The sequence below is a fragment of the Aegilops tauschii genome, chromosome 2 (genome assembly GCF_002575655.3).
Source record: "Aegilops tauschii subsp. strangulata cultivar AL8/78 chromosome 2, Aet v6.0, whole genome shotgun sequence".
NCBI lineage: Eukaryota > Viridiplantae > Streptophyta > Magnoliopsida > Poales > Poaceae > Aegilops > Aegilops tauschii.
The window spans coordinates 457,695,883-457,767,971 of NC_053036.3; positions in this window are offsets into that span (position 1 = coordinate 457,695,883).

Below are 72,089 nucleotides of genomic sequence, written 5' to 3' on the forward strand. Positions count from 1 at the left end.
CGAGGAGATATACGAAGATAGCTAGTGTGTGATTGTTTGCAACGGAGAGAGACACCCCTATAGCACATGTCCAATAGAGGTCTGGCCAACAAGGAACAAAGGTCGAGAGGGACACATGGAGAACATGGACGCATGGGGAGGGCGAGAGGGTGTGTTTGTGATAGAGAGACCCCCTCGAGATCGTGAGGGGACTATATGGGTGGGAGATCGAGGGAGGTGCGTGCGCGATAGAAAGATGCCCCGAGAGAAATCGAGAAAGACCAGGCACATGTTTGTGATGGAGACTAAGATTAGCTAGTCATATACATATAGGGGGGACTGCGTGTGCCTACAATTGAGTGAGAGACCATCATACTTGGCTAGCTAGGCATGAGATTGTGTGTGTGTGTGCGTGTGAGATGGAGAGTGAACGAGGCAGAGAGATAGAGTTTTAGATGGGCCTATCGAGTGCGAGTGAGATATGTATGTGTATGTGTGACCCAGGTAGATGGAGAGTTTGAGAGAGGGGGGGGGGAAGAGCTCCGAGACGACAGAGTGGTGCGTGAGAGAGTTACGGCCAACGAGCCAAGGAATTTGTGTGCGTACGATGAGTGCACCCAAGATATCTAGCTTGGACTAGAGAATCATACATAGTGTGCGAGAAAGACCTATACATGGAGTATATATGCATGCGAACTAGAAAGAACCGCCCCCCCCCCCACACACACACAAAGAGAGAGAGAGAGAGAGATGGAGAGAAAGAGAGAGGACCAACAAGGTTTGTGTGTTGGATGCGTGCGACAGAATTGAAGATTGTCGGCGAGAGAGAGAGAGAGAGAGAGAGAGAGCAGGAGTCCGGGAGAGGAGGAGGTCGCGTTTTATGCATCAAAGACTGATATAAACCTTGTTCCGATATAAACTTTGTCGGTGTGGAACGACACCTATGGGATCACAAGAATCCCTACTACGGTTGCCGGGGCGCGGGGTTGCGAGAAGAGCAGGGTTAGTAGCCAGCACAAGGATCGTTTACCCAGGTTTGGGCCGCGAGGATGCGTAAAACCCTAGTCCTGCTTTGGTGGGTGTATTTCAGAGAGTTCTTGAGCTCTCGAACTAGCTGTGGTCAGTGCGTGGTTCAAAAGAGCCGAATCCTTCTCCAGTATGCCATGGGCCTCCTTTTATAGTCAAAAGGGGCTGCCACAGTGGCACACAGGAGGTGGAAAGGCGTATAGTGCCCTGAGCTTATCGCTCGTATAACAGGACAGCGTAGCTTAGGTGTCCCCTTGCTTTATTGGGGATGGGGCGAGGCCCGTCCTGTCCGTCGCCGCTCCTCCTCGCTTTGACACGTGCCCTGGCCAGTGAGGCGTGTGGTGTCATGTAGGCAGGCAGGCAGCTAAGGTGGTGCAGTGGCGGAGCCTTCACGAAGATCTGCATGCCGCCACGCTGGTGCTCGATGAGTTGGCCTTGGAGCTGCATGTTGCCACGCAGGTGCCCGCCCAGCTGGTTGGGCTGGCAGCTGCATGTTAACGACGGTGGAAGTTTGGTTGGCGTGGGCTTGGTGATGGCCCTGCTGGCATCCTTGGTGAGGGCCTTGCCGGGTGGCCCGGCAAGGGTCTTGCCATGGCGTGCTGTCGTCCCCGGCAAGGGCCTTGCCGGGGGTCTGGTGGTCTTCCTCGGCGAGGATCTTGCTGAGGATCGTCGTCTTCTAATCCTCATCTGATCTTGAATATGTCTTCACAAAGATCTGCATGCCACCACGGAGGTGCCTGCCGAGCCCTGGCCCAACGTGGATGATGGCGTCGGGGACCGTGGGCTCAAGGGTGGCTCGCTCTGTTGGTGTGGGGCGATCTGTCCCGGGAAGGATCTTGCCGGGGCTGCTGAGGCTACCCCGGCAAGGGTCTTGCTGGGGGAACCTGCTTCATCCCTCTGCTCTTTGTGGTCTTGGCCTTGGCGTTGCTCTTTTTATCTTGGGCTTTGGTCTTACCTTGGCTCACCTCCCCTGTTCTGCATGGCGTGACCGTAGGCGCGGCTCCGACTGCCCGTGCACAGCTATAGGGGTACAAAAATGCACCCCTCTTTTTGTACACCGACAGGAGCCCCCGGGCCTGGGCCACACATAAGCACGATACGTTGTTGGGCCAGGCCCAAAAACGGTGCGCGGGCAGGCGGGGCGTTTTTACCGCGGTAAAACTTTTCGCGCGCGGCGCTTCCCACGACCAGCGCGTGCAGCACGGCGTGGAGGGGTGTGCGTGACGTGGGCGGCATGCATGGGGCAGTTCCTGCACGCATGCGTCACATCATAGTAAATGGGCAGCGCGACCCGCGGCTTCCCCATAAAAAGGGATAACCGCAGGCGCACTGTTCCTTTTACCCTTCGCGCAACCCCAATCTCGGAAACCTCCGCCTGCCTTCCTCTTATTCTCCAAGCTTCGTTCCTGCTCGCCGCCGCTGCGCTTCCGCCACCCTCTGTCCTGCCCTCCTGTCCCAGCCGCCATGGCGACAAAATCCACCAAGGGCTAGGGAGTGGCCAAGGACGCCGGAGCCGCGGAGCCGCCGGAGAGTGCGCTGGCGGTGCAGCGGACGCAGTCCGCCTTCTTCCCCTTGACAGTTGACGTGTACGAGCTTCGGGACTCCTTCAGGCCCCTGTGGGGAGTGAAAACGGGGGGGGGGGGGAATTCGGGGCATCCAGCCACGCGTGTCATCCCCGCTGACTGCGCCGAGGCTGCCCCAAATCGGTACCCCTTTTTTGTCGATTATTTTTCCTGCGGGCTCTGTCCTCCCTTCTCCGATTTCTTCAGCGATGTCATGCATACCTTTGGCTTCCGCCTCCTGGATTTTACTCCGAATGCGGTGGCGTGCATGGCCCTTTTCGCGCATCTCTGCGAGGGCTTCGCCAGGGTGCACCCCAACACGGCGCTCTTCCGCCATTACTTCTCCCCTCGGATCCAACCAGGGGGCGCCATCTCCGGTTGCTTCGCCTGGGTCTCAAGATCCAAGGGAGCGTATCCGGAGGGCACCATGAAGGAGAGGTGGGAAGAATGGCGGGGCCAGTGGTGCTGGATCGAGGAGAAGGACCCGCCGGCGTTCTGCGAAGCTCGCCGGGCGCCGCCTCACCCTTGAGATGATCGGGGCGGACTTCATCCGCCGCCGGATCACTCCACTGCATAACAAGGGGAGGCCAGCCTGGCTCTTCACGAACCCCGCCAACATCATGAGGCTTCGTCCCGGCCTCGACCAAAATTTCACAGTGATGGGGCACGCCCATTTCTGCCAGCGGCTCTTCCAGCTTGACGTGGGCCACGACGGCGAGGTCAAGCAGACCGGCAAGGTCGCGAGGGCCGCCGCGAAGGCCGGCAAGGTCCTCAAGGGGCCTCTGTTCAACTGCCAACAGGGGTGCTCCCGTTGTGCAATAACTCGCGCCGGTCCGACATCATTGCCATGATGCCGGACTGCAACGCGCATGGCCCTTACCCGAGCTGGAAGGAGCCGAAGGACGCCGAGGTGCAGAAGTTCTTTGACACTCTGCACGAGGGGTACGTCAACGCCGACGCCGAGCAGCTGCTTGTCGAGGACACCACCCAGGCGGAGCTGGACTACATCGCCACCTGGGCGAGGGAGGCACAACTTGCCAAGGAGGCCGGCAGCGTCGGCGGTGTGGAGGACAAGGCCGCGATGGCCGCGGAGGAGGAGGAGCTCGCCCGGTGGGCGGCGGCCGCCGGGGGAGCCAGCAGCGCCGGCACCGAGGCTCCTCTGGTTGAAGATGTGACCGGCGAGTCGTCGGAGGAGGAGGCCGAGACCGCAGGCACGACGCCGGCTATGGGGAGAGGGCGAGTCCTGCGGCGGGCCAGTTCCGGCGAGCCGGTCCGGCCCGGCAGGGCTGCTCGGCCACAGCTGACCTTGGAGGGGTCCGGGTGCCACACGAGGGCCGCAGCGGCAAAGAAGCCGGCGAAGGCCGTGGTGAAGAAGAAGACAGCCGCCCCTTCTTCGTCCACGCGTGTTCGGACACCACCTCCTTCTCCTCCTCCGGTGGATGTTGATACGTAGGTTACTTTCGATTATGGATTCCTCAGCCCGAGGAGGAAGAGGAAAACAACAGAGGAGGAGGCGGACGACGAGTAAGTATCTGGTTCCTTTTCGTTATCTCTGCCTCCTCAATTTGTGTTGCTCATCTTGACTTGTCTTCGTCTTTGCAGGGACGTGGAGACGCTGGCCCAGAGAGTGAAGAGGGCCAAGGTCTCGGCGGGTGGCCAGCCCCCAGTTGGTACTTCAAGGGCGCCACTGGTGGTGTTGAGCAGCCCGGACAGCAGCCCCCGGCATAGCCCCCAGCTTAAGTTCATCACTCTTCCCCTATCGACATGTGTTAGGGGCACGACACTTTGGTGCTGACCATGCCAGGTATGCAGGAGGAGAGCAGCAGCAGGAGGAGCCACAGAGGGCTACTGCCAACACGCCGCCCCCATTGACCACGCCGCCCCCAGGCACCGAGCCCATGCACATGGAAGAGGAGGAGGAGAACTTGGGCGCCGATGGCTTTGCCTCGACGCCAAATGTTGGCGGGGAGGGGACTTCCGTTTCCCAGCCGGGTACTGGCACAGGTAAGTCGTTTGCCATTTGTCCCTGCTTCTTTTTCTTTCCGGCTCTTGGTCCTGGCCTTGCCTCACCCCCTTCTTTGCCGTCCAGATTCCTCCTCCGTGAACCCAGAGGCAATGGACGTCGCCAAGGCCGCAGAGGCGGACGCCGAGAAGATCGCCGCCGAGGAGGCCGCCAAGGGCGCAGCTGAGGGCGGCGCCAAGGGGCCTACCGGGGAGGCCGGCAAGGCTGCCGCTGAAGAGACCGGCAAGAGGCCTGCCGGAGAGGCCGGAGGGGCCGCTGCCGAGGAGGAGGAGGTGGCTGATGACCAGCCTTCCTCTTCTGCTGCTTCCGGCTCCAGCAAGTACCTGAGGATGAGCGACAACTTGTTCGTCCACCTTCCAGGCGCGTCGAGCACCAGGACACCTGTTGAGGGAGAGGTGTTCGACGATGAAGTGCTTGCCGCTGCCGGGCTTGAAGTCGTCGAGGAGCCGATTGTTGGTGGTGATGGTTCGCAGGAAGAGCGGCTCCTCCACGCCATGGGCGCCAGCTTCCGGAAGCTCCAGGCGCTCCACCGCGCCCGCCTGGACAAGGCTAAGTCCAGGACGACGGTGGTGGAGAAGGCGGAGGCGGACCTCCAGAAGCACGTTGCCGAGACGCAGGACTGGTTCCGCGGGCCCACAAGGAGCTCAAGGCTGCCTAGGGCGAGCTGGCCAAGCGCGACATGGAGCTCACCATGAAGCTCGCCGACGTCGAGAAAGCTCAAGAACGGCGAAGAACTTGGTCGCGGCCGCCGAAGCCGCCCGGACCCAGCACGAGGCTGTGCTGAACTCCCAGGAGGAGGACCTCGCTGCACGCGAGGAGAAGCTTGCCGCCATGCTTCGCGGCAAGGATGCAGAGGTGGAGAAGCTTGTCTTGCAGCGGAACAGTGAGCTGGAGCAGAGGCACAAAGAGGCACTCAATGCCCAGGCCCAGTTTCAAGCCGGCAAGGTGGAGGAGTTGGAGGCGGAGCGTGACGGGCTGAAGGAGCAGGCCCTGAAGCTGTCCTAGGAGAAGGACATGCTTAACAGTGCCCTGACAGAGGCGCAGGGCGCGGTCGTCAGCAAGGCTGGGGAGCTCTCCGAGGCCAACAACTCCATCAAAGACCTCAAGCTGAAGCTGGAGGGTCTCGAGAAGGTGCTGTCGGAGGCCAAAACCCGAGAGGGGACCCTGGCCAAGGAGTTGAAGGCCGAGAAGCAGTTGCGGAAGAACGAGGGCCTCAACTTCGCGGATCACGTGGAGGGCGAGAACCGTTGACTCGAGCGCCTCGCCACCGTCGCCAACCAGGCCGCCGCGCAGTTGGCCATCATGGGGATGTCGGACGTGAGGTATGTCCCGGAGCGGAGCGTGAGTGCCAACTGCAGCCTGACCATGTTCTTTGAGAAGGTTGTCGGTGCTCTGGAGCGGCTCCACGCCAACCGGGCGGCCTCACTTGCCGATGAGTCCCGAAGGCTTTGCCAGGGTGCCATGACCAAGGTTCTCACCAAGGTTGCGCACTGGTACCCCGACCTCGACTTCAACGCCGCGGTGGAGAGCTTGCCGGAGGGTACTGACCTCGCGCCGCTCAGGGAGCACATCAAGCCCATCATCAGCCGAGTCGGCAAAATTCAGAGGGTGGAGGGCCAGCGCCGGGATTAGGCACCCCATTCTTTATCGCCGCTGCAGGTTCACAACCAAGACAATCGCTATCTCTAGTTAGAACCGCAGCAATAATTCGATGTAATATAACTCTGCAGCACTTTCAGTATTATGTATGTTATTTTCCTGTTCGATTTTTCTGTGTGTGTTCACCCTACGTTAATTGGGTAGGTTCACCGGCGCGTAAACCCAGGGCGCGCAAACCACCTTGTCGCCCCTAGCGCGGCCGCCCGAACTGTCGAGCTTGACTCGATTCAGAATCGGGAGCGTTGCCAGGCGCGGAAGGCTACCCCGCCATTCTCGACGCGGCCGCTTGAGCTGTTGAGCGGACTCGAAACAGGACAAGGGCGTTGCCAATCGCGGGAGGGCCCCCATGCGTGCAGGTTTCTCACACATAGGCAAAATCTTCGAGGACGATAACCTTATAGAAAGAAGGAAATAACTCAAAGCTCTGAATGGCTTAGCTTTTCTGTCGCCACGCCGGCGTCGTTCTTCCGGCCGCCTTCTTCTCAGGAGCCAGAGCGATGAAGAAATGCTAGGCTAGCTACTAGGCTAGATTCTCACAACTGCGCCACCTACCTGGCGTGCCAAAGATGTCGGTGTCGAACGACACCTATGGGATCACAAGAATCCCTACTACGGTTGCCGGGGCGCGAGGTTGCGAGTCGAGCAGGGTTAGTAGCCAGCACAAGGATCGTTTACCCAGGTTCGGGCCGCGAGGATGCGTAAAACCCTAGTCCTACTTTGGTGGCTGTATTTCAGAGAGTTCTTGAGCTCTCGAACTAGCTGTGGTCATTGCGTGGTTCGAAAGAGCCGAATCCTTCTCCAGTATGCCATGGGCCTCCTTTTATAGTCGAAAGGGGCTGCCACAGTGGCACACAGGAGGTGGAAAGGCGTACAGTGCCCTGAGCTTATCGCTCGTATTACAGGACAAGACGCATTTAATGAGTAGCTTAGGTGTCCCCTTGCTTTATTAGGGACGGGGGCGAGGCCCGTCCCGTCCGTCGCCGCTCCTCCTCGCTTTGACACGCGCCCTGGCCAGTGAGGCGTGTGGTGCCATGTAGGCAGGCAGGCAGCAGAGGTGGTGCAGTGGCGGAGCCTTCACGAAGATCTGCATGCCGCCACGTGCTACCTCTTGAGCACTGCGTTGGTTTTCCCTTGAAGAGGAAAGGGTGATGCAGCAAAGTAGCGTAAGTATTTCCCATAGTTTTTGAGAACCAAGGTATCAATCTGGTAGGAGGCTACGCGCGAGTCCCTCGCACCTACACAAAGAAAATAAATCCTCGCAACCAACGCGATAAGGGGTTGTCAATCCCTTCACGGTCACTTACGAGAGTGAGATCTGATAGATATGATAGGATAATATTTTTGGTATTTTTATGATAAAGATGCAAAGTAAAATAAAAGCAAAGTAAAAAAGCAAAGGAAATAACTAAGTGTTGGAAGATTAATATGATGAAGATAGACCCGGGGGACATAGGTTTCACTAGTGGCTTCTCTCAAGAGCATAAGTATTTTACAGTGGGTGAACGAATTACTGTTGAGCAATTGACAGAATTGAGCATAGTTATGAGAATATCTAGGTATGATCATGTATATAGGCATCACGTCCGAGACAAGTAGACCGACTCCTGCCTGCATCTACTACTATTACTCCACTCATCGACCGCTATCCAGCATGCATCTAGAGTATTAAGTTCATGAAAACAGAGTAACGCCTTAAGTAAGATGACATGATGTAGAGGGATAAATTCATGCAATATGATAAAAAAACACCATCTTGTTATCCTCGATGGCAACAATACAATACGTGCCTTGCTGCCCCTACTGTCACTGGGAAAGGACACCGCAAGATTGAACCCAAAGCTAAGCACTTCTCCCATTGCAAGAAAGATCAATCTAGTAGGCCAAACCAAACTGATAATTCGAAGAGACTTGCAAAGATAACCAATCATACATAAAAGAATTCAGAGAAGATTCAAATATTGTTCATAGATAATCTTGATCATAAACCCACAATTCATCGGTCTCAACAAACACACCGCAAAAAGAAGATTACATCGAATAGATCTCCACGAGAGAGGGGGAGAACATTGTATTGAGATCCAAAAAGAGAGAAGAAGCCATCTAGCTACTATCTATGGACCCGAAGGTCTGAAGTAAACTACTCACACTTCATCGGAGAGGCTATGGTGTTGATGTAGAAGCCCTCCGTGATGGATGCCCTCTCCGGCAGAGCTCCGGAACAGGCCCCAAGATAGGATCTCGTGGGTACAGAAGGTTGAGGCGGTGGAATTAGGTTTTTGGCTCCGTATCTGATCGTTTGGGGGTACGTAGGTATATATAGGAGGAAGGAGTACGTCGGTGGAGCAACAGGGGGCCCACGAGGGGGGAGGGCGCGCCCTGGGGGGGTAGGCGCGCCCCCTACCTCGTGGCCTCCTCTTTTGTTTCTTGACGTAGGGTCCAAGTCTCCCGGATCATAATCTTCCTAAAAATCACGTTCCCAAAGGTTTCATTCCATTTGGACTCTGTTTGATATTCCTTTTCTGCGAAACTCTGAAATAGGCAAAAAAACAGTAATTCTGGGCTGGGCCTCCGGTTAATAGGTTAGTCCCAAAAAAAATATAAAAGTGAATAATAAAGCCCAATAATGTCCAAAACAATAGATAATATAGCATGGAGCAATCAAAAATTATAGATACGTTGGAGACGTATCAAGCATCCCCAAGCTTAATTCCTGCTCGTCCTCGAGTAGGTGAATGATAAAAGCAGAATTTTTGATGCGAAGTGCTACTTGGCATAACTCCAATGTAATTCTTCTTAATTGTGGTATGAATTTTCAGATCCGAAAGATTCAAGACAAAAGTTTAATATTGACATAAAAATAGTAATACTTCAAGCATACTAACAAAGCAATCATGTCTTCTCAAAATAACATGGCCAAAGAAAGTTATCCCTACAAAATCATATAGTCTGGCTATGCTCTATCTTCACCACACAAAGTATTTAAATCATGCACAACCCCGATGACAAGCCAAGCAATTGTTTCATACTTTTGACATTTTCAAACTTTTTCAATCTTCACGCAATACATGAGCGTGAGCCATGGACATAGCACTATATGTGGAATAGAATGGTGGTTGTGGAGAAGACAAAAAGGGAGAAGATAGTCTCACATCAACTAGGCGTATCAACGGGCTATGGAGATGCCCATCAATAGATATCAATGTGAGTGAGTAGGGATTGCCATGCAACGGATGCACTAGAGCTATAAGTATATGAAAGCTCAACAACGGAAACTAAGTGGGTGTGCATCCAACTCGCTTGCTCACGAAGACCTAGGGCATTTTGAGGAAGCCCATCATTGGAATATGCAAGCCAAGTTCTATAATGAAAAAATCCCACTAGTATATGAAAGTGATAAAATGAGAGACTCTCTATCATGAAGATCATGGTGCTAATTTGAAGCACAAGTGTGGTAAAAGGATAGTAACATTGTCCCTTCTCTCTTTTTCTCTCATATTTTTTATTTTATTTGGGCCTTTTCTCTTTTTTTATGGCCTCTTTTTTTTCGTCCGGAGTCTCATCCCGACTTGTGGGGGAATCATAGTCTCCATCATCCGTTTCCTCACTTGGGACAATGCTCAAAAAATGATGATCATCACACTTTTATTTTCTTACAACTCAACAATTACAACTCGATACTTGGAACAAAATACGACTCTATATGAATGCCTCCGGCGGTGTACCGGGATATGCAATGAATCAAGAGTGACATGTATGAAAGAATTATGAACGGTGGCTTTGCCAAAAATACGGTGTCAACTTCATGATCATGCAAAGCAATATGACAATGATGGAGCATGTCATAATAAACGGAACAGTGGAAAGTTGCATGGCAATATATCTCGGAATGGCTATGGAAATGCCATGATAGGTAGGTATGGTGGTTGTTTTGAGGAAGGTTTATGGTGGGTGTATGATACCGGCGAAAAGTGCGCGGTATTAGAGAGGCTAGCAATGGTGGAAGGAAGAAAGGTGTGTATAGTCCATGGACTCAACATTAGTCAGAAAGAACTCATATACTTATTGGAAAAATCTACAAGTTATCAAAGCAAAGTATTACGCGCATGCTCCTAGGGGGATAGATTGGTAGGAAAAGACCATCGCTCGTCCCCGACCGCTACTCACAAGGAAGACAATCAATAAATAAATCATGCTCCGACTTCATCACATAATGGTTCACCATACGTGCATGCTACAGGAATCACAAACTTTAACACAAGTATTTCTCAAATTCACAACTACTCAACTAGCATGACTCTAATATCACCATCTTCATATCTCAAAACAATTATCAAGCATCAAACTTTTCTTAGTATTCAACACACTCATAGGAATTCTTACAAATCTTGTATGCTTAGCATATTATGATTATTTAAGCAAATTACCATGCTATTTAAGACTCTCAAAATAATCTAAGTGAATCATGAGAGATCAATAGTTTCTATAAAACAAATCCACCACCGTGCTCTAAAAGATATAAGTGAAGCACTAGAGCAAAACTATATAGCTCAAAATATATAAGCGAAGCACATAGAGTATTCTAACAAATTCCAAATCATGTATGGCTCTCTCAAAAGGTGTGTACAGCAAGTATGATTGTGGTAAACTAAAAAGCAAACACTCAAATCATACAAGACGCTCCAAGCAAAACACATATCATGTGGTGAATAAAAATATAGCTCCAAGTAAAGTTACCGATGGAAGTAGACGAAAGAGGGGATGCCTTCCGGGGCATCCCCAAGCTTTGGCTTTATGGTGTCCTTAGATTATCTTGGGGGTGCCATGGGCATCCCCAAGCTTATGTCTTGCCACTCCTTGTTCCATAATCCATCAAAATCTTTCACCCAAAACTTGAAAACTTCACAACACAAAACTTAACAGAAAATATCGTGAGCTCCGTTAGCGAAAGAAAAAAAAGACCACTTCAAGGTACTGTAATGAACTCAATTTTTATTTATATTGGTGTTAAACCTACTGTATTCCAACTTCTCTATGGTTTATAAAATCTTTTACTGGCCATAGATTCATCAAAATAAGCAAACAACACACGAAAAACAGAATCTGTCAAAAACAGAACAGTCTGTAGTAATCTGTAACTAACGCAAACTTCTGGAACTCCAAAAAATCAGAGAAAATAGGAAGGCCTAGAAAATTTGTTTATTGATCAGGAGCAATTGGAATAACTATTTTATCACGTTCTGGTGACTTTTAACAATTATTTTCGTGAACAGAAAGTTTCTGGAAATTTCTGCAAGATCAAATAACTATCATCCAAGAAGATCCTATAGGTTTAACTTGGCACAAACACTAATTAAAACACAAAAACACATCTAACCAGAGGCTAGAACAAATATTTATTCCTAAACAGAAGTAAAAAATCAAAAAAATAAAAATAAAATTGGGTTGCCTCCCAACAAGCGCTATCGTTTAACGCCCCTAGCTAGGCATAAAAGCAAGGATAGATCTAGGTATTGCCATCTTTGGTAGGCAATTCTTCAATGAGGCATCTACCATCCTTAGGAATTTCTTTCTTTTTATTGATTATCAAACTTTTAGGCACAAGATCGAAAAATTCATTTGCAATAAATGGTTCCTTAATGATAGCAAAAAGATTGGGATGAATACTTATAGATTTGAGATCCGCAGTTTCCTTACTAGAGGATTCACCCTTGTTTTTAGGAACATACATAAGCTTGGCAATTTTAGTAGGAGGACTTGGAGTATTCTTAACGGAAGGAAAAGCGGTTCCCAAGTTGGTAATGATATCCTCAAGTTTATCGATCCTAGTGGAATCCTGATTTATTTTCTCATTAACTATGGGTTCCTTTTCTTTAATATTTTTCAAGGTGACTCCTACTTTAGATCCATATTGAGTGATTCGATTGTGGATCTTTTTATCCAAATTTTCAATTAAATCTACGGCAGCAACCTTATTTTCAATAATTTCAAATCTTTGCATTACATGCTCCAAAGTTAACATAGTTCCATTAACCAAAAGGGGCGGTGAGCCAAACAAATCTATCATAGCATTATAAGAATCAAAAGTATGGCTACCCAAGAAATTGCCTCCGGTAATGGTATCAAGGATATATCTATACCAAGGATTAGCACCTACATAAAAATTGCGGAAAAGAACGGAAGTAGATTGCTTCCTGGTAGATCTATTTTGAGCATTGCAAATTCTATACCAAGCGTCTTTTAGATTTTCTCCCTCCCTTTGCTTAAAATTTAGAACTTCATTCTCGGGAGACAACGGCGAACATAGAAGACTAGCCATAACAGCGAGAAAAAGGCAAAAGGAAAAGAGAGGGCAAATAAAACGGCAAGGGTGAAGTGGGGAGAGGAAAACAAGAGGCAAATGGCAAATAATGTAATGCGGGAGATAAGGGATTGTGATGGGTACTTGGTATGTTGACTTTTGCATAGACCTCCCCGGCAACGGCGCCAGAAATCCTTCTTGCTACCTCTTGAGCACTGCGTTGGTTTTCCCTTGAAGAGGAAAGGGTGATGCAGCAAAGTAGCGTAAGTATTTCCCTCAGTTTTTGAGAACCAAGGTATCAATCCAGTAGGAGGCTACGCGCGAGACTCTCGCACCTACACAAAACAAATAAATCCTCGCAACCAACGTGATAAGGGGTTGTCAATCCCTTCACGGTCACTTACGAGAGTGAGATCTGATAGATATGATAGGATAATATTTTTGGTATTTTTATGATAAAGATGCAAAGTAAAATAAAAGCAAAGTAAAAAGCAAAGGAAATAACTAAGTGTTGGAAGATTAATATGATGAAGATAGACCCGGGGGACATAGGTTTCACTAGTGGCTTCTCTCAAGAGCATAAGTATTTTACAGTGGGTGAACGAATTACTGTTGAGCAATTGACAGAATTGAGCATAGTTATGAGAATATCTAGGTATGATCATGTATATAGGCATCACGTCCGAGACAAGTAGACCGACTCCTGCCTGCATCTACTACTATTACTCCACTCATCGACCGCTATCCAGCATGCATCTAGAGTATTAAGTTCATGAAAACAGAGTAACGCCTTAAGCAAGATGACATGATGTAGAGGGATAAATTCATGCAATATGATAAAAACCCCATCTTGTTATCCTCAATGGAAACAATACAATACGTGCCTTGCTGCCCCTACTGTCACTGGGAAAGGACACCGCAAGATTGAACCGAAAGCAAAGCACTTCTCCCATTGCAAGAAAGATCAATCTAGTAGGCCAAACCAAACTGATAATTCGAAGAGACTTGCAAAGATAAACAATCATACATAAAAGAATTCATAGATAATCTTGATCATAAACCCACAATTCATCGGTCTCAACAAACACACCGCAAAAAGAAGATTACATCGAATAGATCTCCACGAGAGAGGGGGAGAACATTGTATTGAGATCCGAAAAGAGAGAAGAAGCCATCTAGCTACTAACTATGGACCTGAATGTCTGAAGTAAACTACTCACACTTCATCGGAGAGGCTATGGTGTTGATGTAGAAGCCCTCCGTGATGGATGCCCTCTCCGGCGGAGCTCCGGAACAGGACCCAAGATCGGATCTCGTGGGTACAGAAGGTAGCGGCGGTGGAATTAGGTTTTTGGCACCGTATCTGATCGTTTGGTGGTACGTAGGTATATATAGGAGGAAGGAGTACGTCGGTGGAGCAACAGGGGGCCCACAAGGGTGGAGGGCGCGCCCTGGGGGGGTAGGCGCGCCCCCCTACCTCGTGGCCTCCTCTTTTGTTTCTTGACGTAGGGTCCAAATCTCCCGGATCATAATCTTCCTAAAAATCACGTTCCCGAAGGTTTCATTCCGTTTGGACTCCGTTTGATATTCCTTTTCTGCGAAACTCTGAAATAGGCAAAAAAACAACAATTCTGGCTGGGCCTTCGGTTAATAGGTTAGTCCCAAAAATAATAGAAAAGTGAATAATAAAGCCCAATAATGTCCAAAACAGTACATAATATAGCATGGAGCAATCAAAAATTATAGATACTTTGGAGACGTATCACCACGCTGGTGCTCGATGAGTTGTCCTGGGAGCTGCATGTTGCCACGCAGGTGCCCGCCCAGCTGGTTGGGCTGGCAGCTGCATGTGAACGGCGGTGGAAGTTTGGTTGGCATGGGCCTGGCGGTGGCCCTGCTGGCGTCCTTGGTGAGGTCCTTGCCGGGTGGCCCGGCAAGGGTCTTGCCGTGGCGCGCTGTTGTCCCAGCAAGGACCTTGCTGGGGGTCTGGTGGTCTTCCTCGGCAAGGATCTTGCCGAGGATCGTCGTCTTCTAATCCTCATCTGATCTTGAATATGTATTCACAAAGATCTGCATGCCACCACGGAGGTGCCTCCCGAGCCCTGGCCCAACGTGGATGATGGCGTCGGGGACCGTGGGCTCAAGGGTGGCTCGCTCTGTTGGTGTGGGGCGAGCTGTCCCGGCAAGGATCTTGCCGGGGCTGCTGAGGCTGCCCCGGCAAGGGTCTTGCCAGGGGAACCTGCTTCGTCCCTCTGCTCTTTGTGGTCTTGGCCTTGGCGTTGCTCTTTTTATCTTGGTCTTTGGTCTTACCTTGGCTCACCTCCCCTGTTCTGCTTGGCGTGACCGTAGGCACGGCTCCGACTGCTCGTGCACAGGTATAGGGGTACAAAAACGCACCCCTCTTTTTGTACACCAACAACTTGCATTCAAATATTTAAATTGGAGAACATGTTGTCTACAATCCACACATGAACGGATATATGCGTATATCAAACAAGTTCATTAATTTGACTTTCAACATGTTCATGGAGTACTATAATACTGTACAACATGCTATTCGATTGAGGTGTTCAATTTTGGATTTAGTTCACTATTTTGACCTGGTGAACGAGCTATTTCTTTGAATCGAGATATTTCATTTTGGGTTTGATTCCCTTTTTTAGTGGGTCAACTATTTGTCATATAGTAAATCGCTAGCAACGAGCATGTAAAAACGCATTATTCCCGAGCATCATCTCTCCATCTAAAAAAGAAGTGGCAAGCTAATATTTCTAAATTTGATTCGAATCGACTTGGTAAGGTAGATGTGCATGCTCGTTCTCCCAAATTTTGAACGAACCGTTAAACATCCTCTGCTCGGTGGAATTCGCCCGAGCAAATGAATGGGAGACGCGAAATTACCGTCCTATGTGGGAGACACATTAATTGGCCCGTTGTGCATCGAGGGTAGGTTCGTAACTTCATCCAAGCGCGCCTTCTCCTCGGCCGAAATGACATGTGCCGAATAATTCATAAACCATGGCCGGCAAAACAGGCTCTCCTCGCCCGAAATAGCTCGCGCCCACTATTTCAAAACACACTCTCCTCGCCCGAAATCGCTCGCGCCCACTATATTTCAAAACACGCCCTCCTCGCCCGAAATCGCTCCCGCCCACTATTTGGGGAGAAGCAAAGTTACTCTACTATCCCCGACCTCAGTACACAGACCCAAGCCGAGAAGCCTAAAGGCAGGGGTAGAACTGTAACTCCCCCTCACATTTCAGACAAATGCGTCCGTAAAACATGGTTCCACTCCCCACCCAATTCCCCCCATTCATACCTCGTGGGCGCCCAATCACCTTCTCCCCGGAAGCTCCCTGCTCCCGAGCTGCGAAACCTCAGCCCCTCCTCCATGGCGCCCCCACCGCACCAATTTCACAGCCGCCCTCCTCCCTAATGCCGGAGATGCTATCCATTTGCCATCGTGCACTGGGTCGTATGCCACTTACTCCGTGCTGCTGGAGCTTCCTCGACGACTGCCGCATGAACCGTACCAGAGCCGATTCACCCCCGCCGTTGTTCACGGCACCGGAGCGGCTCCAACTTCGGATCCGTCCAGAATCCCGGCGCTGCTTCCCCGTAGCCATTGACCGTCGCGACATCGTTGTTTCCCTGCCGCCGGTGGCCACCGCAACCACGCCGGCCTCACCGACTCGGCAGCTGGACCTGCCTACTTCACCATGCCGCCAGATAGGTCGCACCCTCATCTCAAATCACTTTATTTAGGCGTCAGTTGTCTGAATTTTTTTTTCTGGGCCAATCGATTCCCAATGGGAACCAGCACCCCTTGAGGCGGCGGAGCTCCTAGGCTGCCGGTTGGCTGGTGTCTAACGTAAGGGTACGGGGCCGCAAGTTCGCCGCGGAAGCAGCGCTTAGATGGCTATCTTAGAGTTGCGTGGGTTCAAGGTACTGCCGCCACCGGATCTGGATGACGGGGAGTCTTTGTGGATTGGCCCGGGGGCGGCGCAACCACGGCAGTGCGGTGGGGCGGGGAGCGGGGTTTTGGCCGGGGCCACGGACGACGGAGGCAAGCTGCTCTGCCGTTGGCCGCTGGCTCTTCGGGGAACATTCCTAACAGTGTCAGCCGGGAGGCACAAGACGGCCATCAAGTCATCCGGCGTAGATCGGACAGTACCAAAATAAAATAAAATCGTGTGACCCCAATTTAGTCTCAGTCAACAGACGTGTGACCACTCTCGTACCTTACTGTTGATCTCTTAGTGTATTTCTTCAGATCAAAGAGATGTGTCGTTCTTAACATTATGCGTTATCTGAATCTTCAGCCACACCATCTTCCGACTCAACGCAGCTGCTCCAACAAGGGAAGCATACACCAGAAGGGAGCTATAGTCCCCACTCAACAGTTCCCTGCATCGAATGCGCGTGCCCGACATGGACAGCCACAACAACTGCAGGGCCATCGACAAGTCAGCACATGATGCTCACTCCTATGGATGGCGGCCAGATAGGTTGTACCCTCATCTTACTTGTGTGCAACATTTATGACTTTGTTATTCATCTAAGCATGGAAAATAGATATCACATTTCACTGTATATTCATGCTGATCTCTTACGGGTCTTGTTCAGGAGTTAACGATGTTCCATAGTTCAGCTAAGATACTTGTTCTTTAGGTAACGCTATTCCATAGTTATCATCCATCATCCAATGCTATCCCACAGGCTGGTGATTATAGTATTATACCACTTCTAGTATTACCTATGTTGTTCTTTAATACTTTTGTGTGCCATCTAGTTAATCTCGAGTACAAACGATACATATTCTGTAGCTTTCATCTGTGTTCTCCCTTTAGTTTTTGAGACATGTTGCTGCTAGTTAACCCCAGTCCTACTATTTATGTCGTCTCCTACAGGCACTCATTACATAAATCTAACTACTAGTTGTCTTCCATGCATGTCAGATATAATTGCACACACTGATATATCCACAGGAACCTCACGGAGCAATGTAAAGGCCAATAAACTTGATATCAATGATACCCAATATGATGGAACATGTAAAGGCAGTTCTTCAGAAGACTTGCAGAAAGATGTTGAATCCTCTTCACCCCACAAGGTCCTTGCTCTAACTTGGCCCGTGATATGGGTACAACATGCATATAATGTCCTGGAGTGTATCTACTCTGTTGCAATGCCATGTGCTTAGCATACTGATCATGCATGTAAATATGTCATGCCTTCTTGTTTTTCAGTACCTATTCCATTCATGATAACATGTTTTCAAATTCAAGTACTGTCATTCTACTCTATCGCAATGCCATCTGCTTAATTTGGACTTCATGCTTCTGAATATCTTATGCATTGTTATTCATCAGTATGTACTTCATCTGTCTACCATACCATGTTTTTTTACATTGAAGTGCTGTTCTAGTGCTATGTTGTAATGCCATCTTAGTTTCCCAATCATACACGTGTATGTTGCCATAGTTTTTTTGTACGTATTCCGCTAGCATACAGTTTTACATTCAACTAGTGTTTTTTTACTGTGTTGTCCTGTCGTATCCCTAGCTCTTACACCATACTCCCTCCGTCCGGATTACATGTTGCCGAAATGGATAAAAAAGGATGTATCTAGTACTGAAATACGCCTAGACCCATCCATTTTTTTCCGGATGGAGGGAATACATGTCAATATGTCATGCCTTTCTATTCTTCAGTACCTATTCCATCTCTCTGATGTAGCATGTTTTATAATTGAAGCAGCATTCTTCTATACAAGGCATGCAAGGGGAAGACGACTATGTTAGAATCTGAAGGGTTACAAACCAGGTCCTTGCAAAAGATCCAAACGCCAGGAGATAATAAACCAACTCCAGTTTTTATAGATACTGCTCCAGCACAGGGAAACCCAACTCCTACTGATAATAAGCACGTTCTAGTGGCCAAAGAACTAGTCCGCTCCAGTCTAGCAAAAATATGTCAACTCCATTCTAAGAAGCGTGTGCGTATCCTTGCATCATGAAATTTTATAACATGCTGATAATATTTTCTACATGTTTCTTACCCATCTCTCTTTTAGAAAATAAGCTTAACAAATAGAAGAATTTCTGCACTGGTATCGTTTGTGAGGAAAGATTCTTGCAGGAATTCTCTGTACTCCAATGCAGATGTAAGTACCTGTTGTATCACTATATTTTTACATCAGCATGTACTTTGTTAATCGGCGTGAATCCAACCTTTATCTGATCTAAATTTAGTTGTAGCAAAATGAATGATTAAAGGCCACAATGTTGATTTTTGTAAGGAAAACTGCCTGGTAGTTTTGCGTCCTGAGCTGCATGAGTGTACTACCTCATATCAGTGGGTTTGATTACTTTGGTTCTGCAGTGGGTTTTCAGTGTTTTCTTACTGTGTTGTCCTGTCGTATCCCTAGCTCTTACATCATACTCCCTCCGTCCGGACTACATGTCGCAGAAATGGATAAAACTGGATGTATCTAGAACTGAAATACGCCTAGACCCATCCATTTATTTCTGGATGGAGGGAATACATGTCAATATGTCATGCCTTTCTATTCTTCAGTACCTATTCCATCTCTGCTGTAGCATGTTTTATAATTGAAGCACCATTCTTCTATATAAGGCATGCAAGGGGAAGACAGCTATGTTAGAATCTGAAGGGTTACAAACCAGGTCTTTGCAAAAGATCCAAACGTCAGGAGATAATAAACCAACTCCTTTTTTCATAGATACTGCTCCAGCATAGAGAAACCCAACTCCCACTAATAATAAGCAGATTCCAGTGGCCAAAGAACTAGTTCGCTCCAGTCCAGCAAAAGAATGTCAACTCCATTCTAAGAAGCATGTGCGTATCCTCGCATCATGAAATTTTATAGCATTCTGATCATATTTTCTACATGTTTCTTACCCATCTCTCTTTTAGAAAATAAGGTTAATTGATAGAAGATTTCCTTCATTGGGATTGTATTCGAGGAAAATATCTTGCGGGAATTCTCTGTGCTCCAATGCTGATGTAAGTACCTATTGTATATCACTATATTTTTACATCAGCATGTATTTTGTTAATCGGCGTGAATCCAACCTTTGTCTGATCTAAAATTAGTTGTAGCAAAATGTTAAAGGCGCCAATGTTGATTTTTGTAAAGAAAACTGCCTGGTAGTTTTGCATACTAAGCTGCATGAGTGTAGTATCTCATAGCATGCACATTACTGAATTGTAGTCCTGCTCTGGTTGCCCATTCATTCATTGTGTCAATGTTTCTTTCGTATTACCTTACCTGGCTGATGATAGCTGTGCCATATTGTGTTAATTTGGTGTAGGCTAATTGCCCAAACGTTCGTTGTGCCAATGTTGCTTTCCTATTATCTGACTTCGCCAATGATAGCAATGCTAGTGTCTTAATTTGCTGCAGGCTGCTGAAGATAAGAAGACAAACTCTGAAAACAGCAAGGCAACCCCATTATTTCTTTCCAATAAATCTAGGCCAGGTAATATGCCAATAACTCATGATTAATCTATTTGGTTCCCCTCCTAATTTATGTTATGATGCAGTGGTCGAGACACTCTCCACTATCAATAATACAAGCCTGCCAAAATCGCCATCTGAATCTGTTCAGTATCCTCTGTCTCGAATGCAACGGAGAAAATGTATGTTTGTGAACCAATTAATGGCTGAAGGAATGATGGAAATGGTGGAGGAATCAGAGGTGCAGAGTCGTGCGACACAACAACTGATCAATGTTTTTAGAGACAGTGTAGCAAAGCAGAAAGAACTTGCCCACATGCTTATGGGCGTCATCCGTGCTGAGGTTGCAGATTGTGACGTTGTAGATCGTTAGGTTCTGTTCATTTATTTGCACTGGCATCAATCTTTGATTGCCTAGTGGATGTAATTTCCTGTAATATATGCTGGATGTGCAACGTTTTTTCCTGTATGCCATACCTTTGCTTGATCGGTTTTGTTCCTGTGCATAATTCTCGTCGTAATGGGCTCAAATTACCTAATTTGGCCTAAAGACATGTACGAACTTTAGTGGGCCCATTAAGTTAATGGGCCGTTAGCAGGCCGAAAGTTAATGGTCGGCCCTCTTAACTCCCGGGTCATTAACAGGCTGACATCAAAGCGGGCAACAGGTGGGCCCAATTGATTTTACGGGCCGTTAACAGGCCGTTACTAAGTTCGGGCTACATATGGCCCAACTATACTGTGGGCCTTTAGAAGGCCGAAAGAGACAGCGGGCTTGTACTGGACCATGAAGAGCATGGGCCGCTAAGAGGCCGAAAGTCAGGTCGTATTGTAAATGGCCCAACTGTGTTGTGGGACTTTAGTAGGCCGGAAGAGAAACCGGGCTGGTATTGGACCATGAAGGGCACGTGCCGTTAAAAGGCCAAAACTCAGGTCCGATTACAAATGGCCCAACTCATTTATGGTCCATTAATAGGCTGAAAGGCACACAGGGCCGGGTATTGGCCACAACACTTAAATGGGTCGCTAAAAGGCCAAAACTCAGGTCCGACTACAAATGGCCCAACAGATATATGGGCCATCACCAGGCTGAAAGACACACCGGGCCGGAAATTGGCCCAACACTTAAATGGGTCACTAAAAGGCCGAAACTCAGGTCCGACTACAAATGGCCCAACTGATTTATGGGCCATCAACAGGCTGAAAGACACACCGAGCCAGAAATTAGCCCAATATTTAAATGGGTCTTTAAAAGGCCGCAAGATGTACATCGTGAAAATTGGCCCATCCACTGAATGGGCCGTTAACAGGCCGAAATCTCATCGGGCCGTTATTGAGCCCAAATATATAGCGAGCTGTTACCGGGCTCGAACTGACGATGGGCTGCAATGGTGTCAAATCTTTAACGGGTCGTTGACGGGCCGAATTGGCACATCTCGTATGGGTCGTGGGCTTAAATGGACCTGACACAAGTAGGCCTTATATGGGCCGGCCTGCTATTTTTTACTGGGTCGGCCTTTTTCACCGGAATGGGCCACTGTTGGGCCGTGCCATGTGTCGACCTATCATAGGCGCCTCCTGTCCAATGAGTGGATGACATCTGTCCCAACGGTGAGCCAACACGTGTTTCCTCCGGCCAATGATGATTTTACACGTGGAAAATCCCCATTGCTCCGGGCTGTTAACGGGTTATCGGATCCAAAACCGGACCCGATAGCTTAACGGTGTTCCGTTACGGTGGATGCCACGTGTCGGTCACCCTTGACGAAAGCACTTCTGTGACGTGCAATTTATCGTCATGGAAGTGGACACTTCCGTGATGATAATTTTGGTAATGTCATGGAACACTTCTACGACATCACAGGTATGACTATCTTGATTCTGTCAGAAATTTGTCATGGATGTACATGCATGACAGAAAACGTGACCTACTGTGACAAACACGTATCATCACGGAAGTGTATTTTTTTGTAGTGGTTAGGTCTTCGGCCGGTGGACTTGCTGTACTTTTTGCTGGAGTGGGATTTTTCTGTGGTACGGCTGGTGCTATGGCAACTGAAATCGGCATACCTTTTGCTGGAGTGCAGGTCGTGTGTGGTGCGGCTAGTGGTGTGGCCAGTGAAGTATGGGTACAGTCTACTGGAGTCGGTCCTACGTTTTGCGTCACTGGTTGTACAGCCAATATAAGTGGGGTGCTGTCTGATTTCTCCGTCACAACCACGTTTTTCAAGGACTTTCCTGGTGCTCCTTCCGGTTCGGCAATCACCCTCTTCCTTTTTGATGTCTGATGCACAAGAACAACATTGGAGTGTAAAAACATGGTATGATGACAGATGGAATATGTATTGATAATGGATGGGCATGGCATCTCGACATATATGATGAGTAAACTAAGCAGATGGCGGTGCAACAAAGTAGAAGAAATGCAAGACAACATATGCAAGATACGCGCAATCAATAAATCCTTGCCAAATTAGAACAGGCACCTTGATGGGTGAACAGGACAGGCCATCTGCCTCTAACTCCTCGAGGTTAGAATAGTCATTAGGATCATATTCTGAACAAGAATCAACAGGTGGGGAGTGTATGAGTTTCATTGCATCCAGAATGGCACTCAATGCCTTGGTGCCAATTTTGTAAGTCATTGCGGTGTTTAGCTTCAAGAGTGGACTGCTGCTAGTGCAACACAAAGTAGCTACACAGATCATAGTGTAGATATAATGGGAAAACCGTAAGCATCAGAGTAAAATCAGCAAAGTGGAACTTGCTGGAATATATGTGCTAGTATTGCCGGTATGGCTAGAAAGGCTTCGGATACTAGCTCTCTTCAACTGAAGGTGCGGTAGTGTTAATATCAGTGTAACTCTCAAAGGCGACACAGCTCCCCGCATTTCCTTGCTATTCTTATAGGATTCAAGTGGGCAGGCCACTACAAATCCTATTCCCATGTTTACAAAATCCTACGAATCAAAGAGGCCCGACGAGTTCAAAGTGTCCATACCAACTGACCGTATAGACCTATACACTGCAAATGTCCCTGCTCATCTTCACTACAAGGAACATACTGTACTACTATCATACTCCCTCCGTTCCAAAATATAAGTCTTGGTAGAGATTTCCACTATGGATCACATACAGATGTATCCAGATACATTTTAAATTGTAGATTCACTCATTTTGCTCCATATGTAGTCCATGGTGGAATCTATACAAAGACTTGTATTTAGGAATGGAGAGAGTACTTATTAAAGAAGAACGGAAGAGGAACATGCTAAAGAAGAGCAAGCAGATTTTGGATAATAAAATGTTCATTGCGCAATGCCCACACATGATGAACCAGAGCGCATTAAGAAAGCAACTCCCTGCTGTCTCTCTATATGTGGTGCACGTGCTTTTTCGAAAGTAAAGTAGGAACATTAGCTGACCAATTAATGTTATCTATTTTAGTAATATCAGCATCATATCAGATTTGTACTTGACCAACAAGTTTGGAATTATGAGTGGCACGTTGTTTAGCTTGATGGATTCAGGAGCAGTCCTAAGCAGGTACGATGATGGTACTGAATATAAAGGCATGTCTGCATGCAAGTCGCGTGACTTTTTTCATTTGGGTCAGTCGACCATTTCAGGCGGTTGGATTAAGATCCTACGTCTCCTAACCCTTCTTCTTCCTCGTCTCTGATTCTTCCCATACAGAACACCGCACGGGCCGCCGGCTGGACCATCGGCCCCCATCGCTTGTGTTCCTCCACCACCCCCACCCCCACCCCCGCCCCCACCCGCGTCGAGTTTTGTTTGTTCGGCGAGGCCCCACCACCGCCCCCCCCCCACAACCAAAGTCCCCACCCGAGCCCCTTCATTTGCACCGGCGAACTCCGTCGAGCTCTGAAAAATCGACTGACCCAATTTTGAAATTTAGTCTACTGTGATTTAACTTGTGTGGAATATAAAAGGCGAAAATCATAAGCATTGGGAGTATAGTGTTGAGCGTGCCATGGTGGATCTGAAGATGCAAACCGGACAAAGGCAACTTCGCAACCAATGTTTGCTTTCAACTAACAAGTAAGTGATGGACAAGAAATCAGAGTAAAGCAGTGGCGATCTATTTTCTTGCTGCGATAAATAAGTTGAGCAGATACGAAAGAGTATCACCTCTGGTGCGGCGCCGTGTATGCATCTGATGAGAATTTGACGGTGCTGCGGTAACGATGGCTGTCGGCGGCGTGGAAGAAGATCTAGGAGGGTGGACGGTGGCAGCGGGGCGCGGTGGACGAGACGATCGTAGGAGCGGCGCCGGCAAGGTGGACGACGGTGGGGATGAAGCAAGAGGACGGCATGCAACGATCCCGGTCCGATGCCATGGATGAGAGAGGTCGATCTCTTGTAATGGACGGCAGCGTCGGGGTATCAGCTCCGGCATGGTGGAGGAGGACGGCGGTGGATGGGGTGGCGGACGGAGGAGGTTGGGGTGGAGAGGGTGTTTTGGCGCCCACGGAGTACGAATGGGGAAATGGAGGTGGAGAGGAAGGGGGAACCATGTCTTCAGGGCGCGCTTGTGTCAAATGCGAGGAAATTTTCAAACTTAGCCCCCGTTTCAAATTTCCTACATCACAGCAATATTAGTCGGTTGGGGATAGGACGGTAATCTCGTATACACCGAATATTTGCCGACGAGAGTTTGTTTTTGGTGCCCACCGTGTATGAATCGGGGAGGGAGTCGATTTCGGCCGAGGACACACTGTGTTTTGGCGCCCACCGTGTACGAATCCGGGTGAGAGGCGGTTATGTCATGTTTGAGTGAAATTACAAACCTACCCTTATCGAAACCTATAGAAATCAAGCAGATAGGCTTTGCGTGGCAGGGATAGGTAGTAGTAATTTCCATCTCGTAGATTTTGGTTTCGGGCGGTTACTGCGACTTTCCCCGCTTCGTTCAAATTTTGCAGAGTGCATGTTTACCGTGCCAACTCAATTCGAATCCCGTTTGTATTCTATTTGTTTCGGGCGGGATCCATTTTTGATTGGAATAAAATTCTATATACATCATTTTTTATACTTTCAAAAGCACAACAAAGAGTTATGCTCCTTTATATGTATAATATGATTTACAAATACAATGATCTCAAAATCATAAGGTTGAATTCAAAAAATTAAACCAAATTATGTTCTACTAAAATGTATGGATCAGTAATATCTACATATTAAATAACATAGATGCGCGTGAATTCATATGAGTATGCATGTTTGATAGATCAATTTTGGTTCGAGTATGGATTACATGTATCATCATCTCGAATTCAAATATTTGAATCCCTTTTATATTCACTCCTTTCATGCCCATCTCTCTCGCATGCATGCTCCTTCATGTAGCTATCACTCTCTTTTCTCCAGCTCACCCGCATGCTCACTTCATGTTTCTCCTATCCTCGCAAACATGGTATCTCGACGTCTCCCTTGAGAAGTGTCACACTCTCCCTATCATTATACATTACACGGTTTTCATTATCTCTCACGTCTCTACTGTTCTCTCGTATCACTTGGTACCTAAGCTTTCTTTTTCACCGCCACACACACAGTCTCCACTCGTCTTTCACTTTGTCTTTCTCTCTATGGGATTCTCTCACACACCCTATATGTCTCTAGATATGAATCATACGACTAAAATTACTTTCTCTCTCCTGTAGACACAACATTTGTTGTGGTCTCCTTTTCGTCTCCATCCTAGGCTGAGATTATTCATTTGTTTACCGATCAGACAAACTCCCCCCTCTCTCTCACACACACACACACGCACAACTCCTGCTTCCACTCCCCTTCCCGACTACCGTCTCTCTCTCACACACACAAAACTCTCGCTTTCGCACCCCCGACTCGTATTTCTCTCACAAATATTTATCGACTAGCCTCTAGATAGGTTTATACACCCGCACACTCGTGCTTCCACTGTCGCATACATGTCTCTCTCCCGCTCCTTGTATCTATGTAGATTTTTCTTCCCTTCTTGAGACACGCCCTCTCGATCGTACACACACACTATCGCATCATTTTAAGCTTATACCTCTCGCACACACACTCTTTGTGTCTTTGTCACACATGCACTCCGTCCTCCTCCTCTCTCCCTCTCTCTCTCACACACACATGGGCTTTTTGCAACAACTAGCAAGATGCCCATGCGTTGCATGGAACATCAAGATGCATTTGTATGAGTAGTTTATCTTGTGGGAGAAAAGGATGAACAAGGGAAGGCCTTATTTGCAAGTGTGGAGAGGGGAGTGGGTATCTTTTTCCAAAATTGCCATAGTTTCCTTCTTATCCGTCAGATATAGATCGGACGGCCTATATTACAGGATGGCAGGCACACGATCATCACCGACTATGCTTTTTATAAGAGTAGGGATAAAACAGAGTTGGTGATGATGGTGGGCCTGCCATCCTGCAATATAGGCCGTCCGATTTATATCTGACGGATAGGAACAAAACTATGGCAATTTACCCGCACTCCTCTCCACATTGGTAGATAAGGCCTTCCCTCGTTCATCCTTTTCTCCCACAAGATCTTGATGTTCCGTGCAACGCACGAGCATCTTGCTAGTAAGAGTAGAAATTAGACATATACCACTTCTCGAATCTTGAAACCAACAACATTCCTCCCTTATCTCATTAAAACCGCCAAAGGAATATATTTTGAGTGAAACATAACAATTTTTTAGTGATATACGTATTTCAAAAGAAGACTTTTTTCTATCAAATCAGTGAATATGTATTAATCTACTCAGATCGTGTGGCAACGCATTGGCACATTGCTGGTAGTTATTATAATTTTTTGGACACCAGACAAACGGTGGAGTACATATACGAAGAGAAGAGGCGCACGCACGCAGTCGACCTCTCACTGTCTCGCACACACGAGTGTTACGTAAAGGCAACGTTAACAAATAAACCCTAAAACCCTAGGTGCACGATTGCTGCATTTGCGGGTACCGGGTACGTGGTGGAGCGCACCTTTGTAGGAATAGTCAGCTCGCGTGATAATTTGATCCGTAGGAGTTGATGGTCGGGACCACAGGTGAACGACTTGGAGGCGGTGGCTCGCCAGTTGCCACAGATCGAGTAGCCATGTTTAAAATATCATTTTTTTAGTGGGGTTAAGAATTCTAATTTTCAATGGCGCGTTATAAGTACTAAGTAGTTTTTAGAACGATTGGTATGGAGAGAAAATGGAATTCATAGTACTACGTACCTCCTTGGCGTATGGTTGTATGGGTTTATGTTGCGAGATGTTGAACCTGGTAGTTCTAGGGAAAATACTATGTTTAGATTTAGATGTTGGTTTTCAGTAATGAAAATCGGAAGGGGGAAACCCTTCTTTGATTAAAAAAACTACTACCTCCGTTCTGGTTCACTAGTCCCCACCGTATTTTGGGTCAAAGTTTGTCCATGAATTTTACTTGTAAAATGTGAATGGAAAACGAGATTTTGTTATACACAAACAAAAAAGGACTGGAGGGAGTGATTGCTCTGACACGGACGCGACCTCTCATAGCGCAGGCATTGAACCGGCGCGCCGGCCAAGAGGGCCCCACTCGCTGCAGGCCCGACTGAACACGCCTCCTCGGCGCATGCAACCGGCTTCAGACTGCCCCGCCTGCCTTCATTGAATCCGTGCGTGTGCCGGCAACACGTCCTTCCGCGAGCCGGCCGGTATTTTAGAACACAAAAAATGACCAAAATATAATTAATTACGCATGGTCTTGACTTGTTGTGCTCGCACTGGTAGCAGGAACTTGAGGTTTTTCTTTATTCATAAATATCCTCAAAAAAAATTTGGCTTTGAAGTGAATCATGGTTGTGGACATTATGTATGAATGTGGAGATATCTGTGAACATGAGTTTGATGTGGAAGTTGAACTTGGAATGTCGGGCTTGCGCGTGAACTATACCATGTCCAATGCTTCGTCTGTTATTGTTTGGAAAGTAATTGCTGTTATTACATGACCCAAAAAAAATTTGTGCCACATCAGTAGATGCAAGGACATCACAACAAGCATGCTGACTGGATAAACATTTGAACCTAGCTACTATGAAGGAAATTTTGTATTGACAACAGTTTTAGATAGCAGGAGACGCCTAGCCTGCTCTGCCTCTGCTAGCTTATTTCTGGCTTCTTCCATATCTTCTTTAGCTTATATCTCAAGGGCTGCTGCACGCTTTCTTTCAGCCTTTACTAGAGCCACGAGGACACGAACAACTGACAACTCCACCTGGCTTGTGTGTAATCCAGCATCATCTGGGAATTTGCACCTTGTGTCTAATCCAGCATCATTAGGGAACTGGCACCTTGTCTGTAATCCAGCCTCATTCTAGAAACATGATCTCGAGGTTGACCATACTTCCCTCATCGCAGGAACTGCATCCTGACATGAAGTTACTTCTTTTTTAGATAATTACTCAGAGCAACCCAGATCCATTTAGTAGAAGCCAGATAAACAGAACTAGGAGAAGTGAATTCAAAAGGAAAAAAATATAAAAACAGACTACAAGGTGAGAACACCCACTTCCTACATCAAGCTAAAAACGAAAGCATTAGGATGATTAAGACTCTTCTTATGACACATCGAAGAACACGAGGCTTAAGAGAAACAGAAACTACAACATATACACATCAAAGAACCCGAGGCCAAACAAAAGAAATTGAAAGGGTGTTACTTACCAAAGCTCGTTTTACAGGTTCAGTGCAGCTCCTCTTTAACTTGCCATGCTCCTTGAAGATGTCCCCAATATCCCGTGTTTGGTCTTCATTGCTCCTCTGCGTGTTCGCACTCGTGGTTTTAAAATCTCAACATGGCAAGAAAAATATACTACTAGTAATACTCGCGCATCTTGTGGCCAACATTAAAGCACTCGTCTGCCATGTTAGAGCATCTCCAACAGAATCACAATGCGCGACGCTTTAAAAAAGCCTTAACAGTGCTGAGATCAAGAAGTGGAGATAGAGAGTAGAGGATAGTTCTCATCATAGATAGATAAAAAATAGATTATTCAACTACTCCTCGTCGTCTGACTCCTCCTCGGTGATGTCCTCCTCTGACGTCTGACTGTAGGCCTGAAGATACCGATCATCGTCCGATTCCTAGGGCGACGTTGCTCCTAGCCTCATGTTGAATTAAGCATCCGCTTTTCGCCTACGCTTGTCCTCGCGATAGGCGGCTCGATCCGCCCTCCTCTTATCCCTCTCCACCCTCCTTTGCTCGTAGAACTCGCGCTCGTTGATGATGTCTTGCGGGAAGCGTTGGCGCCACAGTGCCATGGCTTCCTCATCCATCTCGGCGATGCCGAGACGGTGCTCCCGCCTCCGGTTGTCACGACGATCCTCGTCGGTGATAAGCCGCGGCAGAGGCGCGAGCTCCTGTGCCCGCTCTCGCGTCGGCACGTTGGGGAAGTTCAATGTTCTATGAGGCCACCGGAGGCGCCACGCCGCCGCGTCGTATGCGCGGGCGGCCTCGTTGGCGATGTCAAAATTGTCGAGGCCGAGGCGCATCCCGCGAAACCGGATCTCTGCGGAGAAGCCGCCGGAGGGGCGCGCGCGGACGCCGCGGTATCCCCAAGTTTCCCGGTGACGCGGCGGCATGGTGGCGCGGCGGTGGCGCGGCGGCAGCGAGGCGAGAAAGAGCGGGGAGAGAGCGGTGGCGAGGGACAGAGAGGGGAGAGAGCGGTGGCAAGGCACAGAGCGGTGGGAGGGCGTTGGATTTTATAAAGCGCGCCGGACGCCGGGCGCCAAAACTAGAACACGCCCGGCCGCTTTTTCCCGCGTGCGCGCAATCCTTTCCCGACGTCTCTGCTATCTCTACTCTCTTCTCTACTGTTATATTTATTTTATATTTAATATTTATCTCTACTTCTCTACTCTCTATTTTTTTCTCTACTTTTTCCATACTCTTATAAAAAAAGAGTTGGTGATGATGGTGTTCCTGCCATCCTGCAATATAGGCCATCCGATTTATATCCGACGGATAGGAAGGAAACTATGGCAATTTTGCAAAAAGATACCCACACCCCTCTCCGCATTTGCAAATAAGGTATTCCCTCGTTCATCCTTTTCTCCCACAAGATAAACTACTCATAAAAATGCATCTTGATGCGTGCAACGCATGGGCATCTTGCTACTTCTAAAAAACTATCCATCATTTGCCACACTACTAGTTGCAGATGAAATACCTACCCAAGCACAGCGCGATACATGAGCGATGCACAATTACAAGCTGATATTCTGTTGGACAATGGAGGCTATAACCAATTACTTTTACGGGAACAATATCACCCAGGAAATTTGAAGGGTAGGTATGAACAAAATTGGAACTGCACATGTACTGCTAAATGATTCAATACACATTACCAATCGAGGAGGAGAACGATGGTCGCGGCGGCCTCTGTGAGTCTTGGTCAGCAACGGGAGTCAGTTCATTGTCCACGACGGTGGTGCTTCTGTGCTTGGCGTCGGCTTCCGGGAAGCAGATCCGAGGCCGTGGAAGACGGTGCCGGGGAAGAGGCTCCGTGTATGACGACGATGGTGGACCGGCTCCAGTGCGGCGTACGAGGTCGTCGATGAGGCAGATGCGCTGCGGTGGACGAGTGCGCCGATGTAGAAGGGGAGGAGCACGAAGGCTGCGGTGCCGTGGAGAAGTCTATTCTGCAGTGGGGATAGAAAATGGGGAGTATTCAGGTGTACTACTCTGGGTGTCGGGTGGGGTTGGCTGGGTAGGGTGAACCTCAAGTTACGAAAACAGCCCCCTGCCAACCGTCATCCGTAGGCCTATTCTGAAGGCTATGATGGTAACTTCCCACTTCTCGAATCAGGGTCGCGGGAGATTTTCCCGCCGACCTCAAAATTTTGTGACACTGAACTCCCCGTGTGGCGTGTTGGGTGATTCGGCTAAGCAACTAGCGAGTAGTACTAGTAAAGTCTGCATATTAGGTTTGACCGAAGTCAAACTTCCTAAAGTTTGACCAAGTTTATAGAAAAATATAAACATTTACCATAACAGATATGTATGATGTGAAAGTACATTCAATAATGAATCTAATGGTATTTATTTGTTATTGTATATGTTAATATTTTTTGTTATAAACTTTCCGAGAGTTTACAAAACTTGACTTTGACCAATGCTAATACGCGGACTTAAATAAAAACGGAGGGTGTACACATTTGTTTTCTTAGTATGTAGTGAATTAATCATTGGTTGAAATTGTGAAATAAATATATTAGGCTACTGACTTCGAATGTAATGGTCTATACAATTCAATAGTTACAATCATTGTCGAATTCCAAGATGTATACGAGGTCTATAGTACTTCACAACATGCTCAAACTCGCATAATCCCAGTCAAATGACAATCAAAATGCATTTCATAGTTATTACTTTGTAGGATGCAACAAAACCAAAAATAACTCTACATCAGCCATTATAAAAGCAACATTTTGAACATATCCCAATGTGTGAATGAAATGTGTAGAGAGAGCTTGCGAAGATGGAGCAGATAGGGCGGGAAAGATTGTATGTATGTGGAAGAGAGAGTAGGAGACAAACCTAACGAAACAGTGAGAGGGAGATAGAAAGAGAAAGAGAGAGGAAGAAGTTAGGTCTGTGAGAAAGATGGAGACATGTAATATACGTGAGATGCGTGTGCATCCGGATTCTGTACACGTGGAAGGAGAAGAGACAACAGGTTTGATGAGAGAGCTGGAAAAACATGGATGAGAGGGGAAGGATCTCATGGGTTGAGGGATTGATAAATTTGTGCGGGGGAGAGAGGGATTGGTAATTTTGTGCGAGAGAGAGAGGGTGGGGGGAGGAGTCAGTCAGCCGTCGTCACATCATCCTGCTTCCAAATGGCCCCGCATTCTCTAGAGCAGTGTGGTCGCCGTCTTCGATCTCCTCGATGCCCTCTTTGAAGATTGAGGTGTTGTGCATGCTGGGGTGCAGAGAAGCACAAGCGAGAGTGGTCGCCATATAACCTTGTATGGGGATGAATTGTGTGCTCGGGGGAGGGGGTGTGTGTGTTGTGTGTTGTGTGTGTGTGTGTCAGATATTGAGAGAAAACAAACCTAAGGAGAGAAATGTGTGTGTATGTGACGGAAAGGTACTTGCTAAACAGGGTTATTCAGGAAGAGATTGTGCGTGCGAGATAGAGAGCGATGTGCGGGCTTTGAGGTGGGCACGGGCCGGGTGAGGGTGTCAAAATGTGCGCGTTGATGCATGTGTTACATGCGATCGTGCGAGGGACGGACGAATCGAGAGAGATGGTTGTTGTGTTACGGATACTCCTCACACACACACACACACACACACACAAGTAAAATGGAAGACCGTTCTCTCATGTATACACAATGTATCGGCATCTGTCTATGTCTCACTCATGCATGATCATTTGCACATTCACACCTCTCTATGTCTCTATCACACGCACACCGTCTCCACATTGCCCTTCCGCCACAACACACATATCGACACATACACACATTCTCTCTTAGTCACACACACAAAATCAGTATTAAAAAAACTACGGCACACCTAAAATGTCCAAATCCAAATAAACACGAACTGGAGCTAAATTCAAATATATGGAAATATTGTAGCGTCAAGAACTTTTCCCGGAAAAAAAGTTGAGTAATATTCGGGGATTGTTTTCACACACACAAAAAGGTTTGGTGGATGTCCTTCGAGCGCGACACGGTGACGCACCGTTCGGTCGATCGCGCGGTTGCAGTTCACGCGCTTCCACAGGATTCCGTATCGTGGCTGTGGTAACTAATAAAAGCGCTGCCTAAGTCTAATGTTTACGTGTACTAGTACGGTTTTCTTTTAGTTTGACCAACCCTATATAAAACTAAACTAAGCTCCCATACGCGCACTCATCAATATGCCGCCGCCGTTGCGCATGCTGGCGCCCGCCTGCTTCGGCCAACAATTTCTCGCCCATCACTGTCGTGTCGCCGCCAAGCCGAAGGCTCGCCCGCTCATGTCGTCTGCAGTCCCTCCTCGCGATGTCACCACGCTTCCAAGCATGCGAGCAGCTAGTGGAGCCGCGTCTATGCACGCAGCGTACGAAGAGGAGGACGACTGTGTGCTCCAGCACGCCGGCGAGGAGGAACTAGCGTGTCATTGTCGTCTCCGCCCGTGCGGAGGAGGCGCATGGTGGTTGTCGCGGCGGAAGCCGGTCGCGCGCGCGTCGAGCCCGCAAACCGGGTGCGGACGCGGAATCTACCTTCGAGACCTTGAATGGCACATGGATCCTGCAATCTGAAGGAGCAATTTGGGTCAGTGGACTCTTGTGAGCCGTTTGATGCAACATGGATGGCTAGAAGGGCTTTTTCAACCTCCGAAATAGATGCACAGTTCATCTTCTCAGCCCGCCACATGCCTAACCGCCTGCCACCGCCGCCGCGCCCTCCCCTGAACCGCCTGCCACCGCCATGCGCTCCCCACCCCCGCCATCTGTTTAACCCCGGGCACAATCCATTTTTTTTCCAGCGAACTGCATTCCACACCCAACACTCATAAGATAGATCATGGGCACCCTGCCGTCTTCTTCCATCACTCCGTCGAACTTCTTTCACAAATCGACTGACCCAAATTATACTACTAGTACGAACGTATTAACTACAGTAGGAACACGAAGATACGAGCAGTAGTACCAACTGCAAGAAGAACAGTAGTAAGACATAGTACTAGTACTACTGTACGTACTAAGGAGTTCAAATAACGAGAAAGAACATAAACATAGTTCTGCTGGGGCCTCAGCATAACACACCCTTGAAAATAAACTAAGCAACTAGTCCGCTTGACACTGCACTAGAACCAGCATGAGCGACGACACTGCCACCTACTCGGAGTCCGAGTCCACGTCCTCGACTTCGTCCTCGTCCCTCTTCCACTTCCTCTTCACCGACGCTTCTTTGCTTGAACCGGACACTGGGCTCTGCTTCTTCATCCAACCCTTGTAGATATTTAAACAAAGGTAGGCATCCATTGCTGCGTACAGGATGTGATCTTCATCTAATGTCTTCGACTCCCATGCATGATGAAACTCATGGTGAGATTTCTTCAGTTTAGCGTACGAATGATCAATCATGGCTGCTGCCAGGGTCAGCATTGAAGGCTGTGTCGGGTGGTAGGTGCGACATATGCCAACGGGTGGCTTATCATTGTGGGAGCCAGTAAGACGTCGCCGGTGCCTAGAAACGGGATGAGGCGAAGACATGCACGCCGGCGAATCTTACCCAGGTTCGGGGCTCTCCGTGGAGATAACACCCCTAGTCCTGCTCTGCGGGGTCTCCGCATGATCACTAGATCAAAACAAGTAGCTACAAGTGCTCCTTGAGCTGTCGGGTTCGAGGGAGAAGAAGAGCAAGGCTAGCCCTCCCTTTCTCTCTATATGGTGTGTGTAACTCTATGAGACCAACCCTTTGCATGGGTGCCCCGGGGGGTTTATATAGGCCTACCCCCCAGGGGTACAATAGTAATCCGGCTGGGCGCGGGTCCTAGCCATCAGTGTCTGTGTACGCCGGCTTCTCCGCCGGCCATTGGGGCCCGCCGACTGGTGGGTCCCGCCGGCTGCCGGCCTCTTGGTCGACAGGCCGGCCCCACCGCTTGGGGGCCTTGTCGGCGGCTGGTTACTGTTACCTCACCCCTGATGATGAGGGCTTTGTCGAGGTAAGCATGGCTACAGCATAGCCGCCTTGCGGGCTCTCACTGTAGCCTTACCTCGTCTTGTCTCCTTAATGTGGCACATGTTTCGAGGGAGGGAGGTAGCCGGCTCCTGGGGGCCGGCTACGCCCTGGCCGACTAGGGGAGGCCGGGCCGCATTCGAGCGTCTCTCTGGCTAAAGGGGCCCGCCGCCCACGGGCCATACTGGCGTCTGTCATGGATGACGTTGCGGCCAACATGGCTACAGTGCCGCGCCGGACGGGAGATGGCTGACCCGTTCGGCGTCCTGTGGCCATGCCTGCTTCGGGATTCGGGGGTAGTGGGCTGTATTGTGGCCACGCCCCATCTTATCACCGTTATGTGGACACAGTCTTGGTGGGTGCGGTCTTGGCCGGCTTCTGGGAGTCGGCGTTCTTCATGGCCGGCATCTGGGAGTCGGTCCTTTTGGAGCCGGCTTCCTGGAGTCGGCCATCTCGTACCTTTCTTGGGGAGGGTTTCTGGGACTGGGTCGCCTTCTGGGAGTCGGCCCTGGGGATAGCCGGCCGGGGGAAGGCGGCCCTATGCTTCGTATGCTTGAAGGCATAAATGATCTGATAATTTTTTTGAGGAGCCAGGGGGAGTCGGTTAGGCTACCCGTGGCCATTTACTCCGACAGGCTGGGAGGAGGACACCAGGCTTGCCTTCTGGAGATCGAAGGGCTGGCCTACAACGAGGCCTATTCGACCCAGGATTTCCTTGTCGTTCCTAAAGTCTACAATAACGAATTTGACTCGGCCGCCCTTGGGGAACTTCTTAAATTCCTTGCACTCAACGTCGGCATGGCATATGTGGTAGACCAAGCATAAGTCATGCACGCAAACCTGGATCACGGCGAGCTTCTTCTCTTCCTCCTTTAGTTTCTTCTCACTTCCCAGGACTGTGGTGTACTCAACATCTAGCCCAGCGACCCACTCATCATTTGAGTTTTCAAACATGCGTTTGAAACGAGCAAGGCATTCTTTCACCGTTGCGGAAGAACGGGTGTAGATGACATCGAACTCATTGCTGGTGATGGTTCTAACCTTGTACTCACCGCCGACCATGGAGATTTGGGACGCCATGGATTTGGGAGGATGGTTAGGATTAGTGGAACTGTCGTAATGTGAAAGGACGGGACGACTGGGAGCAAACTGTTGTAAGGTACTGTACTAGTAGAAGACAGGGACGAGTAGGGCGTGCGAACGGCGTGGGGTTGCTAGCTTGCTCGGTGGATAAACGGCTACAAGCCCCCAAAGAGTTCTTGAGAACTATGCGGGACCCACTAGATGTCATGTCTACTAGACCCCTATCGTAGGCCTGACGGTATAGCTTCTGCCAGTTCGCACGCCATGCCGGCTTGTGTGTAACTTCAATTAACTCCGTCAACCGTCGCGCCTCCCACGACCTTCGGCCTGTTCGCACGCCATGCCGGCTTGTTTGCTATTCCCGTGTGCATGATACCAGCTAAGATACCACCATTATGGCCAGCCTTAACCATTGCATGCAATAATTTAGTGCACCTTGAAATATGAACATGTGTGGGGCGTGTATGTTTTTAATGACTTGAGACTATACCTAGCCCGGCATGCAAGATGAGACTTTATGCACTGTTCCCCATACCTACAGGAAGCCCGTTCGTCTCCAAATCTTTTCCTCTCCATGTGTGGAAACAATATGCCTGCCACACTCTCCTTCTCCCTCCGGCGGTCCCACCACTCCACCCCGTTTGGAAAAAATCTGCGTGCATGACTCTCCTCCCCCCGCGCTCGTCCAATCCGTTGTGACCAGCAATATTTCCACCCCTTCCCTCCCCCACAATTTACTCCAACAAATATGCCCACGTAGTTGTTACTCCCTCCTTTCCGGTTTATAGGGCTTATCTCAAAATTTTAGTTTTTCCATTTTATAAGGCTCAATTTGGTTGTTCCCCATCACATGTTCAGATTCCAAGGTGCATTAAATCTTTGCATGCAAGTATTAAGAGAAAATTGACCAATGCATGTATATGCATGCATGCATTGCAATTACTGCATTCGTAAACATAATTTTTTTGAGGATAACAAGAGCATTAATTGGGTACTTTTGCAAACTACAAAAAGTATTCCACCACTCGCCATCTACATTGGTTGGTGAGATATTTGAATTGAGCCCTATAAGCTGGAAGGGAGGGAGTACTACGTTAATCACGCAACATATCTTCTAGGATGCAGCTTCAGTTACTTAACTTCAGGTGCATTGGGTCACTGACATATGGGCCCAACAGGGGTCTGGCCCATATGTCAGTGATGCAACTGGACCTGCAGTTAAGTCAGTGCAGCTCAGTCCATATCTTACGTAGGTGTGCCATTGCTTGCTATAAATACTGCGCCTCCCACGACATTTGGAAGAATGCTCACATTCATCGCTATCTCCTCACCCTCCCTCTCACGTCGACCACCATGGCATCACCCCTCCCAAGCCCTAGGTGCCCCTCACTGCACCGCGCAGACGGTCACGCATCGTCATTCCGTTTGTCGCCGCCACTAGTCGAGGAGGACACGTCGGTGTTCCGCTCCTCGCTGCGACGCGTTGAGGTGGACGCGTCGGTGTTCCGCTCCTCACCGCCACTTGTCGAGGAGGACGCGTCGGTGTTCTGCTCCTCGCCATGACGCGTCGAGGTGGACGCGTCGGCGTTCCCAATCTCACCAACACGTGCGTCAGAGGACGCATCGGCTCCCCGCTACGAGGAGAACGCCGCGCTGCCCGCCGATCCCCCCAGCCTTGAGGAGCTTCGGAAAGAAATGGATGTCACCTTGTGGGAGGCTTTGCCTCCAGCAGAGCGCGCCAAAATAGAGGTGGAGAAGAAGGCCAAGGAAGAGAAGCGCACCTCGGGACAAGCTGCCTGGCAGGCCTATGTCGCATCCGAGAAAGTCAGGCAATTGGCTCTTTGGCAGAAGGCTCGTGCGAGGGTCGTGAGGGTGGCGGAGGACGCCCGTGCCAAAGCGCTAAGTGCAGTCGGGCCCAAGCGCCTCATCTACGCTTGGTGGTACATGGACCGGGTGCACGCTTCCAGCGAGGAGAAGTACCTGTTGGCGCCGGATCACCACACCGGTGAGATCGCGCTTGCCCGCCGGCAAGCCGCCAATCAGCACCTCGCGAGTTGCGAGGCTGAGGGAGAGGCGTTGTGTCGGCGCGCTGGGAAACGGCCGCGCACCAGGGCACTCGTGGCGCGCCGCAAGCGCTCCTGCAAGCGCCATGGCTTTTAGTAGGAGTATAATTTTTGTTTTGTAAGGCGATCTCATTAGTTTTGGGACGCAAATGATAAATCCCGAACGTTCAGGAATTATTAGCGTCCTTAATTAAGTATGTAAAAGGGAAAGTTTCGAAACCTTCTGTATTCGTACGCATTTTGTAAGTACGTGCATATAGCACAAACTTTACTATATACTATCGCACTACACGTCTCTGTCTATATATGCTTGCAGACTGTGCTACTCCCTCCGTCTAGGTCAATAAGTCATCTTTGGTTGTGCACTGTGAGCAACAAAGAGGGAAGACTTATACACGTAGACGGAGGGAGTACTACTATTACTTATGTACGTGCAAATGCACGTTTTAACACTACAATGCGGTTTTTGTAAAAGTAGAAAAACAACACTAGTCAAGCTTGTGAAACGATTCAATGCAAAACAAATGCAAAAATGCTCGTTCGATTGTTTACTTTTAGCTTCCTTCTCTATGGTTATTTCTCTTTCATACTTTGTACCGAGTATCTCACTGGTCAGAAAGGCATGCAAATTCCCAAACCGCTTCCTACACCCTGTATCGAATTTTTTGCCTAACAAGTTGTGCCGTGCAATTGGAATTCCAACTTGCGTACTACTACTAGTAGGAGTACCAGGGGCCAGTTCTTTTAGGCTTCTAGATTAGTAATCCCATAACTACTACCTCTGTCCTGGTTTATTGGTCCCCATTGTAATCTGTGTCAAATTTTGATCATAAATTTAACTAATGAAATGTTAGTGCATGTCACATGCACTAACATTTTATCAGTTAAATCTTTGGTCAAAATTTAGCACAAATTAAAATGGTGAGGAATAAACCAGGACGAAGGTACTACTAGTAGTAGTTTAGAAGCGCAAATAAATGAGTGAGGCGCCTTAATGTTACTCTCCACTGTGACTAGTCTTATGGGAAAAGCTGGGGAAGCCGCCAAAAGAACTGGCCCTAGGAGTAGTAGCTAGGGATACTAGGAGTAGTAGCTAGGGATCGAGTGTGCGAGATGAACCGGAGAAAGAAAATGCAGAGAGATGAAATGCAAAAAAGACAGAGGGATGTGATGGTCGCTTGTCCGTTTATTTTACCAGGCCACTTATTACTGGGAGTGGTTGGGTTTTGTGATATGACGGCTTTACTGCCGTGCCACGAGCAGGGTGAGACTCCCGTGCAGTGCCGCCCTCTACACTAGTACTACTACATCGGTCGTGGTTTATCCCCCATTGAATTTGACTGAAGATTTAACTGACAAAATGTTAGTGCATGTCAACAAAAACAATATCGTTGGATTCGTATTTGAACATAGTTTTCAATGATATAATTTTAGGTGACATGCATCATCATTTATTGTACTATATATAATGTTAGTTCAATTTTTGGTCGTACTAATCTATAGTAAGGTGCCCATGCGTTGCACGGAAGAGTGAAATGCATTGATCGGGGGGTTATTTATTTTGACAAAGAATGTGGGGGTCATCTCATGTGTAACGGGTATCGACAGATCTGTTCGGATATTATTTCATCTCTAGAGCTCACAAACATCCGGGTGAAATAGATAAAAAAGTATCCTTTGCAAACAAAAGCGTTCAACTGTTCAACCTGCATCCAAAACTTGTGAAGAAATAACTCTTATTGTGCTTTGCAGGAAATGATCTTCAAGAATTAGTTTTTGAGTGTCCATTGTTATACATGTTGGCTACAGATGACATGGCACTTTCTTATAGTCAACAGTTGGCTATACTATTTAAGTATTAACCATGCCCTTATACACCTAGACGGAGGGATTAAATCAGGATGACTTGGAAGGGGGCAGAGGATATGTAAGAAATGGTTCATCATAAGTCTTTCAGCAATATTGCAGTAAATATTCATACATGTAAGATTCTAGACTAAACCATAAATGGATACACTTTTATTCATGCGCGATACTCCAATAGAGCAAGATCATGCATGGAAGTCTCCACATGCTTAGATAGCGGATTACATTGAGCGAAGACTAATGATCAACATTTAACTTGATAATGCAGATGTCCAGGTGAACCGCCTTGGAGTCCCCGTGCACATTGTTGGGGGTCAAATAATACCGTGCGTCTTCCATGTCCACATCGGCGGGAAGGTCCCAGCTCGGCAGAGTCCAAGTCAGCTTGACGTAGCCAGTGTCGCCACCCACGTACCTCCGAGGGGTAATAATAGTGAGCACGCACCCGTACATCGGCCTCGTGTCAGTGCCAGCGTCAGCGGCGTTGCCCCGGACGCACACTACAGAGATGTGGCGGCGGCCTGCGTGGGCCTCGCTGGTGCCCACGGTCAAGAGGAAGACGCTGTCGTCCTCCTCCGAGGATAGCAGGCGGCGCTGATCCTCCAGCGACTCCGGCACGGTGAACGGGTAGCACGTCTCGTACTTGATGTTCTTTGCCAAGGGCCAGTAGTGATCGCCGCACGCCTGCGTCAGGTGATGCACGATGTCCGCCGACGAGCCCCAAAACGGCACCGGGCACTCATAGCAGTAGACGAAGGGCTCCTTGGAGGCATCGACCAGGCTGTCCATGAAACGGGAGTGGCTGTAGGGGACGTTCCGCCAGTTGAATATATGAGCAAGTTACTACGAGATTTAGTCCGAATAAGCACAAAATAAATCATGACGGCTATAATAGAGATTAAACTAATCATGCGGACTAGCATAGTAGATGAAAAAATTGAATCTAGGACACATACTAGAAACATGAATTCTACCACGATTTCAAACAGGAAGGACAGAAACACATACGGTGCAATGGGAGCAGCACCACTGGCGTTGAGGTTGTCGCCCATGTCGTTGAGGAAGAGGTTGCCGAGGTCGGGGAAGAAGTCGTCGTCGTCGTCGCGAGAGTGCGCTCCCCAAATTTCAACATCGCCCGCCGAATGGAGCGCAGGAGGTAGTGGTTGTAGGGGACGTTGCGGCCGCCGAATGGAGCGCAGGAGTAGCCCACAAAGCAGTAGATTGGTGCTCCTCCCTAGTCTCTATTCTTATCTCTATCTCTACTACTCTTCTTTGTTTTTTATAATATACTAGTTGTAGTTGCCAAATCGAATAGTACTGTGCCATCCACTGCACGCCCGGCTGAACACGCCTCCTCGCCTCCATCAAACCCCTCCGTTAAACCTGCATGCAAACCAAGAAACCTACTCCGGCCCGCGGGAGGAAATTTGCTGGTTGCCGTTGGAGAATAATAGAGTCACGTCCTATCCATTTGAGTTAATTGCGTGTATGACTCTCCCTCTATAAAAATTTAATTGCATCCTTAATCTTGTATTCTAAGTACTCTTTGGGTTCCACTGTCAGTAATCTTGTATGACTTGGAGGCTGGCTACAGATTTGTACAGAAAGTTAAAAAGAAACAAATCCATGACTTGCAGGATTGGAGTTAGCACCGATGGCGGTTCATAGTCGTTCCACGCTCGGGCATTGAAGTTTGTAACTATTTTAGATTAGAACATACTACTCCTCCGGTGCTAGTAGTAGAGCAGAGTCCTACTCCACTACTACTCTACTCAAGCAAGTTAGGGCATAGTAGCAGGTACTGTAGGGAGTACCTGTACTGTGATCACTCAAGCAAGTTGTCTGACTTCGATATGACCCTACGCTGCTCGTATGTGTCTCGTAAGTCAAGTGGCATGCTGTAGTCATCATCACCTGTCCACTTCCTGCAGCACATATTCTCTTCTCCATATTTGTCCACTCTTCCATCCCCGCTAAGGCGCCTCCCCCCTCGTCCGAAACCCAAGCACTAACAATGGCAAAACCGAGCAGCGTACGCCGAAAGAGTGGCTGGAATCGCTCCCCACAGATGTAATCAAGCTCATTGTTTCGCGTGTGGACGATCTCAGTACCATGCTGCTCGCCCCGTGCTCGTCGGGGCTGTACCATTTACTCAAAGCCCTCAGGCCGGAGCTTTTTAAGCCAGCTCCTTGCTTGCTGATGCCGCCTGATCTTCAAAAATGGTGTGTCACGCAGCATAACTATCTTAGGGTGGCGAGCATCAACCCCCTTGACCGCGATCCGATCCCCGTCACCCTCAACAACATTAACGGTATGTACTCGGTCGGCATGAACACGTCTTGGATGGTGCTCGTCGACGGTCGCGGCAGCTGGATGCTCGTGGAGGTCTACACACGGCGATTGATCCCCCTTCCTTAGATTAACACTGCACTACTTTGGCACCGCGGCCCAGAATACTCGGAATCTTACAGTAGCCAACATGATACCAAGTTTGATTTGCTCAAGGTTGTAATCTTCCAAGTGCCCACAAGATCTGCGAATTATAAAGACTTCAAGCTAATTGCGTTCTTGAACCGCGGTCTCGCCTATCTGACAGGTCACTGCGGTAAGTGGATAAATCTGCACGTCCATCGCAGGATCATACATCCTCCATGGTTCTCTGATGCCATTGAACACAAGGGCTTCATTTACGCTGTCGACTCCTATGGATGGACGTATTGCTGGCCTACTCCAGTCATCGCTACAAACGGCTGTTACAGCAGTATGTTACTTTCCTATGATATCATGATGGCTTGCTTATATTACTATCAACATTTACTGAAAAAATATTCATGCTCATAACATGCTGTTCTTAAGATTGACTACATCAAGAGCCCTTTTTTATTTGACTCCAACTTTCTTTTTGAGGGTTATTTGACTCCAACTTGATATGATGTTGTAGGCTGCCTGGTGTCCCTACCCTTCCTAATCCCAGAACATTTCAAAGAAAAGCGGCATGGCAGTTGTAGGTGGTTCCTGGCTCGATCAGACGACGGCGAACGATTGATGATCGTTCGCACGTACCGGACATGTTGTTTCGCGGAATACAATCACAGTCACTGCAAGGTCTTTGAGCAGGATCCCAGCTTCTCTGGGCCTTCAGGAATTTTTGACTAGAGGTTGGTAAGTAGCCTTGGTACTCGCTCTCTGTTTGTCGGACTGAATTATCTGATTAACCAGGAGATAATCGACGGCAAGGATCATGATGGCAGCGCGGTTTCGTTCATTAGGCAAAATTGTGTGTACGTAGCATACCATGCGTCTCTACATGCACCATACCCTGATATGTGCCGCCACGCTCTGCAGACAAAAGTAGGAGAGAGGGTCACAAGTATTAGACTTCGACCTGCTGGCTGGAGTTTCCCCCGTCGGGCACCCATCTGGTTCAAGCCGTCAGCCAATCTCCACAGCTTAATAAATAGTAACGTCTAACTGAACCAGTTAGTTAGATGCGTACTCTTGTGTAGTAGGATCTTTATTTAGTTTGATGCATACACTTGTTCTTTTTTGGTAGCCCTTTCGTAATGATGGCTAATGTTTGGTTTGGAAGAGAGAGTTGCGTCTTCACTCTTCTGGCCTGCTTACTACTTTTGTTGCACCCCCAGCCCTGGTTGCTGCTGCTGCTATTTTCAATTTACAATCAGTAGTATATTTCATCTGTTGGTTGAATAAATGTGTTGTTAGAACGACAAACACAATGTTTTGGAAGTCGTTGCACGGTTCGATCCTTTAGTGCCCTGTACCGTACGTAGCGCATACTATTTTTCGTATGGAACACATTTTCCACTTGTTGATAACATGCAACCCACTGACGATGGCCCAATGGAGAAGCCCATAATTAACTAGAAGGGAGGCTCTCACATGAATCCGGCCCAGGTACATGCTCATGGTCCCCCAAACATAAATAAGTAAATAAATAAATAAAGCTAAATGCTCATGCACCAGTTCTTTAAATTCATGATTTAACAGGAGGATATTATTTCCTATGATAGTGTCCTTACATTCAGTCGATATTATTCTTCGGCAAAGATAGCGACCAGTCTTCTTTCTCCCAGCATTTTCTTCCTGCAACCAGCGGACCCATGCAAATCCTAGTCAACGTCGTAAATAGATCCGGTCCATTTTTATTTTTCAATAAGAATGTCCAACCCAGCCTAGCACATTGGTGACAGCACTTTATCCTCCACCTTGGTGCGCTCGCCGCGGCGCCGCCATCCGGCCCTGTCAACATAGTTTTTTTTGAAACGGTCCCTGTCAACATAGTGAATCGGGAGAGGACTGTAGTTGTGTGTATGACAGTACGGACCCACCAGGTCCACTCCCGAACACAAGCAAGCGCCTCTTTTACTACTCAGATGAACCCCTCGTTTTTTTACTCTAATCCACCCTGCTGATATCTGGGACCCACATCATTTTCAACATCTAGTCAATTAACGACAGAATTGCACAACTTTTTTTCAGTAGTAATTCGGAGGAGCAGGCTATAAACTGTGTTGCGCGGTCTCTGTGGCCCGTCTAACAACATGACCAGCCCAGCAGTTTTTTCTTTGGGAAAATAGGTAGCCCGGTATTTCTTTTTGAAGAATACCCAAGCTAGGCCTATTTGTTTTCTCCGACTTACTGGGCTGCAAATCTTCCAAGATGAGGAGGGATGCATTCCGGCCTGGCCAAAGAGTATGGTCAGTGTCTGTTAAAATTAATATCAAAAGGGGTTGAAAATTCCAAAAAAATTATAGCAAATGGGATATTAGTTTCTTTTTTTGTTCTTGTTCTTCACTGATATCTTATACGTATTTCATTGGATTTAACATGACATAGTACTAATTTATTTTTAAATTTGTTTTAGTATGGCTACTAATTTTTGGATTAAGAATATTTTGTTCCCCAGCAAAAAATTGCGAATTTTCAAAATTTCCCAAATATTTAGTTAATTTTTTTAACCCTCGTACTGACCAGAAAATGTGCAGCAATTCTAAAAATGGAAAACGGGCTGCAATAAATTCCATATGAATTAGAAAATGAGTAAAAAATATTAAAAAAATAGCAAATGGGCTGTACACGCCAGAGATTTCGAGGCTGACTTGTTTACGCAAGGCTTTGTCAATCAACACACGATTCTAGCAGCACTGACTGTCGGATGTCCATCCAACGTCCGACGTGCTTCTTCAATCTCTGATCTTCCTGCTCCAGCCGCCTAAACTAGCGCCGGCGGGACTGCCTGCTCCCTCCTCTTGTGGCCCGCTGTGATGCCGCACAGGCTTCCCCGGCCCACCCTACTCCCTCCGCTGGCCTGGCCGCATGCAATCAACTGTCTCCTTATTACGCGAAAAAAATGATTCCTCCCACTGACATCTGGGGCGCACCGGTTGGGAGGCTGACCTGTGGGCCTACTAAGTTGCCGCGTACACAGGGCTTGTCAACTTAGTCAACAAACGATTCTAGCAGCAGTAATCGTTGGATTGAATCGAACGGTCCTGTTGCTTCTTCAATCGCTGCTCTTCTTGCACCAGCCGCCCAAACCAGTGTCAGCGAGACCGCCTGCTCCTGCCTCCAGCGGCCGGCTGTGCTAACATTGAGGCCTCATCGTCCCCTACTACTCCCACCGCTAGCCAGGCCCTGCGGCGACGGCAGCCTCACACCGCAGCCGAACCAGTGAACCGTCATACTCCTCTCCGCGTCACTGCCGCGTCTTCCCCGGCTCCGCGTCGTCCCCTTCCTAGGCCTCGTCGTCGTCCACCGCCTTGGTGCTCTCGGTGCGGCATGGTCAATGTGGTCAACGATCGACTTCCATCATAAGAGTACTGTACGTGGAGATGCTGACAACTGGGTCCACGGCCACAGCCCATTTTTTTGTGATTTGCCAAGTAAGTCGCTTTGTCAGGCCTGTTGGGCTGCAAATCTTTCAAGACGAGGAGAGCTTTCATTCGGCTGGCCGAGAAAATGGCATATCAGTAATGAGAAATGGGTTGTACATTTTTAAAACACATCAAACCGGCAATTAGTTTCAAATTTCTTTTTTTCATTTCGAGTTTTTAAATTGCATTGATTTTTATGCGTGGACAATTTGTTGGATTTTATATTGATATATATTTATTTTTAAAATCAGTTTGACCGTGACTCGAAATTTCGGAATTAAAAACAGTTCGGACCGCACCGAAATATGCAAAATTTCGTATAATTTTTTAACTATGGCCACAATATGGGCTGTAATGCTAAGAAAAAGAATATGGGCTCCAAAAAAAACATTAATAATTAGCAAATGGGCTGTAAATTATTAGAAATAATGGCAGATGGACTGTATGGTGTTTTCCACAGATTTGAGGCTTTCCTAACAAAAGTTGACGCACAAGCAGTGACTGTTGGATGTCCATCCAACGGCCGTCGTGCTTCTTCAATCTCTGCTCTTCCTGCTCCAGCCGCTCAAACAAGCGCCGGTGGGACTGCCTGCTCTCTCCTCCCCACGGCCGGCTATGCTGCCGCGCAGGCCTCACCGCCCCACCGTACTCCCATCGCTGGCCTAGCCATCCCTCTACTCACCCACACCTGCTGTTATTCTCCGGCGACCGCAGACGAACCAGTAAACCCTCGTACAGTCGTACTCCCCTCCGCATGGGAAACAACTGTCGAGTCTCCCCTGGCTCCGTGTCGTTCCCTTCCTAGGCCTCGCCGTTGTCCACCGCCCTGGTGCTCTCGGCGTAGCCTGGTCAACGTGGTCAACGACCGACATGCATCTGAAGTGGACTGTACGTGGAGAGGCTGACAGCTGGGTCCACGACCCCACGCAAGGAAATGCCTCCTTATTACGTGCAAAATAATGATTCCTCCATCTGACATCTGGAACCCACTGAAAGGGCCTCTGTATTTCATGAAAAAAACGTTACCGCCGCTGACAGCTCGGACCCACCAGCTATATCTTCGCACGCAAGGAAGTGCCTCCTTATTACGCACAAAAAAAATGAATACTCCCCCCGCTAGCTGGGACCCAGTATAGTGGGAGGCTGACTTGTGGGCCTATTAAGTTGACGGGGACGGAGGGCTCTGTCAACTTAGTCAATATGCACGATTATAGCTCCAGTGACCGTACGATGTCCATCCAACGGCCGTAGTGCTTCTTCAACCTCTGGTCTTCTTGCTCCAGCCGCCCAAACCAGCGCCGGTCGTGCCTTGTGCTCGTGCCTCCCGTGGCCGGCTGCGATGCCGCGGAGGCCTCACCGCCCCCTACTACTCCCACCGCAGGCCAGGCCATCCCTCTACTCACCCACACCCCCTGTTATTCTGCGGCGACGGCAGCCTCACACCGCAGCCGAACCAATGAACCCTCATACTCCTCTCCGCGTGGGCATCCACTGCCGCGTCTTCCCTGGTTCGGCGTCATCCCCTTCCTAGGCCTCGCCGTCGTCCACCGCCTTGGTGCTGTCGGCGCGGCGTGGTCAATGTGGTCAACGACCGACTTCCATCGGAAGAGTACTATACGTGGAGAGGCTGACAGCTGGGTCCACGGCCGCAACAAGGAAGTGCCTCCTTATTACGCGTAAAATAATTATTCCTCCACCTGGCAGCGGGGACCCATCGGACGGGCCACCGTATTTCACAAAAAAAACATTTCCCCCTGACTGCTGGGACCCACCAGCTACATCTTCACACGCAAGGAAGTGCGTTCGGGCAAAAAAATGATTCGCCCCCCTGACTGCTGGGACCCACCAGCTACTTCTTCGCAGGGAAGGAAGTGCCTGACAGTCGGGACCCACCTGGTCGAAGCGTACGTAGCATTGTCATTCTGGTCGCGAACGTGTACGTACATACTGTTCGATGTAGAGGCGCGCACGTGTCATAGTAGAGGCGCTCACGTAGCATGTACACGTACGTACAGCGGCCAGTGTGCAAGAAAGAAAATACGGCCACGTACATACATACAGGCAGGGTCTCAAACGCCTACTCGCGCATACGTACGGCCAGGGCTCGTGTACATGGCTGGGTCGGAACGGAGAAATAGCGTCGTCTTCGTGTTCATGAGGAGCCAACCGGCTGGGTCGGAACGGAATGCGTCGTCGTGTTCATCGGGAGGGCTTGGACGGAACAGCCGATGGAAACGAGGCCTGGCATACCGCATAACGGAGGAAACGTCCTTGTGTTTGACTGGCCATGTTCGAAACGGGATCCTGTTCATCAAGAGGGGTCTGGCGTACCGGAAAACGGAGGAAACGGACCTCCTACGGTCGAAACAGGGGTCCTGTTGTTCGGGAGGGGTGTGGTGTACCACAAAACGGAGGAAACGGACTTGTGTTGGAGCGCTACGGTCGAAACGGGGGTCCTGTTCATCGGGAGGGGTGTGGTGTACCACAAAACGGGACTCCACGGGATACTGTTCATCTCCACCGTCGACCCCCTCCAGCCTCCATGGGCTACTGTTCATCCACCGTCGACCTCCTCCAGCCTCCACCTGCGAGTGTTCATGCACGGGCTCCTGTTCATCCAGCCTCCACCGCGCGCTACTCCACCGGCTACTGTTCAACCAGCCCTCTCCACAGGCTCCTGTTCAACCACCCCTCCACGGGCTACTGTTCATCCAGCCCTCCACTGTCTACTATTCATCCAGCCCTCCATGGGGTGGTCCTGTTCATCTTGCCCTCCACGGGGTCCTGTTCATCCAGCCCCAACCGGCTCGATCGATCAGGGTCCTGTTCATCCAGAGGCAACATCACGGGGTCCTGTTCATCCAAACCCCCCCAGCAACGCTCACTGTTCATCTAGAGGCAACATTGATCGGCTTTAGTTAGCAGCAATAGCGAAGGAAATGCTCAATCGGGTTTAGTTAACAGCCATCGATCGATCGCTCGGGTTCAGTAACGCGTAGCCTGCAGTGCAATCGCTCGGGTTCTGTTAGAGCCCAACGCCTCGCTCGGGTTCGATTAGAGCCCAACGCCTCGCACCCACGCGCGTGCATGTACGAGAGAAACGCGCATCGCTCGGCCCCGACCACCCACCGTAACCGGGAACACCCCAATAGTTTCCTCGCCCTCGCTTCTACCACGATTTTTTCCATCATGGACGGCCCAAATAATTTCATGCACCTGCGTCTCCGTCCCGCCCAGGACGAAAAGCCCATTTTCTGTCATGATTTTTTGTCATAGAAGTAGGACCCCACCACATCTATGATGATACCGGGTTTTGTCACAATTATCGTCATAGAAGTGTCGTAAGTATGACAGAAAAAATTCTGTTCGGCCCAAAATGTCACGAATGTGTCTTTTTTTTGTAGTGTCAGCCCTTGCCATCTCGAGTTCTAACACCCAATTTTCGACCGCCATAAGCCTCAGTCATGTCCGGATCCAGCCTTCCCAGCCGGTGGGTGGCTTCTTCTGTTACAGAGCAGGATATTGCGAAGCTCAGGGCGGCAAGATATCTAACCGCAGAAATTCTACATCGGCTCCCTGCTGAGGGGCAGGTTATCCCTACCCCCAGATCCGGCGAGAGGGTCGTGTTTGTCTCCCACTTCCTCCGAGGGTTAGGATTCGCCCTTAATCCCTTTCTTTGTGGGCTCATGTTCTATTACGGGCTGGATTTTCATGATCTGGCCCTGAACTCTGTTCTTCTCATCTCGGCGTTCATCGTCACGTGCGAGGCCTTCCTCTGGGCCCCTCCCCACTTCGGCTTGTGGCTCAAGACCTTCAATGTGAAGCCGAAGATGATAGAGGGGAAGTAGGCGGAGTGTGGGGGCGCCACCGTGAGCAAGCTTAATAGCGCCCTGTGGCTAAAAGGATCCTTCACCGAATCCTCTGACTTATGGCACCGGGAGTGGTTATATATCACCGAGCCCCGTGGTTCCAAGTGGGCGGCTGCGCCTGCGTTTCGATCCAGCCCTCCGATTCAGCTCGCATCATGCATTAATAAGGGGTTGGACTGAGGATCAGTTGATGAGGTGCAGACTCTGCAGAGCCGCATCCGGAGCCTCCTCAAGAGCGACATTGATCTCATCGACGTTATTCAAGTAATGCTGGTCCGTCGGACCTGGTCGTGCCAGAGACGACCTCTCTGCATGTGGGAGTTTAATCCCGAAGGGCCACGGATACTTCACCACTTCTTCGGCACTACGCACAAAGGGATGTGAAAATTATTTTTCGGGAAACGAAAACAGTGGCCGGATACCACCGAAGACATCGGCCTTGACTGCAACCATCCAGATACCGCGGTAAGCACCCGTCCGCCGAACACCTCTTAGTCAGATATCCTGTAGTAAGACACTGAGCAAACCATCTCTTTCCAGGGCTGGATAAAAAAGTGGAACGGACTAGGTGTCCGGCCCCCCTTCCCGAAGAAACAACGGACCCCGTGCTAATAAGGATGTTGGCACTGGCACCGTTCAAGGTGCCGGTGGAGGAGGGCAAGGTGGAGAGCGGGAAGACCAGGGGTGGCCTTTGTTCCGAAGGTAAACTAGACACCGAGTCTGGAGAAATCGACGTATCTTTGCCCGAAGACAAAGGCGAAGGAGAAGCAAGCATCCTTTCTCCATATAGGAAGAAAAGGGCCGCCTCTGGAGGTTGGGAGGAACAGGCTCCCAAGAGGGGCAAGATGCCATCGTCGGGCGGCTCGGGATTGGAAGGCGACGCCGTTGCACAGCTCCGCCGCGAGGACAAGCCTCCGACCAAATCGTAAGTGAATCCAGGGTGCTTTAATCACAACCCGTTCCTTTCCTGTTACCGAAGTGACATGTAATATATATATGTATCTTCACAGTTCGGCGCACAGTTTTCCTCAGCAATCCTCTTCCTCGGGAGATCTTCTCCCAGAGATGATGGAAAGCGAGACGCCTCCCCCGGCCTCCTCGCCCAATAAGGCGGACGACTCCGAAGTGTCGTCTCGGAGGGTTTTTCTTGGTCAACAAGCGACGCGAGGGATGAAGAAGGCATTACCCGAAGGTGGACCCCCGATCGCCCGGGGTTCGGGGGCCAACCATGAACGCCCCGAACTATCCGGTTTTCAGCCGGGGATGATTATGGAGACGGGTGAACAGATTCCTTCAAAGGAAGGCCGTGCTCCTATAGTGGCTTCCGGAGACCCGGCGGCGCCGGATATGTCGAGGGATATACTACGAAAAGCATCTGTCTCGGAGGAACAGCGTACCTTGATGGGTACGGTGGTTGAGAGGATTTTGTCCGCGAAGAGCAGATTGAATAAAGCCTTCAAGAGCCTGCTAAGAGGCTTCGAGCTTTGTGATGTAATATTTTCAACTATATTTTGTTTGCAAATGCACCTGTGTATAGGTAGTAGCCCCTGAGACTCGGGTTGGCTTCCCATGGGACGCGATCAGAGGATCGGGAAGAAATGCTCAAGGAATAATCTGGTTAATTGGAACACAGGCTGTTTCTCCCCTGACGACTGCCCGGACTATGGATATTGCCGAGCTACAGCGGAAGCTTGACGTGGCAGGGGATGACATTGCGTTAATCAATAGGTGTCTTGACGAGTCGCAAGGTATGTATTCGGAGCAGTCATTACACATACATGTTTGTAATATAAGCATGACGCTGAAAATTGCGTACTGGGATATGCATGGCTGCAGATGGTGCCGCCGCCGTTGAGATTCTTTGGGCGGAGCTAGCCCGGGCCAAGGAGCAGGCCTAGTTTAGTAATGCGGCTAACGAAGAGGCATCGGCCGAGTTAAAGGCCGAACAAGCTGCTCGGCACCAAGACGAGGAGAAAATATCCATGATGGCGCTCGAACTAAAAAATGCTGCTAGCCGCTGTGAATTCCTTGAGAAGGAGAATAAAGCCAAAATGGATGATCTTGACAAGGCCTTGCGAGAGGCGAAAGAAGCGCGGCCCAAATCGAGAGCGGCACGTGAGGAGATCTGGCAAGCTAGGGAGATTGCGGCTGGTAAGCCCTTTTTATTACAGACTAAGTTCAGCGATCCGAATTATGCTCAGCTTAACCAAGTGTGGAGCTCTCCAGACGTGTTTTTGGACTTGCCGAAGAGTTCATCTGATGCAGCGCAGTTTTACCAAGCGCAAGAGGGATATGCAACAGAGAAGCTTTTCTGGTCACAGTTTGGTGCATCAAAATGCCCTTTGCTGCTGAATGAACAGATGTCCCAATGGGCCGAGCTTCACAGGATATCCGGTGCTGCCATGAAGAACGACATAATCCGGCTGTGGCCAACTGAGCCTATTCCGAATAGCTACTTCGGCTTGGTGCAACGGCTTGCTGATGCGGTGCCACGTATCAACGCCATTAAGCGGCCGGCGTGCATTGAAGGTGCACGGATGGCCTTTGCCGGTGTCAAGACATACTGGGGGAAGATGAAGGCCATCAATGTTGCAGCGAAGGGTCCACCCAAGGGCAAGGACCATCCCGCACCATAGCATTATTTTGAGGACGTCTTAGAGGCTTCCCGCTTGATAGAGGGTCAAAGTTCGAAAGGCATAATATTCGACTGAAGTGTATGCGAATTGTAAAAGACAATTTTTATAATCAGTCTGTATTTTAGTTTTGGCTAAAGGCTTTTGTTCCTCATGTGCAGCCATTTGTATATGATCTGAAAGTTTTCCAGTTGTCGGCTTCAGCCCCCTCGTAGGAAATACGGGGGTGTTCAAAAAGAATCTGATCACTCTTGACCCAACGTCTTGGTCCGTGAAGGAGATGTCAATGCGGCGAACCAGCCAAGCGGACTATAAGACGTTAACACTTTCACTTAGCCATAGGAGTTTTATGGTGGGTCTATGATATAGCTCCTGGTATGTACGCGGCTTATTATAATACGGTACGTTTACATATTTGACCTGAAAGAGGTCCTTCCTGTGACACGGAGGGAATCGTGAAAGATTCCAATAAGTCATCGAGTGGTTGACCAGCTCTCGCCACATCATCACTACTAGGAAAAGGCCTGCTAGTGGCGCACCTGTTTTGCCTAGTAATGGCGCACTACAGGTGCGCCACTAGCATCACGCCATTAGAATTTTTTACTAATGGCGCACCACAGGTGCGCCATTAGTATCTGGTATACTAATGGCGCACCAGGCAGTGCGCCATTAGTGCATCACACGGTGCGCCATTACTATCTGACTTAGTAATGGCGCACCACATAGAAGTGCGCCATTACTAACTTTTTTTTCAAAAAAATTTCAGAAATATTTTTTTCAGAAATATTTTTTTTTCGTTTTTTTCTTAATCTCGGGTCACTATGGCTTAATCTCGGGTCAATATGCTTAATTTCAAGTCAAATCGCACTCCGTGGTCAAACTTCCCGAAAGGTCACCCATCCTCACACTACTCCAACCCAAGCACGCTTAACTTTAGAGTTCTATCCAACCCCAGCACCAACTCACTTAACAGGCACTTGTTGATATATCTAGCATATCAATCCTATTAAACCTTGTTGATGTCTAGGACTTTGTTCATGTTCATGAGTGTGATGAAACTTTGAAAAAATATTTCAAACTTCCTGGTCATATTACGTATCATATTTTGAAAAAAAAAATCAAAAAAAAAAAAGGTTTTTTGAAACCAATTTTTTTCTGTTACTAGTGGCGCACATAGCAAATGGTGCGCCACTAGTAAGTTTGAATTTTTTTTCATTTCCCCCCTCTAGATCTTAAAAGCCCCGTATCTTTCGTTCTATTAGGTTTTGGGTATTTTGAAGATGTTAAACGGGGTTCCCCCGGTTCAATTCGTATGTAACTTTTCGAGTAGATGATTTTTCATATAAAAAACTTTTTAATCCGAGTTCGTATGCAAAAGTTATGCCCATTTTACAAATTCCAGAGAGAATTTGCAAATAAAGTCGAAATTCATATTTGTAAATTTCCCAACAACTAGACCACATATAACATGGGAAACTTATTTTCTTTTATTTTTTTGACATTTCCGTAATTTTATTTTATTTTTTCTAAAACTGAAAAGGCGGTCCACGGGGGGGGGGGGGGGGGGGGCGGGGGGGGGGGGTGCATTCGGTGGAATTTTTGGGCAAAGTTAGTAATGGCGCACCGTGGGTGTGGTGCGCCATTACTAGTTTTAACTAGTAATGGCGCACCGTGGGTGTGGTGCGCCATTACTAGTTTTAACTAGTAATGGCGCACCACACCCACGGTGCGCCATTACTAACTTTGAAAAAAAAAATAAAAAAATTGTTAGTAGTGGCGCACAGAGGGTGCGGTGCGCCATTACTAGTTAAAACTAGTAATGGCGCACTGTCCCCTGGTGTGCCATTACTAGTTTTGACAAAAAAATAAAAAAATTTGTTAGTAGTGGCGCACCGAGGATGTGGTGCGCCATTACTTTTTAAACTAGTAATGGCGCACTATCCCCTGGTGCGCCATTACTAGTTTTGAAAACAAAATATAAAAAATTTATTAGTAGTGGCGCACCGTGAATGTGGTGCGCCATTAGTATTTGGACACTAATGGCGTACCAACACATGGTGCGCCATTAGTATATAGTAGTGGCGCACCACATGTGTGGTGCGCCATTAGTGTCCATATTGTCTATAGCCCTTTTCCTAGTTGTGCATGACAGTCAGTTTTCGGCTTTCTCTACTGAGGTGCTTAACCAGGTTAACCGGAAGCACAATTGCAGTAGTTCTCCCTTTACTACCCTAGCCGATAGAGTGGAACGTAGGGTAGCAAGCAGAGGAGCCAGGCAACCCAACTATTGACCCAAGACATGATTCAGAGCTGATGCATATAAGGCCAAACTCGCGACGCCGAAGTACGCTATAGAGCTGTTCAGACTTGTCGGCAACTCGTTTGTTCCCATACCGAGCCCCTGGAAAGTTATGCCGAGGTGTATGTTTGAAACAACCGTAGGGGCAAAACTCGGTTCTGTAGAAAAGAGTGGATTATTTTTACTGGGATCTGAGTGATGTGCCAGTCGTTTATATAGATAACAAAGCCACACCCTGGCTATTTTACATGCCAAGGGTGGAAGGCTGAGGATAAAGGCAGTTTACAGGCTCGAAATACTGAGCGTGGTCTACAAAAAGTTATTTTGTACCTCCTGTCGCACGTCTGCGTCGCCTGTCCTCGGTTAGGGTACTCCTTGACAGAAATGACTTTTCGATGAGTGTATTAATCCGAAGTCCGATAGAGTCCGTGGGTGACCAGCCTTTGAGCCATTTTTAGAGGGGATAGTAAAAAACGAAGATAGTTAGAAAAACAAGGGAGTTTATGGGAGTACTTGTAGGCCCATCCTTATTGTGCTTCCGCCGATGCCCAGGGTATTTTAAGTGCATAATTATGTATGCGTGGTACCAACTTCGCAGGCATATTAGGCGAGCGGCGGAAGCCGAATTGCTAGTCCAGCATGGACATTGACCGGTCATGTTGAACGGGGACCGGTGGCGCAATGGCCGATGAGGTATGCGGTGAGATGAGGTCACTTTGTAGTTCGGCTGAGGTATCCGTAGTATGATCTTCTGTACGGGGGTAGTTTTCGTGCATTAACCTCTAGGGGTGTATGTGACATATACCATGTTTACTGTTTTTACTTCGGGAGGAAACTGCTTCTGTCCCTCGGTGTTCGGTTGGTGAGTCTCTTCAGCATTTAACTTGCCGACCTGTTTGAAAACCCAACAGCTTCTGTTGGTCTGATTAGCTGGTTTATTGGGGTGGCCATGAATCTAGCAGGGCCTATCCAATATCTTGTCTAAATTGGATGGTCTGTCCCTATTTGCCTTGAATGGCTTTTTTCGTTGGCCGGGTCTGGGGCCGCTGAATCCAGCGTTGACCGCTGTGTCATGTGTTCCCTCATTGTTATTGTCGTACTTGCTTTTATTGCGTCGTGGCTTCCCATTGCCGTCCCGGACTTCGGAAGTGCCCGGGTCACTGGCGCTATTGCTTCTACGAGCGAGCCAGCTGTCTTCTCCCGTGCAAAAGAGCGTCATCAGAGCCGTAAGGGCTGACATGGATTTTGGTTTTTCCAGACCGAGGTGGCGGGCAAGCCACTCATTCCGGACGCTGTGTTTGAAGGCTGCTAGGGCTTCTGCGTCCGGACAGTCTACAATTTGGTTCTTTTTAAGTAATAACCTAGTCCAGAGTTTCCTGGCGGACTCCCCGGGCTGCTGGACAATGTGACTTAAATCATCGGCATCCGGTGGTGAGGGCTGCTGTTCGGCTTGAGTTGCCGCTTCCTCCCGACCACGTGGTAGTCTGTTAGCCGTATCGCGCGAGGGAGGTACGGACTTTGGTGCCTCCTCATCGAACTGAGGTAGTAGTTTGCGCTTTGGGCAACTCCTGGCTGGGCGTTTGAGGCCATGTTCTTCGGCTGCTAGGACATCGGTCCATCTGTCGTTGAGCAGATCTTTGTCAGCTTGAAGCTGCTGCCGTTTCTTTTTTAGGCTTCTTGCTGTGGCTATGAGCCGGCGCTTTAAGCGCTCCTGCTCGAAAGGTTCATCTGGCACGATGAAATCCTCGTCGTCGTGGCTTGCCTCATCTTCGGAGAGCGGAAGATAATTGTCATCCTCGAAGTCGTTATGTATGGCCTGTTCATCAGGGCTGACTTGCCCGTTTCGTGGTTCCCCTTGTTCGGAAGTTGCTCAACAGGTTCTTCATCGTTTTCGGCATCGTCCGAAGTGTTATTTTCTCCAGTGCCAGTATTGCTGTCTTTTGAATGGCGTGACTTAGAACGACGCCGGGGACGCCGGCGTTTGGACTGTGTCTCAGGAGGTTTATCCTTGACTGGATCTTCTTTGTCATCGTCGTTGGTTTCTTTAGGTGTATCCACCATGTATACGTCGTACAAAGAAGTGGCCGTCCAGCGTCCAGTGAATGGAGGGTTTTGGCCCTGCTCCTCGTCAGCATCGTCGTCCATACCGTCAATGTCATCGGAGCCGTAATCAAGCATGTCGGTTAAGTCCTCGACAGTGGCTATGGAGTGGGTGGCGGCTGGGAAGCAAAATTCTCTATCATCTGCCCCTAGTTTGAACCGGACATAGTTTGGCTGTGAGTCCCCCGCCAAGGACAGGTTCTTTAATGAGTTTAGCACATCGCCCAAGGGCGAATGGTGGAAGATGTCTGCGGCGCTGAATTCGAAGATCGATAAGAGATCAAGTTCGGCGTCCGCGGACTCACGTGGTTCTTATAGCCGGAGACGAGTCCGGAGTTTCGGTGACACAGATATCGTGTGAGGTTAAGTCTATTTGCGGCTCCAACACCGCAGAATCTGTAGCCTCCGTGGCGGGGCTGAGCTTCCCGTCCTCGGATGGTGCGGTCTGTTCCGGATCTAGAGCTAGAGCAGTTACGGAAGCTATCTCCTGGATGCGGTCCGATGACAGATTTAAGTCATGTTCATGGGGGCGACAAGGAGCGGTCGCCGCGGTCTCAAATCCATCGAAGATCAAGTCTCCACGGATGTCCGCGACGTAGTTCAAGCTTCCAAATCTGACCTGATGGTCAGGGGCGTAGCTATCGATCTGCTCCAGATGGCCAAGCGAGTTAGCCCATAGTGCGAAGCCGCCGAACATGAAGATCTGTCCGGGGAGGAAGGTTTCTCCTTGGACAGCATCATCGTTGACGATTGAAGGGGCGATCAAACCTTTTGGGGACAACACAGTGGAACTCTCAATGAAAGCACCAATGTCGGTGTCAAAACCGGCGGATCTCGGGTAGGGGGTCCCGAACTGTGCGTCTAAGGTCGATGGTAACAGGAGACAGGGGGCACAATGTTTACCCAGGTTCGGGCCCTCTCTATGGAGGTAATACCCTACTTCCTGCTTGATTGATCTTGATGAATATGAGTATTACAAGAGTTGATCTACCACGAGATCGTAATGTCTAAACCCTAAAAGTCCAGCATGTATGACTATGGTAATGAGTATCTCCCCCTCCGGACTAAGTCCTCCGGTTTATATAGACACCGGGAGGATCTAGGGTTACAAAAGGTCGGTTACAAAGAAAGGAATCTACACATTTGATCGCCAAGCTTGCCTTCCACGCCAAAGAGAGTCCCATCCGGACACGGGTAGAGTCTTCCGTCTTCGTATCTTCACAGCCCATCAGTCCGACCCATGGCTAACAGGTCGGACGCCCGAGGACCCCTTTGTCCAGGACTCCCTCAATGGCACCATGGATCGTCTCCATACGGTGTTGGCGACCGGCTGGTGGATGGCCGCCATCGACGCCAGCTACGATTCTCAGTTGGACCAGATAATCGTTCGCAGCACCAACAGGTTCATCATCGTCAAGAAGGTCGCGGACGACATCACCGTACTCCTCCAGCCCGCGCGCCCGGGCTCCTCATTGCCTGCCACCCTAATCGGCCTCCATGGTCGGAACCTCTTTGAAGCACTGGTGGCCCTGCAATTGCCTGCCGACGCCACAAAGAATGTCCACCTAGAGGTCGCGCTCGCCGCGAGGCGCCACGCCCTACAAAAAACCGTCGACCTACACATCCATGTGTATGAACGAATCGTGTACATAGGTATCTACAAGGCTAGTGAGTACGCTACGACGTTGGCCGTCTTCAGTCGGCTGGAAGCCTTGGATGCCTTAGTTGAGAAGCATCTTGACCTCGCCACACAAGCCGTCGCTCCTTAGCCGCAGGTCGGTGGCCCGGCCGGCGCACTGGGTTGAGGAGGAGGAGGTCGTATGTTGATGGATGCATCTTTCTTCTTGCCTCCTGTAACCACCACTGCGATCACATCATCGTGGCCTTAATTCTTATTTTGCTATTGCATTCTCGTTCCAGTCAATACAGACATGTGCGATCCCTTTGTAAAAAAATAGACATGTCCATTCCAGTCTTATTTTGATTGGCTTGAATGAAGGTCTATCCCGCCGTTAGGCGCCGCAGCGCGCTCTGCTAGCCGTTAGGAGCCGCGGCGCGCACTGCTCGCGTCCATTGGCGCGCTCTGCTCGCGTCCGTCGGCGCGCTCGGCTTGTGGACAACTTTTCCTTGCGTGTTTAACTGCTATATGCATATATATATGGTTGCTCGCCGTTGAGGCGACCGCGGAGCGCTCTGCTCGCGTCCCTCCGTGCGCGCTCTACCAACGGTTGGGAGTGCGCACGATCAAGTCGGGGGCCCCGTATGCATGCGGTTGCGCCGCGCGTGTTGCCACGCGATGCAGTTATGTGCGGCACGCTGGAGTTATGCGCTGCAAATTAAAACTGCCATCAGGGCCTGCTGATATTCCTGGCCGTCCGGCTTCCCCTTTAATTCCCGCGGCCATTATAACCTTAGTCTCTTCAACCTTTCGATCACGCCCCACAACACAACAAGCACACCCACGATGACACATAGAGAGGGGATGTCCGGCGGTGCTCCAATGGAGTTTGGCGAGCATAGAGTGGAGACCCACGCAAGGGAGACGGATCTCTCGGTGGTGTACACCATCGACCCGGCCGTGGTGGACGACTACATCAACAGCGTTGAGCAGTTGCTTGCTGGAGACACGTACAAGGTGGTTGGCATCGACCTCCAGTACACCACCGATCGTCCCGACATATATCAGAAGGTTGTCGTCGCCCAGTTGTGCATGCGCCATCATGTCCTCATCTACCACTACTGCATGGCCACAGAGCCTTGCGACCGTTTCAACACGTTTGTCAACAGCACTGACTACAAGTTCGCCACGGTGGATACCACCAACAATGTAAAAGCACTCAGTGTTACAGGCTTGGCCTGCAAGAACCTTGTCGAAATCCGTGACCACTACACGGTCTGGGGTAGCACGAAGCAGGACTCCCTGGTCGAACTCGCCTCGGCCATCATCGACCCCTACTACGAAAAGGTGAAGAAGGATGCCCAGAGAACAAGTCCCGTATCCTGGCACGAGGCCTGGATGCGGCAACTGGATGAACCTCACCTCAGGTTTGCAGCCAAGAGCGTGTACACATGCTACGAGATGCACAGGCGGGTCATTGACATGAGGAAGTGCCTCGTTACCCAAATCGACGAGCCCGGATCGAGCCACAAGCAGATCAAGCGTCACAAGAAGTAGATGATGATCAGATGATCATTTATGCTAGTTAATCATGCATGTAATATATAATTTACTTTATTAGTGTGTGGAAATTTCATGTGCATAGTAGCCACCTATGTAATTATGCATATAATAGTTTACTTTGGTGTGTGCAAATGCCATGGTTGTAGTAGCCACCAATGTAAGTGGATGTTTAATTTGGTTATGCAAGCATGTCCTTATAAGTGTGTGTGTGTGTGTGTCTATATATATATATAGGACAAATGTTTCCTACAAGCAGTGGTAGTTACCACCACTTGCGTTTTGTATGTTGTATGTAGTATTTGTCGAAATCGAGAGTATGTACGTGTAGTATGTAGTATATAACAATGATTATGTAGTATATATACTAACTTTTAGGTAGTATGTACCATATTTTGAGTATGCTCTTTTTTACGTACAAATATGTACGTATTTCACAAATATAACAAAAACTATGGGCTCATATGCAATTTTTTCATGTAACTTGTTTTGAAATATCTTAGATATAGTATATGAACATATTTAAAATAATAAAATAGTATATATAGTACCACATGGTAGTATATGAGACATGTGGGGTAACTACCACCGGGTGGTAGGATGGATTTCCCTATATATATATATATATATATATGTGTGTGTGTGTGTGTGTGTGTGTGTGTGTGTGTGTGTGTGTGTGTGTGTGTGTGTTGTTGTTCTCTATGCAATCCCATCGCACAACACACACGTCTTGTTAAGTTGAACCGTTTAAGTTCTCTTGTGTCAACGCAAACAGTTCGTCCGAGTGAACCGCATGCCGTATATCGTACACACCTTCATCTGGCTCACCGTTTCTTTTGTGTTGCCTAATCACAAACAGTTCATCGGAGTGAACCGTACGCTGTACATCGCACACACCTTCATCTAGCTGCCCATTTCTTTTGTTCCTCCTCATCGAAAACGGTTAATTCAACTGAACCGTAGCCCTGAATCACACACGCAACTAAAATCTGAACCTTGTTTGATGCATCCTCCATCGCAAACATTTTGCACCTTTTTTGACGGTTTTTTTACACCACCGTTTGCGATTATGGCATCACACACAGTTTCGTCGAAGGGTCTCTCATCTTAGTGTCGCGTTAGCAGCATCCTGCAGTACTGCCCACCTTTCTCTATGTTTGACCGAGGAAGCAACCTTCATTTCACTCCTCATTGAATATCCATCCGCTGCTACCTCCACGAAGAAATAAAAATTCGCTTCTACCTCCGTAACATGGTTAATAATATAGCCATGTCAATCACGACGTAGAAATATCATTCACTGATATAATAGGTTGGATCTAAGGCCGGTGATTTTTTTACTTTGTCTCTTTCCCTTTTTGTCAAATTTACTCATTTTACATAGGAGCACGTGTAGAGGATGGCCATTCCTTTCGATGGGACTTCTTCATGGGGTTTAAGATTAAGCAGCTCCAAATTATTCCCGCTGCCCACCACTCTGAATCGTGCCATCTATGATAGGGAGTAGTCCCATTGCAACAATGAGGTCCACTAGGTCTAGCATGTCCTGTAAGAAGAGACTGTCACGCAAAACATACATCTTGTTGCCTTCTTCCTCGTACAGTACGTACCATTGGTACGTACTACTAGTACTACTACTCGTTCTCCTATAAACCTTGCGCTTGGCATCTCCAAAATATTAACCTTGCGCTTGGCTCTTCGCCTCTTCGGGAAGTCAAGCAATAATGGTACTGCAGTATATATCATTCTGGCTATCTGAGACCGAATGAATTGCTGCACGTCCACCACGTGGGCGAGGGTCGAGGGGTGAGCGAGAGTGCGTACTATTACTTCCGTTTCAATATGGACTACTACATACGGAGCAAAATGAGTGAATCTACACTCTAAAATACGTCTATATACATCAGTGTTTGGAGTATGTACTAGTAGTTCATATTGAAATCTACTAAAGGACATATATTTCAGACAATATGATAATCTCTCTAACCAAGGTAGGGACGAGGAGTAAACGAAGGGAGTAGTAAAATTTTCTCCTCGTCCTGCGAGCCATCACGCACGTGGGCAAGGGAGCGGGCATAAGGAATAGTAAGCAAGCTTCACCTCATCCTGCGAGCCATCACGCCCATGGGCGGGGGAGATGGCATATGAAGAAAGCTTCTCCTCGTTCTGCGAGTTGACGGGACACATCAAAAGTAATACGTACAGAGCATCTCCCGTGTATAGAGCCTTTCCTCTAAGGTAGGCCCCACATGGTTTGCCTCTTTTTTTAACATAACGCGTCAAGTCACAATTTGTTTGTTCACCCATGGTAGACGATCCTCCATCAAGTGGACAACCAATACACGTGTTAAATTGCCACGTGGGCTGCCTTTTCGTACAGAAATGAGCTCCACCGTGTACCCGCGCGGGTGTGGTTGGGAAAGAGACGGGAGTATGCGCGCCGTGCGTGCACCTCTTCTCTTCATGCACGCCCCCCACCTATGTGGGTGTGTGTGAGAGAGATACAAACCTAGATAGATGGCGTGTGCGTTCGTGAGTTTTTTTGTTGGGGGGGTATGATTTCGTGAATGTATTTGTGGGAATATGTGTCGATGATATCTCAAACAAAAATTTGACACATGCAATGTGTGTGAAATAGAGGCCTATCTATATCATATATAGAGGGGGTGATCCATGAGAAGAGAGGGAGGGATCATAGATATCGATAGAGTCGAAGAGAGGATCAAGTGGGTGGGTGAGAGATCGACGAAGAGAGCCATCGAAATTGTGTGTGTGTTCAAGTCAAAGATATATGGCCACTGACCTACCGGACCGTCAGAGGGCACAGGGCAAGTTTGTGTGTGGCAGGGAGACATGACTAGAGCGCTCGATGTATCGGTGTGTGTGGGGGGGAGGGGGAGGCAGAGACCTAACTAGAGAGGTAGAATGACTCGTATATGTGTTGAGAAGGAGAGACCCAGTTATGTCTTGAGGGAGATCGGTCGACATCCATACATAAGTGAAGGACGGGAAATAGGTTGGGACAGAGAGAGAGAGAGCGAGAGGAGAGAGAGGGAGGGAGGGAGAGGAGTAGAGTGTTGGATGGGTGATGGAGTTGCTTCTCGAAGATGGTGGGAGAGGCCTACTAGACAAACTGAGGGTAGAACTGCAATATTATCAATAAGAGTGGGGATGTGTTTCTGCGTGTGCGTGTGCGTGATAGATGTGTCGGGACGCATGCATGGATGATGAAGGGGAACCATGTGTTTGGTAAGCAAACCTAACTAGATCGGTAGATCAATTGTTGTTTGTTGGAGGAAGGGAGAGACATAACTAATGAGGTAGATCGATCAATGCGGCGGAAAAACGAGTTATAACGACCTAGCTAGCTATATCTATAGCGGGAGATAGGTCGGTGTACATCCATTTGTTAGAGGCAAATAAGGCCCAGCGAGAAGGATAGACAGAGAGAATGGAGCTAGGCGGTGGCGCGAGAGGCCTAGCTACTAGCTAGATAGGGGGAGGAGTGTGCAATTGTGAGAACGATGAAAAGAGGGGCGAGAGTTTACACGTGTGTGGGACCGTATGAGAGACACGAGGCATGGACACAGAAATGAGGAGATGGAAGGTGCATGTGTATGTTGTAGGCAGACATCGCTGGAGAGGTTTATCGATCGGTGTGTGTTAGAAAGGAGTTCTGGAGACTGTAGAGAACGACCTAAAAAAAATGAATGTGCGCGATGGATAGAATGCTGAGGGAGGGGAGGGCAAGGAGGGCGTGTGCATGCACGACAGAAAGTTAGTGCTAGCTACAAAGGTTAGAGGTTTGTGTGGGTCTAAGAGACTAGATCATAATTTGATAGGAAAGTGGATTCATATATTTGAATAGGAGATCATAGTGTTATAAACATATGCATGCATGAATATAGTGGTGATATGTGTGTTGTGGTTTTGCACATGTTATACCATAATGTGATAATGCATGGTGTTTGCAACTCACAGCTAAATATCGAACAATCTAAACCATACTATACATCGAACAATCTCACATTTGATTTGAATTTGTGATAATGTGTGGCATTTCCAGCTTACAACTAAATATCGAACAATCTAAAGAATACTATATATCAAACAATCTCACATTTTATTTGAATTTTTGGTAATGTGTGGCGTTTGCAACTCACATCTAAATACTTGTAGGCGTAGGGGGTGGGGCACCATACATTACATGATAAACACATTATACATATGAGACATGGTTTAGATTATGAAGATCTAGCTAGAGCTTGAAATGTACTGTGATTTGAAATCAACATAAAGTAGATTCAAAAAATCGAGTTCGAGTTCATATAGTACACATAGTTCATATCTAACTCGACAGTAATCATGTGGTGCGCTGTGAAGATAATACACAAACGATGGTTTAACTTGACAATAATGATGGTTGTAAATCTTATTAACATAGAGAAACGAATTCAAATTGTTTGACTTCACAACAATCATGATTGTAGATCTTATTCAAATAGAGAAACGAATTCAAATTTAGTTCATATTGAAGCGGTAGTATATACATTTGGAATGCACTAAAACGTTCATCTGAGTAGCAGGTTGCATGCATTATACACGTAGCGAAATATTTTAATTGAACATAACATGAATTCAAAGTTTTGAATGGCATTTGCAGTGTGAATTGATTTGGTACAGTACACGGGACTAGACTCTCTTGTGTGGTGTGAATTGATTTCTTTTTGTTTTTTCATCGACGGAAGTGCAAATTGATTTGGTATAGTACACGTTAGGCTTGTCCAGAAATTTCAACACGCGCCTTGTTACCCCGAAATATTTAAGATATATCTTTGTCTTGCTGTGCTCCGAAAACTACCTCAATCTCAACTCGTGCCTTGCTATTCCAAAATTACAACGCGCGCGAAAACTCCCACCTCATGCGAAATCCCGACACGCGAAATGCCTGCGATACCCCTGAACCAAAAGAATCACCTAGCTAAAATCGGTGCTGGTACTTTCATAACTTACCCCACATTTCGGACAAGCGCGTCCCTAAGCCCTGGTTCCCACTCCCATCCCATCCGCCCACCCATTCGTACACCGAGGCCGCGAAAACCCGCGAAGCCCCACACCCTCCTCCGTCCGCCACCCAGCCGAAGCCTCTTCCCCAACGACGTCGTCCACAGTAACACCTCGACATCCCTCATCCATCGTACCGGATGAGGATCCGCCGTCGATCTCGTCGTCCCGCCGGTTTAGCCACCCCGTCCTCCACCTCCAAGCAACTGCCCCGATGTTCCCCTTGTCTTTCACGCCACCTCCATTCCCACACTGCCGTCTTCACCTGCACCACCGGAAGAGCATCATCATCACCGTTTCCCCGGATGAAGCCGAGGCCTAATCAGCGCCACCAAAGAGGTTGTACACTAATCGCCGCATTTTCTTCTTGATTCAATCTCACGGTGCTGCCGGTGCTCGGTCTCGAGCCGACATGGCGTGGCTCCATCCACGGCTGCGTCGCCAGCCACTTCCTCCATGGCGTCGCTCCCTTGGCAGCGACGTCCACATTAGTAGGAGGTGTTGCTGCTTTAGTTCTCGCTCGCGCTGCTGCTCTGCTCTTGCTCTCGGTCCCCTGCCTGGTCTGCTCTTGCTCGTGCTCGTGCTGCTGCTCTCGGTCTTGCTCTTGCTTGCGATGCTGCTCCGATTTAGCTACACTTCAGTCGACTGAATCGACTTTTGGGTCAGTCGATTTTCAGGGGGTGGAGGGGCTCGCCGGAGTTAAGGAAGAACCAGCCGCAGCGGGGAGGGGGGCTCACAGGAGAGGTACCCCACTATCCATCTTACGGTTCAGGGTGGGGGCAGTGGTCGCCGGCGGTGGTGCGGCGGTGGTGTGGGGATCACCAGAGAAAAAGCTCGGCACGGGGAGCCTAGAGGGATGGCCGGGGCGGTGGCGGACCGGCGATGGGGAGTGGTTTCGGGGCGGCAGGGGCGGCGCACCGCCGGCCGCGGGCGACGGGAGGCGGCGTTTTGGCCGGTGGTGGCTGGCGGCTCAGGGGGTGGAGGTTGAAGATGAACGGCAGGCCCTTGATTTCGTATCCAACGGCTGGAAAATTGACTGACGAGAGATGAAAAAGTCAGCCGACTGACATGTAGCCTCACCCTGATGCTGCTACACGACCAGCTGCTCCGGGCGCTGCTGCTGCTGCTATTGTTTTTTTGCTACTAGTGCGTTCAGTTTCGACAGCAAAATTCAGTTTCGACAGTTAAGTTCAGTTTCGACAGTTAAATTCAGTTTCGACAGTTAAGTTCAAAGATGAGCGGCTGATGTATTTTACATCTAGCACTTTGTGGTTATGTATTTTACGTCATCTATTGGAGATGCTATTAGAATTCCACTCAAGTTAACGTTGTCTCTCCTGTCCTGCTTTAGCCTCGGCGTTGTACAACTCACCGGAGCTGCTCCAACGACGACACCCTCCATCACAGCGGAGCAGTACCCCGGGCTCCATCTCTAGACGCCTAAGATCTTATTCCCCTCCTCCAACAGCTAAGCCAGCCGGAGCATCCTCACCAACCAACCCAATCACGCTGAGATCGACATGGCTTCGCCAAAGATGTTGTACACTTGTTGCATCTCTTTTTTACTCTACATGTTATATATATTGTCCACTGAGCACACGTAGTAACGTGAAATATGATTAGTTTCTCCTACTATATGACAAGCAGTGAGGTACCAGGAAACTTAGCTATCCGTGATGGACTCTCTTGAATGCTATCATTATTTATCTCCGCAAATTGAGCTGTGCATTTGTCGATAGGCCTGGGAGTTGAGCTAGTAGGGCAGTGGCCTGGGTCCAAAGTAGTAGAAGTAGCACAAAAACATTTTTTGAGTGTAGGCTTTTCCTTGCTCAAGCCTGCCTACTAGAATCGCTGGTGCTTGAAAGGAAAAGTGAAGGAAAAACATAGGAATTGGAAAGTTTCCTATGGTACTACTATTCATGCATTTGGTTCAAAGGAAGGAATGTTGTAGGATTTGTTCCTTTAGTGTCTCCTTGAAAGAAAAAAACTGTAGGAATGTTAATATCCACTTGTCCTCCTTTTCAAATTCCTATTCATGAACACAAGAGTAAGAGGTAGTAGCGTAATAGCATTATAACCGTACATTTTCTTGTGGTTTGACTTAATCTCACCATGCTTCTTTGCATCCTATGATCTTCCAATTCTTGTGAACCAAACACCCAGATTGGCAGAAATCATGTGTTTTTAAATTCTCTGTTTTGCACGTGCATTCCTATCCTATTACAGTGTATTTCCTATCCCTGCGTTGTTAGAATCCTCCAATTCAAACGAGCCCTTACAGAATTACTTCTCCTACAGATAGTTTTCAAAGAAAACCTTGTGTGGTTTGTCCCGCTCCTGCTGCGCTGTCGTCCACCCCAGCTCAGCTGCTCCAACAACAAAAGGGTCCAGCACAGTAGGGATCCAGCCTCCAGACTGTCTTTCGCCGCCTCAGATCTTCTTCCCCGCTGCCGACAGCCACGACTACTTAATTACCATCATCAACCGAGCAGATGACCTTGAGGACTACACGGGTCCGCAAGAGAGGTCGCACTCTTTCGTGTCTGCTTACGTTATCGTCCTGTTCACCGATTAGACTCTGAGTCAGCTCCAAACTAATGGTCAAACTTCAGTTTTTAAATGGTTATGGGGTACATATCGGGGCCACAATCAATAGTATCTATCTACTATCTGGTTAATCTCTGGTGTCGACTATGAGTTTCATGTTGGGTGGGAAACAAACAGTAAAGAAGCCATTATTTGTATTTTTTAACTGAAGCCATTATCTACCTGCTATAATTGGTTTTGGGTCTATCCACAGGTTGCTACCATCACTCTGGATTTCTGCATGCACTCCTTACATAATCTCACTATGTTTTATTCCTATGCAAGTGAGTTATTGTACACAATGGAACTGAACATGTAGAGCAAAAGAGACGAGCCTTGTGTGGCAATAAAAATTTCATGCAGACGTCGCTCCATGGTAGGCGCAAAGGCAACCCCCCTCCACCCATTTCAGATTGTAATCGAGAGGAAGATAACTGTTCTGAGGGGGGTTCAGAAGGAGAACACCACTCCTATTTACCCCCTGAGTTCTTCACTCTAACTTGGCATGCTAATGTTGGATATATCATGCATATGGTGCCTTGCATTGCGAACTTTATACATCAAATATGTCATCTGCTTAGTTTAGACATGCTTTGTGTGAATGCCATCTGTTTAGTTTCTTCATCGTATATGTGAATTATGCAACGCCATCTTGTTTAGCCAGGCATCATATATGTGAATTTTGCAATGCCATCCTGCTTAGCCAGTCATCTTATATGTGAATTATATCAGGCCATCCTTTTTTCGTTACGTATTACATGTGTCAACAATGTTAGTACATTCAACTACTCTTCGTGTGCATCAGCCATTTGACACGATGATGGAAAATTCTGGAGTGAAAACAAGGTCTTCAGAGCAGACTATGCTATCTGACGAAGCGCATATGTCGCTGGTCACGGACAGCTCCTCGGAGGAGGATTCAGAGACAGATGACCAGTCTTATCCCCCCAAGGTGTATGCTCTAACATGGCAGGGTTATGTTGCTCATATCGTGTGTATGGTGTCTTGCATTGCTATGTCATTTGATTAGTTTAGACATGCCTTGTGGGAATGCCACCTGTCGAGTGTCTAATTACCATATATGTGAATTATGCATTGCCATCTTGTTGCAAGACATTATATATGTGAATTATGCAATGCTATCTTGTTGCAAGGCATTATATATGTGAATTATGCAATGCCATTATTGTGGGATATCCGCGGCCACCTATGGGACCGGGTGGCCCCTTGCTGGTTTGGCGGGGGGACGTCGCGTTGCACAAAGAGAAGAACGGCGCGCGGCAGCGTGGCAGGAAGCACACAAGAAATTTACCCGGGTTCGGGCCGCCCCGAAGCGTAAGACCCTACTCCTGCTTCGGTGGATTGATGGTGGAATGAGTGTGGTGACGTGTAGTACACGTGCCCGGCAGGGTTTGCCTAGGGGCCACATCGACTACGCGCATATGGTGGCTCGGGTTCATCAACCTTCTAACCCTCTAACCCCTCCTACGAGTGCCATGTGCCTCCTTTTATAGATTAAGGGGTCACCACAATGGCAAAGTGGTCATTATCCAATGATATGATAGCAAACAATGCTATCATACCTAACTCTGCGGGCTGACAGGGTGCATTAAATGCGTCGCTTAGTGTCACATCACCGGTTGCTCGGCAAGGCCTGTCGGGCTATCTTGCCAGTTCCGCACCTGTTCTCTTGACACATCACAGGACGGGTGCCATCTGCGTGTTTCTTCTGTGGGAAATGGCTGCCATGTGGCGAATGGTTGCCACTTAATCATTTTGCAGCTTGACACCGCACCGATTGACGATGTGGGTCGCACTTGAGTGGTTGGTGGGGGTGGTTCTGCTCCCGCGAGCCCCGGCAGGCTCTGTCGGGGAGTCTTGATTGCTAGCTTCTGGTGGTGGCCTCGCCTCTTGTCGGGCTCGCCTACCCGGCAAGGGAGGCCCTTCTCTTGCTGATATCTTGCTCCTCAGGCTCGATCTTGGTTCCTCTGGGCTGCATGTTGGTTCTTCAAATCTCTTGGTTCTTCAATCTCTGTCTTGTCCGTGCACGAGTCAGGGGAAAATGTCTGCCCCTATATGTTTTCCCCGACATAAGCCCCTGGGACTGAGCCACACGTGTCAAGTGGCACGTTGGGTTAGGCCCCAAACAGTGCACGGACACATGGCAGGAGAGGGTCGTGCGTGACAGTTTTCCACAATGACTAGTCAATCCAACGTCTACTTTCGCATAATTACTGCGCGTCGTGGGGTCGTGGGACTGTTGCAGTTAAGGTAAAATGGTAAATTTCTGAAGTGTCGCCTCTGTCCCACTTTCCCCCTTCTTAAAGGTAGGGAAAATCAGAGTGGCACGATTCATCTGTCTCTCGCCCCGCTCCCCCATCTTCTTCCTCCGCAAGCCAAGCGACAGTTTCCCATCTCGCTTCTCCTTCCGCCGCCATCTTCTCCAACAAATCCTTTTCGCGTTGCCGCAACAATGGGAAGAGACCCCCGGACAAGAAGAAGTCGATGACCGCGGTGAAGGATACCACCATCGAGGGGAGCAAAAGATCGGCGGAGCTGAACAAGAAGCAGAGCAAGGATGTTGTCTTTGTTCCGTCCAACTTGAGCGGTCCCGTCCTTCAGGCTAAGTACGGGTATCTGTGGGGGTGTCCTATTGAGAAAGGGCACGGAGCGCCCATGGTCTACGAAGCGGGTGAGGTGAATCCCCCTAAATCTTACCAGTTCTTTGCCGCTTATTTCATCTGCTGTCTGTGCCCTCCTTTTTCTGAATTCTTTGAGGCAATCATGAACATTTATGGGTATCACCTCCTTGATTTCGTGCCGAATGCAATGGTGACCAAGGCCATCTTCGCGCATTTGTGTGAGAATTTCGTCGGGGTGAAGCCCAATGTGGATCTATTCCGGCATTACTTCCTCCCGTAAGTGGAGAGCAGAGTTAACAGCTCTGGGATCATCGGCTGGATACCACGGTCAAAGAAGAATTACCTCCCGGGGTACCAACGCGAGAGATGGGATGAATGGAGAGGGGATTGGTGTTGGATCCAGGACAAAGAAGCCCTCGAGTTTTGTGAAGCATGGCAAGAGTGCGTCGAGCGCAGCAAGGATTGGAGTGCCAAGGGCCTTTCTGAGGATAGGTTGTGCCCGACAATTAATAGGATCATCCGCCTGGCGGCTGCCGGGTTAACCATCGAGCATGTGGGGGCAGATTTCCTCCTCTGCCGCATCTCACCGCTGCAGGAAAGGGATAGGCATGCGTGCCTGTATGGCGGCGCTGTGGATAGGATGAGACTGCTGTCCGGGCTGGCCAATAACTTGTCAGTTTATGGTCATGCTTGGTTGTGCGACCATCTATTTGGTCGTTTCGAGATGTTCAAGCTCCCGGCAACCGTCGTTCCCCTGAACGTCAACTCTGCCCGGGATCAAATACTAAAGTGGATGCCGAATTGCAACTCTGAGGGAGTATCGGGCACTTGGCAGCTCCCTTCTCTTGACGAAGAGCTCCAGTGGTCGAGCACCTTGGTGGAGAAGGCCACCAGGGCCGAGGATGGAACGTATAAACGCACCTCTACTGCGGAGGTAATGTATATTCTGAAGAGAGTCGCGGAGGACAAGGATGCCCGCCGTGCAGAAATGGAGAAGGCTGCGAAAGCCGAGAAAGGCAAAGGGAAGGCCAGGAATGGGAGCTCTTCCCAGGGCGGCAGTGATACGTCTCCAACGTATCTATAATTTTTTATTGTTCCATGCTATTATATTATCTGTTTTGGATGTTTATGGGCTTCATTAAACACTTTTATATTATTTTTGGGACTAACTTACTAACCCAGAGCCCAGTGCCAGTTTCTGTTTTTTCCCTTGTTTCAGTGTTTCGCAGAAAAGGAATATCAAACGGAGTCCAAACGGAATGAAACCTTCGGGAGAGTTATTTTTGGAACGGAAGCAATCCAGGGGACTTGGAGTGCACGTAAGGGAAGCAACGAAGAAGGCATGAGGCAGGGGGGCGCGCCCACTCCCCTGGGCGCGCCCTCCACCCTCGTGGGCCCCTCGTGGCTCCCCTGACCGACTTCTTTCGCCTATATATGTCGATATACCCTAAAACCATCGGGGAGCAGAATAGATCGGGAGTTCCGCCACCGCAAGCCTCTGTAGCCACCAAAAACCAATCAGGACCGTGTTCCAGCACCCTACCGGAGGGGGATCCCTCACTGGTGGCCATCTTCATCATCCCGGCGATCTCCATGACGAGGAGGGAGTAGTTCACCCTCGGGGCTGAGGGTATGTACCAGTAGCTATGTGTTTGATCTCTCTCTCTCTCTCGTGTTCTTGATTTGGCACAATCTTGATGTATCGCGAGCTTTGCTATTATAGTTGGATCTTATGATTTTCTCCCCGTCTACTCTCTTGTAATGGATTGAGTTTCCCCTTTGAAGTTATCTTATCGGATTGAGTCTTTAAGGATTTGAGAACACTTGATGTATGTCTTGCCGTGCTTATCTATGGTGACAATGGGATATCACATGATCCACTTGATGTATGTTTTGGTGATCAACTTGCGGGTTCCGCCAATGAACCTATGCATAGGGGTTGGCACACGTTTTCGTCTTGACTCTCCGGTATGAACTTTGGGGCACTCTTTGAAGTTCTTTGTGTTGGTTGAATAGATGAATCTGAGATTGTGTGATGCATATCGTATAATCATACC